We start from the raw sequence: 72089 nt of genomic DNA, 5'->3' as shown, positions 1-72089 counted from the left end.
AACAAATATAGCAAGGGTGTTGCTAGATGATTGTGCTTCACTTGAAGTAGTTGCAAGTCCATCAAAAGTATGCAATTTTGAGCGTTGGGGTTCCATTAGAGCCACTAACTGCTACAAATTGGCTGAGAACATCAATGCATTAACATTGCTAAAAAAACATCTTATGGTCGATTAATCATTCTTTATTTCCCTTTTATACCTGAGAATTTATAGTTTTAGTTACCAAACGGCTGGTCTTTTATTTTGCAGGCATTTGCAAATTCAAGAAGCATGTTTGATGTTATTATACCTCTACCTCTCAATATTCAGAATGATAGTCAATGGATTGGAGTTGCTTCTTGCTGCATTTTTGTAACTGATGATGCTTCCACGGATAAGGCCATCAGCTGTAAAGCTTTTATCCATTGTAGAAATTCTAGACAAACCGGTTGTAATGGATCTCTCTTTCAAGCTAGAAATCCTCGATGCGTCAATTCGAGTAGTTTTTCATTTGGTAAACAAAATAATCAGCCCATAACGAAGGATCACCTTTTTCTTCGTTATTGGTCGCGTAATAAATTATATCCATTTTCCTTGGAAGATAAATGTGCTGAATGTGAAACCAAGAATTTACCGACAACAGATTGGTCAAATCAGGAATGCGACGAGCTTAAGCTGTCTTTCAGAGGTTTTGACGGTGTTAGAATAAAAGAGTGGGTGAAGAAGTGTGGTGTTAAAATTGTGTATGAGAAAGATTTGGAAGAAATAAAAGAGCTGCAGTGCCATACCACTCATTGTTCTGCTACTTTCGAAGATATCCATCAACACTCTTCTGACAACGATGGATCAATAGGTAGCACTTCCCTTGTAAAACGAAAGCGTAATATCTCTGAGGAGGCTGAGGAAGAAGGGTCACAACCAAAACGGATGCAAAAAATTTTCAATTTTATAATGGGCGGACGAGGAAAGAAGTATTAACTGTGGTAAACTACTTAACTTGTCTTGTCTTATCCTATTAATTCTTTTTTGTTTTCCACATGTATGTTGTTTATATAATTTTGGCTAAATGATAAATTTAGCCACTAATATTTGTGTATTTTGTTAAAATGATCCTAATTATATTTTTAGCTTTTTTGGCTATCAACGTTTGTTCTTTTCTTCAATCCGCTTTTTTTAACAGATTTAATGAATAAATTCAAGGTCTCAATTTTTATTTTCTTTCAAAAGGTTTTAATATTTCATAGGTTTGTTTACTGAGAAATTTTTCTACTGAATTAATTTTTTAGATAATTACGATTATTTTCTTTAAATTAAAAGTTATTTTTTAATTTAATGTATTATTTATTTATTTTATTATTTTCCATATGTGATTATTTTATTGGGTTATCTAAGTAATAAATTATATTTCATTAAAATATTCCACATATGAATTTCTACATCATTCTCGTTAACTTTTTAACGGTATTTTCATTGAATCTGTTAAAAAAGCAGATTGAAAAAAAAAAGAACAAAGGTTGATGGCCAAAAAAGGCTCAAAAATACAATTAGGCCCATTTTGACAAAACATGCAAATGTTAGTGGCCATATTTGTCATTAAGTCTATCATTTTTGCCTGGTAATTAGGTCTACTTTAGTACCCGTATTTTTTTTTTCACTTTGGTACTTGAACTTGGCAACTAGATCCATTTTGATCTTTAAACTTGGATTCCGTTAAGATTTTATGACGTGGCCAGTGAACATAATTGAATTGATTGGTCTGACTGATTGGATCGAGAATCGATTAGTATACTAGTCCACTAATTGGATCGAGAATCGATTAGTATACTAGTCCAAACAAAGAGTTGAACAAATTGAATAAAAAACCACTCGAAATCGGTAAAAATTAAAAACTGAGACAAAAACCAATAGTTGAATATGTTGAACCGGTTTAATAAAATTATTATATTTTTCAATTTTTTTCTGAATTTTTAATTATTTATTTAACTATTGTATATCCAACTTTTTTTCTTCAAATTCAAAAGATTCAAGGTGTCAAAAGTAGAGGATGGACTATGTCTCTTTGTTTTCAAGGGTGAATGTACATGAAGTAAAAACTACCTACATAAGCTATGAACATTTCTTTGCTTACATACTGTTTGTATGACAACACACCGATTTCTCTTCTAAAGGGATTGAAAGCCTTTTCATTGTCTAATGTTTAGTCCAAAACTCATATGTTTAGTCTAATGTTTTTTTATAGTATTATTCTCTAATTTTAAGGTTTAGAGAAGTAAGGCAATAGTTTTTGGTCCATATAAGCAAGTTTTCGGTAGTTGTGTTTTTTGTGAGATAAGAAAAAAAAACTGCTTGGTTTGAGGTAAGTTGATATACCAATGATATGGATGATTCAATGCAACAAAAATGATCTCGATGCTTTATATTTGTCACCCAGGTCAATAGAAGCATGAAAGCCTGCTCAAAGGATGCATAGAAGTGAGGGACCAACAAAAGTGGCGGAGTTGAAATCGAAGCGGACACTTTAGCAATTATAGACTCGGGTGAATTTAAGAAATTAGGATTTCAAGAAATGGGCTATATCATTATATAATTAATTATTTTTACATTTAATATGATGTAAATTATACAATTTTGAATGAACTTTTGAATTTTTCGTGTAAAATGTAAATTCAAATAGTAATTTAAATGTAATGTTAATAAAACCTTTAATTTTATAAATAGGTATAATGACAAAAATGGTTCTTAATGTTTACAAGGTAATGACAAAAATGGTTCTTAATGTTTACAAGGTTTGACAATTTTGTTTTTTAATTTGGCCTTACAATGTTTTATTTAGAATCAAATAGTTGATTTTTTAACAAAAAAAGAAATGTTGGATCGAACCATTTAAATTCAACGGTGATAATGTTTTAAAATTAAACTAACTGCTTTCTTTTCAGGTAATTTGTAGGAATGGCTTGGGTTTAATTTGGAGAATCACATTAATATCGATTGGGGGAAAGTTGATTGGCCATGCTTCTTTGGCCTTGGCCGTAATATAGTCATTTTTCAAGGAATGTCATGGAGTATAGAGGAGGTTGTTAAAGGCGCTTACAATTGGGCTCAATAATACAGTTCTACTCTCAAGGGAGGAAGGTCAGGTAGTCATGCATCGAGGGAGGACTTTGTGGGAACAGACAAGTGGATTCGAGTTAGGAATGATGGAGCTGTTAAAATTAACACAGGTTCTGCCTCGTTAGGTGGAGTTCTGAGAGACCAGAATGGAGATTGGGTTCTTCGATTTAATCGCAGAATAGGAATTTGTTCTGTTTTTTAAGCTGAATTGTAGGGGATTCTTGATGGTGTAACTTTGGCGCAATAAGGAAGATGTCATGACAGAATTCTGATACAGAATGGCAACGTGGAAGTTATTGGGAGCATTAAGAAGTCGTTTTTGAAGGGGAAAAATTCTGCTTTAATAAGGTGCATTAATCAAATTTTAAGGAAGGAGGCTAAATGGACCACTGATTATGTTCCTAGAGAAGATAAAATGGAAGCTGATCAAATTACTAAGCTGACCAAATTTATTGAATTCGGCTGGCATTGCTGCCATTAACTGCTTCAAATTGGCTGAGAATATCAATGCATCAACACTGCTGAAAAAACATATTAAGGTCGATTAATCTCTGTTTTCTCCCTTACAAAATCTCATACTTGAGAATTTATGGTTTTAGTAACCGAACAACTCGTATTCTATTTTGCTGCAGGCATTTGCAAATTCAAGAGAAATATTTTCTATTTTTATGCCCGGAAGTGAAATTCCAGAATGGTTTAGCCAACAAAAAAGTGGCTTTTCAATTAAGATACCTCTACCTATCAACATTCGGAAAGATAGTCAATGGATTGGAGTTGCTAGTTGCTGCATTTTTGTCAATAACGTTGCTTCAAGGGATGAAGAATGTATCGGTTGTGAAGCATATATCTATTGCAGAAATTCTGAATAAGCCAGCCGTAAGGGATATATTTTTCGAGGTAGAAATCCTCGACGGATTATTAGCACTAGCTGGTGTTTGCGTCCAGTAATGAAAGATCACCTTATTCTTCGTTATTGGTCGCGTGATAAACTATATCCAATTTCCATGGAGGATAAATGTGGTGACTGTGAAACCAATAATTTATGGACAACAGATTGCTTAGATAAAATTGCGATGAGCTTGAGGTGTCTTTCTTGGGATTCAGTGAAACCAATAATTTTCCTTGTGTTCAGGCGAAGAAGTGTGGTGTTAGAATAGTGTATAAGAAAGATTTAGAAGAAACAAAAGAGTTGCAGTGCCATAGCACTCAATCTTCCCCAAATTTTAAACACATCCACCAACACTCTGCTCACAACCATGGATTGGTAAGTAGCACTTCTCACATGAAACGAAAATGTAATAACTACGAGGAAGAGGAGTAAGAAGGGCCGCAACCAAACCGGATGCAAAAGTTGTTCAAGTTTATAATGGGCCAATCGGGGAAGAAGCATTAACTGTAGTAAACTACTTAACCAACCTTATCCAATTAATTTTTGTAATTTACATTTTTTATTTCATTTAAGTAATCATTCTAGACTTACTTGAAAATGTGATGTGATCCTTCCATTATATACCAAAAAATTTAAAATTTTATTCATACTCAACATGAGCTTATATTCTATAGTATCCCAAATGTTGATAACAAAGTTTTTTTACACTATTAAAAATTTTATTCACTTAATTCATTCATTTTACATAATTGAAATGTGTAAATTTTGATTGGTTTCATCTTTTATTTATTAAAATTTTATTTTCATTATATATATATATATATATATATATATATATATATATATATATATATATATATATTCAGTTACAGCTGTATTTTATTTGTAGGTGAAAATGGATAGTTTCTGTAATGAAGTAGGTCATAAAAGGTGAAAGCTCTTTAACGAGGATTAGTTCATACTTTCAATTGAGGTAAAAACCTTTTTTGCCTTTTTTGTAGTCCAATATTATTTATATTCAATACAAATTTAATTGAATCGATTAAATTTAACTTAAATTTTATTTCATTCGACTCAATTTGAGAATATAATATCTCTTACTCGGTTTGGTTGCTTTGGACTCGAGTTACAGGAAGTTACAACAACTATCGAACAGGGTAAGCAGAATAAATATTTAGGGGCGGATAAAATTTTAATTTTTATAGTTTATATCTTTATAATTTGTAAATGATTAAATTGAATTTTTATAATTTTAGGGGCAAAGTGCAATTTTACCTTAACTAATTTAAAATTTTTAAAAATTTTAAGGGCCAAAAGAATAAATTTACATTTTAGGGATGGCGAGCCCATGTTAGCCCCCCCAGCCCATATCAGATCGGAACTTATTCAAGTGCATATACAATAACAAATAAGAGTATTGGCTACCACAAGCAACCTTTAGAGATGAAATCATGACTAATTAAACAATTTAAGAAATAATAGAAATAGAATTATTTGAGAAATAAGGACCATTTTGAAAAATTTAGAAATCCAACGTAAGTATTGATACTAAACAAGAAAGTATCGATATTTATGTGTTAGGTATCGATACTAAAGTAAGTATCGATACCATTCTCTCTGCCAATTTTTGGTTAAAAATATTTTATCGATACTTTTGGAGAGGTATTTATATTTTTATCATGAGTATCAATACCAAATTTGTTTACTGCTGATTTTTGAAAACTTTCCATTCGCAAGGTATTAATATTTTGATAACAAGTATCGATATCAAATTTATTTCTATTAAAATTATTTTTAATTTTTAAACTTTAAAACCAAAATTACACTTTATATTCAATCTTTAATTACAATTTCATTTTAACTTAACGATTCAAAATTATAGATGAACAATATCTTATTATTTTAATTATTTTGTACTTGAACATAAGAATATTATTATTTATTTCTATTATTTTTAATATTCTATTACAACTAAATAAATAATTAAATAATTTGAAAGGCTAGATGAAGTCAGATAAATATTGATTTACATTATATATTCTTCTTTAATTACGTTTTCAAACTATTCAATTTTATAAATAATTTAAAATATTAAATTATAAAAATTTATTTTACAGATTTATTCTTAATTTTAAACATTTCAGATTACTTTAAACAAAGTCATATATTAAATAACGTTACTGTAAATATGAAACATTTGTAGTAAATTATAGTATTACATATAAAATATTATAAACATTATGAAAAATAAATATTATACCGAGAATAATAAAAATGAATGTTCATGTTTCATAAAAAAATTTGTTGAATAAAAGAACAAAGTGACAAGCGTCGTTTTGCCTATCAAAATAAAATAAACCTTTTCAAAAATAAAATAAATAAATAAGAAGGTAGAATAGTGGAAGAGGGTCGATCCACAGGGAGTTTAATGGAATTTTTGATTAAATTTCTTGTTCTCGACCTAGGAGCTGAAATGGAAAATAAAAAAGGTGATTTGAGAAGTAACAAGAAAATAAAATAAACAAGTAAAAGTGCCAAGAAAGATGTATTAAAATAAAAGCAATAAAATAAAGAAGATGAAAGATTAAGTTGAATAAACACGAGTATAAGAATCGCCTCGAGCTAGTTTCGTCAATTCCCACGATCATCAAAAATAGATTTTTGCTCCGGGATTCATGTCGGTTACAGTCTACGAGGCCCAACCCATCGTAACTTACTTTTCTCTCATGTAACCAATCTTCCCAAGTCTATCTTTGAAAGTCGATTCTTAAGTAAATCAACCACGTCTATCGCCGTCAAAATACTTAGTTTTAAAACAGGAAAAGCCCAACTCGGAAGTTGTCTTATCAAGAATCATTTCCGATCTCGTCTTTCCTTAGCGGACCGCCGCTAAGAGTGTTCATAGGAAGTCGAAATGCCACAGGCCGATCCTTCCTCCCAACTGTAAAATTAAACGATTCCAAACCAATGGATCCTTTTTGATTTGAAAAACGTTTAAAAATTTTAGTAAGGTCGATTGCCAAACTATCTAAGCAGAAAGACGAAAATGTATCCCGAAGGGATTTAAGCAATATTCAATTCTCACGTGAGGAATTGATTCGTACTAGCTCTTGGCTTGAGAAAAATTAGCCAAGCATGATATTGATTATCATGCTTAACATGTTTTGATAATGTAAAAACATAAAATAAAGTAAAGTAGAAATAAAGCAAAAGAAGAAAATTTTATTAAAAATGAAAACAAAGTAGCAATAAGAACAAAAGACAAGAGTTCCCCTTAGCCTTACCCAAAGGTGGGTATTTATAGGCTTCAAATGCCCAAATCAACAAGGAAAATTAATCAAAAAAAAAAAGATAAGATAATATCTTTAAAATTATGAAAATGAAATCCAAAATCCCTCAAATCACGTCAATAGATCAAGATAAGTTGTTTCCAGAATATTCCCCGTGTTGACTTCTGATTTGCCACGTCAGATCAGCGTCACGCCCAGCGTCGTGCCCACGACTCCAGCCGTGATAGAATAAGCGCCATGCCCACGACTCCAGCCGTGACAGAATAAAAAGAAAAAAAATTGCAGATTACGTCTTTTTGTTGCCATTTCTAGTATTGGGTTCACTACACAAGAAATAAATCAAATACAACCAATTAAGTAGTGAAAAATTCATAAGACAAAGGAATTAACAAGCAAAAAGTGTCAAATATAAGAGTACATCAAATTCCCCCTCACTTGTCTCATACTTGCCCTCAAGTATGTTTGAAATAAATTAATCAAAAGCTTAATCATCTTTCTCCTAGATCGTTGCAAGTTTTAAACAAAGTTATGAGAGTTCAAGTGCACAAAAAAATGACGTGAATAAAACATGAATCAAAACGAATAAGTGCAAGCAAGAACAATCATTCAACCTTACCATTGTCTATCAATTATCAATCAAATTCTAACCTCAGCTTAATTCTTACCAAGATGCACTCAAATCACTAAAAGTGTTTCGGGTGTAGAAATCAAATTCACTCAAAGTCAAAATTTGAATAAGGGTTTCCATAGACTTGTGGCAAGATCAATTCTCCACTACTTTAAAGAAATGAGATGCAAAAATCATTAGGACTTTTAATAAAGGGTGTAATGGGGCTTAGGTAAAGGTGGCGAATAAGGCTAAAATGAGGCTAAAGAAAATCAAGACAAGAGTTTCCCAACAAGTAACTATATCATGTCCACAACCTTAGAAAACATAGGCAACAAGAATAAGCAAACTAAGCAAAGGTAGCTATAATGAACAAATCATCAAACTGTTTATTTTTTTTCTTTCTTTTCTTTTTTTCTTTTTTTTCTTTTTTTTTCGAATTATTTCTTCTTCTTCTTCTTCTTTTGTCTTTTTTGTCTTTTTTTGGAACATGATCTCACAAACTTATGCTCTTTGTCTTGTCAAGGGTGGAAGAGAGGAATAAATGAAAAGGCTCGGGTTTAACATCTTATGAAAACAAAGAAAATGGGATTAGGTTTTAACTTGGTTCATTAAGGGAAAAGAAAGGGTGAATCCTAATGCCTAAATCATATTAATGCATCAAATTCCAATGTAATCTCAAAATGCATACAAGCCACAAGTTCTAGATTCCAAAGTCCAAATTGACACTCTCAGGCAAGAAAAAGGAGCATGAAAATATAATCATACATGCTAAAGGCTCAAGTTCTCACAAAATGGGCTAATTAATTAAGCTAGGTGAGAAATTCAACTAACAACATCAAGACAAATGGTAAGGGTTGTTAAATTTGACTTACTCATATTATTCGATTATCAAACATGCTAGAATTCAAGTATCTTTATGCACTAAAATAATCATAACATGCTTAGCGACAAGCAACGGCAAAGGAGTTGTTCTTCTAATCAATTCAAACAAACATATCATCAAACAAATATGACAAGCAAGGCGAAATTAATGTCATCCTTTACCCTCCCCCTCACTTAATCGTATTGTCCTAATATGGAAAAAAAATGTAAAGTACATTTAAGAACAAAGAAAGGTAAAGGATACTCCCCGTGATCAATGACGACAGCGGCCACGGTTGAGGTAAAGAAAGGAGAGTTTTTCCGTGATGTTCTCTTCTAGGGCCTGGAGGGGTCTGAACAAAAAAAAATTAAAATTGATGAAAAGTAAACAAATGGGTTGCCTCCCATTTAGCGCTTTGTTTAACGTCGTTAAGCTCGACATTTTCCTGTCAGATTTTTGGCTCTTCCAACCCGATTTCTTCAATTAGTCCGATAGGTGTGCTCTCGAAGAAAGGTTTTAGCCGTTGTCTATTAACTTTAAACTGTGCACCTGAGCTATCCTCAATTTCTACGGCTCCATGAGGAAAAACATTGATCATGGTAAATGGTCCGCTCCATTTGGACTTAAGTTTTCCTGCAAAAATTTTTAATTTTGAGTTAAATTGGAGAACTTTCTGCCCAACGGAAAATGATTTAAATGAAATTCGTTTGTCATGAAATGCTTTTCTTCGCTCTTTATAATTTTGTGCGCTATCGTAAGCGTTGCGGCGAATCTCCTCAAGCTCTTGGATATGAAGTTTCCGTGCTTCACCAACAGCGTTCATCTCCATATTACATTCCTTCACTGCCCAAAATGCCCTATGCTCGATTCGACAGGCAAGTGGCAAGGTTTGCCGAAAGTAAGTCGGTAAGGTGACATCCCGATAGGTCCTTTGTAGGCCGTGCGATATGCCCACAACGCATCAACTAACTTCAAGCTCCAATCTTTCCGGTTTGGTTTAACGGTCTTCTCTAGGATTGACTTGATTTCTCGATTTGAAACCTTTGCTTGTCCGTTGGTTTGCGGATGATAAGCTGTTGCTATCCGCTGAGTCACGCCATATTTCTTCATCAAAGCTTCGATGACTTGGTTAACGAAATGTGTTCCTCTATCGCAAATGGTCGCTCTCGGAGTTCCAAATCTTGAGAAAATAAAATCACGTAAAAAATTAGTTGTGGTTTTCGCATCATTTTCTCGGGTGGCTTTCGCCTCTACCCATTTCGAAACGTAATCAACGGCTAAAATAATGTATAAATTTCCAAATGATGAGGTAAATGGCCCCATATAATCGAGCCCCCACACATCGAAAATTTCACAGATGTGTATAGGATTTAATGGCATCTCACTCCTTCGACTTAGATTTCCGACTCTTTGGCACCTGTCACATGCTTTGCAAAAGTTGTAAGTGTCTTTAAACAAGGTTGGCCAATAAAATCCGCACTCAAGAATTTTGTGTGCAGTTCGTTTAGGGCCGAAATGTCTACCGCAAGCGTAGGAATGACAAAACTCAAGTATGGATTTTACCTCGCTGTTACTTACGCATCGTCGTACGATTTGATCCGAGCAATTTTTCCATAAATATGGATCATCCCCAATGTAGTATTGAGACTCTCTTTTTGCGCTTGATCTCGATTGAGATAGATTGTTCGAAATTTACCCGTAGCTAGAAAATTCGCCAAATCGGCGAACCATGGAATGATGCGTGTGCTTCCATCAATGTTTCGTCTGGAAATTGTTCTCGTAGGGGAGGTTCGACTGGTGAAGTAGGCAAACGACTTAGGTGGTCAGCTACTAAGTTTTCGCTTCCCTTTTTATCCTTGATTTCAAGATCGAACTCCTGCAGTAAGAGAATCCATCGTATCAACCTCGACTTTGCTTCTTTTTTATTCATCAAGTATTTCAGCGCTGCATGATCGGAAAAAACAAAAATTTTAGTTCCTAATAAATAAGAACAAAATTTTTCTAATGCAAAAATGACAGCAAAAAGAAGCATAAGCAAAAAGAAGCGTAGGAATGACAAAATTTTTCTAATCCACACGTGTCTACCGCAGTCCGTTGTCGAGTAGTTGCGTTGAGCCGAGTCGAGAGTCCTAGAGGCATAGGCTATCACGTGTGGTCTTTCTTTACTCCTTTGGCCGAGAACGGCTCCCACGCTAAGGTCGGATGCGTCACACATAATCTCAAATGGTAAAGTCCAATTTGGTGGTTGTACAATTGGTGCGGATATAAGCCTTCCCTTAAGCTCATCGAATGAAACTTTGCAAGATTGATCAAAAGTAAAATTCACGTCCTTTTGTAGTAATCGGCAAAGAGATTGCGCCAACTTAGAGAAGTCCTTTATGAACCGTCGGTAGAAACCTGCATGGCCAAGAAAACTACGAATTTCCCTCACCGAAGTGGGGTATGGAAGTGAGCGAATTACATCAATCTTTCCCTTATCAACGTCAATTCCTTAGGCCGAAACCACATGACCGAGTACCAATCCTTTACTTACCATGAAATGGCATTTCTCGTAGTTTAAAATCAATTTAAATTCAATGCATCGATTAAGAACATAAGAAAGATTGGAAAGGCATTGAGAGAATGAATTACCGTAAACAGTAAAATCATCCATAAATACCTCTATTCCTCGCTCGATGTGATCGGAGAAAATGCTTAACATACATCGTTGGAATGTGGCCGGAGTGTTGCAAAGACCGAAAGGCATTCTTCTATAGGAGAAAGTTCCGAAAGGGCAAGTGAATGTTGTTTTTTCTTGGTCTTCAGGTGCCACCGGAACCTGAAAAAATCCAAAAAATCCATCAAGACAACAGTAATGTGTTTTTCCAGCAAGTCTTTCAATCATTTGATCGATAAATGGTATAGGAAAATGGTCCTTTCGGGTTTGTGAGTTGAGTTTCCTATAATCGATACACATTCTCCAACCATTTTGTACTCTCTTCGGAATCATTTCTCCTTCGGCATTTTCGACCACCGTAATTCCAGTCTTCTTTGGCACAACATGGACCGGACTTACCCACTTGCTATCAGAAATGGGTAGATAATGTCAGCATCTAGCAACTTTTGAATTTCTTCCTTCACAACCTCCATCATTAGCGGGTTTAAACGTCGCTGGCCTTCTCTCGTTGGTTTCGCGTTCTCCTCTGTTTTAATTTTATGCATGCAAGTGGATGGACTTAAGCCTTGGATATCAGCTAATGTCCATCCAATTGCCTTTTTATAGGTGCGCAAAACAACAATCAATTCTTCCTCTTCCTATCGTGATAATTCACTTGAAATGATAATTGGCAAGGTTCGGTTATCGCCCAAAAATTCGTATTTGAGATGCGATGGAAGTTGCTTCAATTCTAGTTCTAGCGCCTGCAAAATTGAGGGAAGGGGTTTAGATGGAATTAATCGAGAATCAGAAATAGAGGAAAGAGTTGAAATGATTTCACTTTCATCATCGAGATCCTCCAATTTCCTACAAAAATCATAAAACAAATCAGTTTCGATAAAATCATCGGCTAATGGATCTATAATATCAACAAAATTTGAACTTGCGATGGAATCAGGATACTTCATAGCTTTGTACACATCGAATTTAACCACTTCCTCGTCAAATTCCATGGTTAAGATACCGTTACGGACATCGATCTTTGTATGCGCTGTTGACAAGAAAGGGCGTCCAAGCAAGATTTCTGATCCGTTGTTGCTGTGGTCATTTTCCATGTCAATAATGTAAAAATTAGCAGGGAAAATGAGATCGTTTACCTTTACCAACACGTTTTCTAGTACCCCTTCGGGGTAGATAACTGACCGATCAGCTAATTGAACCGTCACTCGTGTCTCTTTTAATGGTTCTGTTGAAATTTTGTTTTAGACGCTTAGCGGCATGACATTAATAGATGCACCTAGATCACACATTGCCCTTTTTATTCCGACTTTTCCTATTTTGCACGGAATTGCAAACATCCCTTGGTCCTTGTTTTTCGGTGGTAGGTGTCTTTGAAAAACGGCCGAAACATTCTCGTTGAGGTTAACTCTTTCATTGCCGAATAACTGCCTCCGATTTGTGCATAAGTCTTTCAAAAACTTCGCATATTTTGGCACCTTCCGAATGACATCAAGGAGTGGAATATTGATTTCCACTTTTTTGAATATATCCAAAATTTGCTTCTCCTCTTCCTTTTTGTCATGCCTTGCAAGCTTTCCTGGGAAGGGAGGAGGAGTCTCATAAGTAGAAAAAGAAGGACTAGGAATGACTTTACCTAAGGTAGGCGAGGATTTTTCTACTTGACTCTTCAAAGAAGTGTCTTTTTTGTCTTTCACGATTTTCTCGGGCTCCTTTGTCGGTTCTGGTGAAATTACGGTACCACTTCGTAAAGTAATCGCGCTCACATTTTCCCTCGGATTTGTTTCGGTTTAAGAGGGCAATCGTCCTTGAGACTCTAGGTGACCAACAGTTTGGGCTAGTTGGCTTATTTGTTTGTCAATTTCTTGGAGATGAGATTGTGTTTGGGTTTAGAATTTCTCTTGTGAAATGGCCAATTTTTCAACAATGGTCTCAAGAGAGGTTTTTTGTGGTGATTGATTTGGAAAGGGAGGTGGTCTCGATTGGTAATTTTGGTTTTTATTTCCATAGCTCATATTTGGATGGTCTCTTCAACCGGGATTGAAAGTGTTACCGTAGGGATTGTATGGCCTTTGAGGAGGTCCTGGGAAATTATTTATGGCATTGACTTGGGTGCCCGTCTCATCTTGTAGCATTGGACATGAATCGGTTGGGTGGTTCAGCATCGTGCAGATTCCACAAACCTTCGCGGCTCCTATCTTACTCAGGACAAGAGAATTGACAATATCACCAATTTATCTATTTTATTTTCCAAAGAAACGGTACTTACTTCGTGAACCTGTCGGCTAGGTTCACTTGAAGAGCCGAACTATTGCGAGTTTGCGGCCATAGTAGAGATTAGAGTTCTCGCATTTTCTGGCGTCATATTGACTTGTGCGCCACCACTTGCAGCATCCACCATCTTTTTGTCCATCGAAAGCATCCATTCATAGAGATACTGAAGAAGGGTCTGCTTCGGACAAAGCCATGTCATGGGCAACTTATGATAACTTTTAAACCTCTCCCAGTAGTCGTAGAGAGATTCATCGCTCCTTTGCTGGATTCCCAAAATGCTTCGTCTAAGCTCGCTCGCCTTTGCCGCTGGAAAATACCTATCAAGGAAAACACGAGATAGTTCAGCCCATGCTTCTTCAATGGAGAGGAGAAAGATTTTATAATAAAAGTATTGGATGGTTGTGAGTTTTTCTCACATATTGGAATAGATGTTCTCATTAAGAAATCTCTCATAAAAGTCGATAAACACAGTCGGTTGTGGATGCATAGCTTGATACAAGAAATGGGAAGAAAAATTGTTAAGGAAAAATCAATTGACGAACCTGGAAAACATAGTAGACTGCGGGAGGAAAAATATGTCCATCATGTCCTAACAAAAAACACGGTAAATCATTTAAAAAAAATTACATACTAATTTTTTATAAAAATTTTAATCAACATAAAGGCTTAGTCCAATTGATTTATATAGTATTCCATAAAAAAATTGACATTAAGTAGCTTTGAGATAAATTCCTTTTGTTGATTATAAGTGTTAATAAGGATTTATATAAATAAGTATATAATTTCTTTGAATCACTCTCGTTAGAAATATTTTACTTTATTTAGAACGCTTTATTTACTATATTGTGAATAGTGTTAAACATAAATGCAATTTTTTTATGAGTTTTATCATATCATTTACACCATTTATTTTGTCTTATTCTCTATTATTGTTTTTTAGGCTACAAAATGATTGAAGGTATGATCATCGACAATAAAAGATAAGAAAATATACTTACATATTTATGATGTGTATTATTAACATTGTCATTAGTTTTTTTTTTTGGTAAAAGTATCCAATAAAAGTCAATGGAAAAACCTTTAATGCTTAATATTAAATGCTATATTTATGAAATTTATCTAGCAACGCATTTGTCTTTCAAAAGAAATGATAGATATGTATCCTTGCTAATATTTAGTCATTATATTTATTTGATGCACTGATAGTGTATCTTAGTGAACAAGATTTTAATATGTCATCAAAAATTTTTAAAATAAAACCAATCAATTCATTTTTAATGATGTTTAATAGTTTCATCCAGTAACAATGAATAGAATTATGCATTATCATTGCACCAATATAAATCAAAATTTTAATTCTAATTTCAAGGCATTGCACTAATATAAAATTCTAATTTCTAAGGCTTAGGTAATTCGAAGTCGAATGTGAGTGTTAGATAGATATATATGTCAAAAATGGGTATGTGTGATTTAAAAAAAAAAGGCTTTTTCATGTATTTTAAGAGTTCTTTAAGGGTCATTTATCAATACCCATAATTGGACACTGTGTTAGATATAAGTACTGGACAAAAGTCCTTAAAAATAGTATTGGAGAAACATAGCTTTTAGGTATTGAATATTTTTTTTATATTTTAATACTCATTTTTATTTTGCCCATGGTTTTTAGGGAATCCAGTAAGTTGCCCAATTTAAGTGTCGATGTCTTCTCGAAGATGAAAAATTTGAGATTACTCAAAGTGCTTTGCCTCTCAAATTGTGATGATCTCAATTATCTTTCTAATGAGCTAAGACTTTTAGATTGGACAAGATATCCTTTAAGATCATTGCCTTCAACCTTCCAACCGGACAACTTTATCGTACTTCTCTTACCATATAGTCACATTGAACAACTATGGAAGGGGAATAAAGTAAGAATTAAATCCATCCTATATTTGTATTTAGCTTATTTTATTATAAACGGTTAAATTTTGAAAAAGATAATAATAATAATAATTTTGTGATTTATTATGTTTTTTCTTTTCTCTCTAATCTGTTATTGTTTTTGACAGTCCTTGTATAAGTTGAAAATAATCAGCTTTAAAGAGTTTTGAATCTGTTATTGTTTTTGACAGTCCTTGTATAAGTTGAAAATAATCAGCTTTAAAGAGTCCCAAAACCTCATCAAGACACCAGACTTCACAACAGCCCCATATCTCAAAGTTTTGATTATGGAAGGTTGTACCGGATTAGTAGATGTTCATCCTTCACTTGTAGTGCTTAAGAGACTTAAACTTTTGAATTTAAGAGACTGCAAAAGTCTTAAGAGTCTTCCAACCAAAATTGGAATGGAATCCCTTGAAATTTTAGTTCTTCTGGGTTGCTCAAATCTTGCAAGGTTTCGGAGATTGATGGGAAAATAGAACATCTAAAAACTCTTGATCTTTCTGGTTGTTATAAAGTTGAATATTTGCCAGAGAATTTGCAGCAAGCAGAATCTTTGGAAGTGCTTGACTTGAGTGAAACAGCCATAAAAGAACCACCATCCTTCATTTCTCAATTGAAAAATCTTAAAGTTCTGTCTTTCAGTGGATGCAAGGGTCCGTCTAAGTTAAAAAGAAATCTCCTTTCTCTTTTCAAGGTAAGCCAAAGAGGAAGGATGAATTCCATAGCTCTAATGATACCTTCATTATCCGGTACTTTGAGTTCATTAAGAAAGTTGAAACTAAGGGACTGCAATCTTGGTGAAGGAGATATTCCTAGTGCTATTTCTTGTCTATCCTCTTTGACATATCTTGATCTTTACGGTAACAATTTCAACAGCATACCGGCGTCTCTTACTCGACTCTCCAACCTTGAAACTCTTATATTGTCAAATTGCAGCCTGTGTGATATTGGTAAGGAGATATTCCTAGTGATATTTCTGGTCTATCCTCATTGAAATTTCTTGGTCTTGATGGTAACAATTCACCACCATAGCTGCGCCTTTTACTCATCTTTCCAATGTTCAAATTCTTGGATTGTCAAATTGCAGTGAGCTTGAATCGTTGCCTGTGCTTCTAGCAAGAACGACAAGTGAGAGGACAGGTTATAGTAATAGCATTATAGCCACTAACTGCTACAGATTGGCTGAGAACATTAGTGCAGTAACATTGCTGAAAACACATATTAAGGTTGATTAATCTCTCTTTTTTTTCATGGTTTTAGTTACTGAACCACCGATTTTTTTATTTCGCAGCCATTTGCAAATTCAAGAACGACTGATGTTTTAATTTGCAGGTATTTGCGAATTCAAGAAAAGAGTTTGATGTTATTATACCTGGAAATGAAATTCCAGAATGGTTCAGCCAACAGAGAGGCGGCTCTGTAATTGAAATACCTCTGCCTCTCAATATTCAGAATGACAGTGATTGGATTGGAGTCGCTTTCTGCTGTATTTTCGTCAATGATGGTGGTTCCGAGAAAAAGGGTATTGGCGGTACAGCTTATATCCATTGTAGAAATTCTGGACAATCTAGTTATAATGGATCCGTTTTTCAAGGTAGAAATCCTCGAAGGGTCCAATCGGCTTTCTATTGTTTTGGTCGAGAAGATACAGAGCCCATAACAAAGGACCACCTGTTTCTTCGTTATTTCTCGCGTGATAAATTATACCCATTGTCCTTCGAGGATAAATGTGGTGAATGTGAAACCAAGAATTTATGGACCATGGATTGCTCTGATCATGAATGCGATGAGCTTGAGATGTCTTTCCAAGGCACAAATAGATTACCTTCTTTTAAGGTGAAGAAGTGTGGTGTTAGAATAATGTTTGAGAAAGATTTGGAAGAAATAAAAGAGCTGCAGTGCCATACCACTCAATCTTCTCCAAACTTTGAACATATCCATCATCACTCCACTGACAAGGTGGATCCGCAGATAGCACTTCCCTTGTAAAACGAAAATGTAATATCCAGGAGGAAACAGAGGAAGAAGGGCCGCAGCCCAAACGAATGCAAAAAGTTTTCAATTTTATAATTGGACGATCAGAAAAGAAGCAATAATTTAGTATACATTATAATTTTTTCTCCTATTTAGTTAATTTTACAAGTTCCTCTTTTCCCGCTGTTATTGTTAGATGGTACAAATAGATTCTTATTTACCATAATTTAGTATTCATTATATTCGAAACATTGATTGATGTGATGGAATTAGAAATATATTGGTGTCCATAATACGAACATGAAATTGATATTGAGAGTACTAAATTGATATAGAAGCCAAAATCCATTTTGAAATTAAAAGTAAAATAAAAACCATTGAATGGTCACCCCCAAGAATTCAACTTTTTAAACCTTTGATTGAGATGCAAAAAGTCATGTCCATAGAATAGCCATCTTGATATTGACCCCTGTTGTTCTTAGTAGGATTCTCCCTATACTACTGTTTCTGCATTGAAGCCAAGGGAGCTTTATTCTTCTCACATTGTTATTCTTCTCTATTTCACAAAGCCTCAAAACAAGGTTTGCATCTCTTTTTCGTTTTTTCTTGTCATTTACCCTGGAAAAGAAGCTTTTGATTAATGGTTGAAATATTTTATACAGCGCCTGCTACAAATGAGAACTCCAACTCCAACAAGAACAAGGGGGCTTCCAGGGCTTATACGAAACACTCAATACAATTGTTGTAAATTTACAACAACTTTGGCCTTCGAAGCTGCAATATCACCAAATATTTTGAATTTGGATCATAAATCCTTAAAAAAACATTTGAATGATGAAAATCTTCAATTAAACTTCACCCACTATAAGACACAAAAGACTGTAATTGTTAATGGAGGAATGGTGTTGTTTCTTTCACTTATTAACTCATCATTCGATCCTCCAGGGAATTCTCGAGCTTTAATAATAGAGCTTAATTCATCAGGCAATGAGGCAACACTATCCAAATATGATATCACGCTGGACATGCTAGGCCTAGCTGCCGCCACTGGGTGCGAGCAAAGCAACCCAAGCTTCCACACCAACTCTACTTCTTGCATCACGAACCTCTTTCCCAACCTCCCATCGACAACCGCCAAATGTCTTCTTTATCATAGCAATCCATTACCAAGTCAGCGAGAAAGGTTTCATCTAGCGGTGCTCGAGCTTTGATCGGCCTTCTAAGTTCTACTTCTACCACAAGCAACTTCCAGCATGTATATTCCAAATATTTAGTGTTTAGATTAAAAAAAACAGTACACAACAAGATTGCAAAAATTTTCGAGCATTTCAATTCAAGCTTACCATTGATTCCAAAATGATGAGAAATTTTCGATACAAAATAAAGACAAGCCTTCTAGAGTAGGTAGATTTGGAAGAGGACATGATAGAAAAGAAATTCACATGGATGATATATTTACATGTAAAATTAATATGGAAGATGAAATTTAATAATTAGATTGTTAAAATATCAATTATAAAAGAAAATTAGAAAAGTCTGTAAAACCATATTAATTTTATATGGGTATAGGTAGATGCCTCCCTTATTTATATACTCTAAAATAAAAATAAATGATATTTTAATATATATATATTGGTGATAATTTAAATTTTAAAATATCACCCAAATTTAAAATTTATTATATTGACTTTTTTCCTAAAAAGAAAAATTTACAAGACTGCGAATAAATTAATAGTTGCCTTGCTATGGAGCAAAAAGCAAAAAATATTTTAGGAGTTTCCTATGAGATTAATTATACAAGGTCTATTTGGTGTTGACGCTGGGGTTGCTTTGCTCGCACCCGATGGCGGAGGCTAGGCCTACCATGTCCAGCGTGGTATAGTATTTGGACGGTGTTGCTTCATTTCCCGATGATTTAAACTCGTGTATCAAAGCTCGAGAATTCCCTGGAGTATCCAACGATGAGTTAATAACAGAAAGAACTCCATTTACAATTACAGAGTCGTTTATTTCTCATGGTCGGTGAAGTTCAATTAAAGACTTTCTTTCATTTGTTTCTTTTCAAGATTTACGGTCCAAATTCAAAACATTTGGTGATAGAGAGTTTTGCAGCTTCAACGGCCAAATTTGTTGTAAAATTACATCAATTGCATAGAATGTTTTGCAGCTTCAGTTAAAGCTGATGAAACCCAGCATGTCCACTGTAACAAGCATGTGCTTCTTTTAGGCCAGTGTAGAATGTCTCTTCCACTATGGTTGGACCTCTCTCTTTCCCCTCCACCACTGCACATGGTTTTCAGGGTGGAATCTAGTTCATAAGCCCTCGAAGCTCCCTTGTTCTTGTTGGAGTTGGAATCATCATTTGTAACTAGAACCGTAAAAAATATATCAGCCTGTAATCAAAAGCTTCTTTTTCAGGGTAAATGACAAGAAAAAAAAATTTAAAGAGTTACAAACTGTAAAGCTCCCTTTGGCTCAATGCAGAAACAATAATACAGGAAGAATTGTTGGAAAGGTATAAAATTATAAAAAAAAAAAAAACTTTCTTATAAAAAAATTAACTAATTGCTAATGTGACAGATTAGTAAAGTTAATAGAGGTTGATTTTTTCATCCATTTTGGAAGCTAAAATAATTTTTTTTTTTGTAAAATTAACGGTTGAAGTAAATTGTTATGTCAAAAAAATATAGTTTTAATTTATTGATAACTCCATGGCTAGGTATCTTTCAAGTCTCTGTCCTCTGTAATTTAATAAACTATTGATAATTTCATTTAATAATTGCATTATGATGTATCCAACATAAAATAACTCAATACGTTTACACCACTTGTTTTTAATTATTATTTTCCATTGTCTAATTGTTAAGTAAAATTCAAACCGTCCAACATTTTTAATTTTTACTTAAACTATCATCCAGTTTTTCAACTCTCACCTTCTTGGAAAAAATTTTCAATTTTATAATGGGCCGATCAGAGAAGAAGCAGTAATTGTGTTAAACTACTTCACTAGCCTTTCCAAGATTTTTTCTCCTATTTAGTTAATTTTATAAGTTTCTCTTTTTCTCCTGTTATTGTTTGATCGTACAAATAGATTCTTATTTACCTTAAGTTAGTATTCATTATATTCGCAACATTGATCATAAATCCTTAAAAAACATTTGTATGATGAAAATCTTCAATTAAACTTCACCCATCATAAGACACCAAACGACTCTGTAATTGTTAACGGAAGGATGGTGTTGTTTCTTTCACTTATTAACTCATCATTCGATCCTCCAGGGAATTCTCAAGCTTTAATAACAGAGCCTAAGTCATCACTCAATGAGGCAACACCATCCAAATTAATATGATATCACGCTGGACATGCTAGGCCTAGCTATCGCCACCGGGTGCGAGCAAAGCAACCCAAGCTTCAACACCAACTCTGCTTCTCGTATCACACACCTCTTTCCCAACCTCCCATCGAAAGCTGCCAAAATGTCTCCTTTATCCTAGAAATCCTTTACCCAGCCAGCAAGAAAGGTTTCATATAGAGGCACTTTATTGGAAAATATGGACACCACATATAAAAGTGATCTAATTTGGTTAAAATTTTATTGGGCTTTAATTATTATATAAAGTATGGGTCAAATATGTGTAGATACTCTAGTAATTGAGTTCTAATCAAATTCTAATTAATGATGGGCTAATTAGAATTTGATTAGAACTAATATGCCAAGGTTATAAATATTAGGGTTATGGTCCTCAAATTATACACAATATATCTTTTCTACTATCCCATCCTTACGAAAGAGAGAGTAAATATTCTTTGAATTTCTTGTGTGCTAATTTAGAAGATCAAATCCCCAAGATTGGGAAAAGCTTCAAGGAATCCATGGATTCAGGTACGCTTTCGCATTTAGTTTTATTCTTGATTTGTTCTTGATTTATTCTTGATAATTTGACATGATAGATCTTGGTTTATTCAGTTTTATTTTAGATTTATTTTACAAATCTAACACACTTGAGCTTCGATCGACCTTCCAAATATTTAGTGTTTAGTTTATATTAAAAAAAAAAGAAAAAAAAACAAGATTGCCTTCCAAGTCGAGCATTGCTTCTAGTATTTCAATCCAAGCTTACTATTGATTCCCGAACTGATGAAAAATCATCAATACAAAATAAAGACAAGCTTTCTAGAGGTGATAGATTTGGAAGAGGGTGAGGTAGAAGAAAAAATTCACATGGACGAGGCAAAAGCAACAACAATTGTGGATGAGACAATGATGCGTCGTTGAGAGCACCAAAAATATCCTATCCCTATAAAATAATGAAAAGAATAGTATAAGGGAAGTAGAGTCAAATCCTTAGGGACTGGATTTTCACAAGTTCCTGTTCCTCGAGATCCCGAACAGAGCCGTGCCCAAGAAAACCTGCGTACCTGAAAAAAAAAAGCAGAATTAAAAGTTTTGATCTGGGAAAAAATAAAATTAAAATTTAAATAGAATCTTGTGTTTATAAAATCTCTTCTTTGCACTTTTGCCCCAAAAGTCTTCCACACTTGTATTTTCGGCACCACTTATTTCCTATTTCGCATGCTGGCCCATTTTATCTTTAAATTAATGCTTTTTGCTCCTAAATTTCCTTTTGCCTTCAATTTAGTCCCTATAAGATTAAAAAACCATAAATAGCTCAAATTAATAGGATCATACTCAAAATAAATATGTAATTAATACATAAAAATATGTCATTCTAGAGTATTATCAGACAATGATGGATGAAGAAAATGATTGCTGAAATGGAGACAAACCACAATGCTACGAGTACAATAAATTTAGGCATGTGCAAAAAGATTATCATATCAGCAATCAACACGAAGCAACATTTACCAAAGAGAAAAGAATGATGGGAATTTGTTTTTTACAAAAACATTATACATATACATGAAAAGGAAGACAAGAATAGTAATATGTATAATTGGATAAAAAAGTAAAAATATCTCATTTTCACAAAACAATTATTTAGTAATATGTACTTGAATACTCTATTCAAAGCTTACCAATGCAAACTATTTGATTACTTGTGTACTTATGATGGTCACTAAACTAATTAAAATTACGACAAAGGCAAGCGCACCTATCGAATAATAGTATAACTATGGTGAGTCGGGAATATCGTATCTATGAGGACTAAAAGTACTAGTAATGACTGTTTTTCTATTATTTAGCCAACAAATTAATGGGATTGATTTTAATCTAAAACTAACTAACTAATTACTAAGAACGCAACAGAGAATGAATTAGAAAAATATTTGAAGAAAACCAATGAGATTGACAATACCCAGGGAAGAATCCACCTAGACTTCACTTATTATTCTGAATCTGAATTAAATGATTTATTCACTTGTGCCTTGATCCGTAGAAATCTCTAACTTATATTAATATCTCTTTCGAGAGTAAGAATAACTGACTCTAGGTTGATTAATTGAAATCTCTTTCTAATTAAAACCCCCATTGTCGCATTAACTCGATCTATGAATTCGTATATTAGATTTGACTCTAATTTGGTAGATTTATGTCGTCGTATTTCTAGGATTGCATGCAACTCCACTCAATTATGCTAGATCTACTCTTAAGCAGGGGCTTTTGCTCTACTGAAAAAAAGCACATTAAGTATGAATTAATATCCTGAAAAATATTAAAGCAAGAAATAAGTATACATAATTGAGAACAAGATTAAAGTATTTATCATGTAATTCAAAAATCAAATAATAAGATTCATATAGGTTTCATATTCCCTAGGTATCTAGGGAAGTTAGTTCATAATCTGGAATAACATTATCTCAAAGTTAGGAAAACAACAATACATAAAAAAACCTAATAAAACTTCTAAAGAAATTGAATGAAGATCTTCAATCTTAAAGGAGATCAGCTTCTAAAATGAATCCGATGGCATTCTTTGGGTCTTTTCTTTGTTCTTCTCTGCAGGCCCCCTTAGGTCCTCTTCTAGTGTGTATTTATAGACTTTAGAATGCTCAAAAAGCCTAAAAATTGGGTTTTTCCACTTGTTTGGGAAACAGGGAGCGATATCGACACGGACTGACACATGGGCATGTGTCCAGCCCATGTGGAAATGCCCAGGCCGTGTGGTTCCTGAATATAGCTCTTTTTGTTCGATTTTGGCCCCCTTTTTTGCTCCTTTCACTTCCCTATGCTCACCTAAGTATAAAAACATAATTTTAAAGGATTAGGAGCATCAAATTCACTAATTTACATTATAAATCATCCAAAAACGTGTCAAGAATGGGATTAAAACATGTTACTTTTATGGTTTATCAACTTATTCAATTTCTCAGTAGCATATATAATATCTGGTATTGTACAAGTTATTATGTACATAAGACAACCAATTAGACTTGCATATTTCAATTGATCAATTTTCTTACTAGCATTAGATACTAATTTTATTTGAGGATCCATGGGTGTAGATGCTCACCTCTAGTTTATAGTAAGAATGTTTCTTATAACCTTACAAAAAATATGAAATATTGTGATCCAAATGATTGATATATCTGAACGTCACTAAATTTTCCTTCTAAGGACATTTGCTAACATGACCCCCCCAACAAGTAAGAGACTTGACATCCACAATAGCTGCAAATACTCAGCAATTCCGAGCCAATCCTGAACCCTCTAGAAGAGTTCACCAGCTAAGTATTTCAACTTTAGAAGATAAAGTCGAAAAACTTACTAATATCATGAATTCTCTTTTTGCATTAAAACCAAGACTGGTCCGATTGTGCGGAATTTGTGCAACACCCAAACAAACAACTACTGCATGCCCTAGTTTGTGTGACGATGCTATGGCCTATTTAGATGCTGTGAGGAACTTTCCTGGACTGCCCCAAAGGCAATATGACCCTTACGCAAGTACATATAACCAAGGATGGAAAGATCATCCTAACTTGAGTTATGGGGCAAACCTGCAATATCAGCCATACCAAAACCGGTTTCTATAGCAAACACAAGATTCAAATACCTCTCTAGAAACCATGTTAAATAAATTAGCAGCTAATGTGTTTGATTTCCAATAGAAAATACAATGACAAACTGTTGATTTTCAAAAGAGAACAGAGGATTTCCAAAAGAAAATAGAGGATTTTCAATAGAAAACAGAGGCATCTATAAAAGAATTGACCACATCAATTGAGAAAATCAACTCACTGGGAAAGTTGTTGTCACAGACGAAACCTAACCTAAGACAAAATGCAAATGTAGCGACGATGCGAAGTGGAAAAGAACTGGAACCAAATCTTAGAAGGAATATTGATAAGATTCTAACCAGGAAAAGCATGAGATCGATGAACAAGTTCGAAGGAAACCTTCATTGTCCAAAATTCAACCTCTGTTTCTAAGACGATTGAACCAACATTGGAAAGGTAAGGAGGAAAAAGAGATCCTTGAAACATTCAGAAATGTCAAGATCCAACAAACCATTGTTGGATGCCATCAAACAAATTTTGTGATATGCCAAGTTCCTTAAGGAGCTTTGCACCAACAAGTGAAAATTGACTAGAAATGAAAGATTAAGTGTTGGTGAAAATGTATTTGCAGTGTTGCAGCGGAGGATGCAGGCAAAATGTAAAGACATGGGAATGTTTGCAATACCATGCAAAATATGCCACTTAGGAATTAAAAAAGCTATGTATGATTTAAATGCCTCCATAAATGTAATGCCTTTTTCTATTTATGGATCACTTAACATGGATTCTTTTTTATGAAAATAGGTATTATCATGCAATTGGCAGACAGGTCTATTGTGCATCCTGAAGGAGTCCTTAAAGATGCATTGGTGAAAGTCAACAGATTTATCTTTCCAGCAAACTTTTATGTGGTGAAAATGAAAGAGGATAACACTCTTGGGTCTTTAGACATCTTGTTGGGGCGACCTTTATTTAGTATCGCAAGTACTAAGATTGACGTGCGTAACGGAACCCTCATGATGGAGTTTGACGGGGAGATCCTGAAGTTTAATGTTTACGATGCTATTAGTCATCCGAGTGAAATCTTGAATGTAAACCGTGTTGACATAATTGACTCCTTAGTAGAAGAAACTTTTGAGTCATCTTATGAAGATACACTTGAAATATTGTTTGATGATAATTTCGATTCAGGATCTATTTGCAAATCTATTAATGAATTATTGGCTCCTATGAACACTAAACTTCTACCTTCTGTTGTATAGGCACCAGATTTGGAATTAAAACCACTTCCCGAGCATCTCAAGTGTGCTTTTTTAGAGAATGATGAGACCTTGCCGATTATAGTTTCAAATAAATTTTCCAAGTTCGAAAAGGAAAATTTGATACAAAAGGACCATAAAGAAGCAATTGACTGGACAATTGTCGACTTAAAAGGGATAAACCCATTGACATGATGCATAAGATTTTCTTGGAGGAAAATACGAAACCAAAACGAAAGGCGCAAAGACGATTGAAGCCAAATATGTTGGATGTGGTAAAAAAAGGATAATTTCCAAGCCCATATGATGGCTGTCGATTCCACCAATATAAACCTACACCTAATTTGAAAATTAAAGCAGTATAGGGAGTAGGGTCGATCCCACAGAGACTGGGCTTCCTGAAAATTGTTTATCTCTTGACCAAATTTATGTCTGGGCAGTTGTCGTGCCCGCGATGTTTAGGGGGGATAAAATATGAAACCTGAAATAAACACAAAAAAAACTAAAAAGTAAAAGATGAAATAAAAAAAAACAACGAAGTAATCTGAAGAAAAATCAATTAAACTTAGCTTAGCCTTAAGCACGGGTTTTCTCGTCTTTGACCCGATCCTCGAAATTAGGTGAACTCCTCTTCTCCAATAAGCTAGTTATAGCTACCAAGGACACCTCGGACACCAACTCTTCCTTGTGTAAATTAGTTATGGAACGTCCTATAACTAACCCTTACCGATCGAACAACCTACGAAACGTTCGTGATTTAGAACTCTAGCAGTTTTGCGTTCTAGAAGAGCCTAGCTCGAACCAATGCCCTCAAACTTTTGGAACATTTAAATCTGGTTACTACTTCCCTTGACGAAACCAAACAACAATCCCCACTTGGCACGCCAATGTGTTCACGGAAGACCAATTAGACAATCGATCCTTTCGGAATTCCAATTGTACGTCTAGCCACACTAACTCAAACGACATCTTTTTTGACTTAGTGTTGTCTTGAGTTTGTGAGTTGACGAAGTCATACTCTTAATCTGGAGAAATAATAAATATCGAAAGTTGAGAGTTAAACAACTCGGGTTCGTAACTCATGGGTTTTTTTTACAGGGTTAACACCGGCTTAAAGCTGAAAAGGGTTTAGTGTGGCATGACTTTAATCATGCTTGAAGGTTGTGGATTATGTTTTGGCTTTATGTGAAGGATGATGGAATTTTGGAAAGGAAAAGGGACTTGGAGAGCAATTGACCCAATTGTGGAAAAGAAACAAAAATTGGAGACAAAGCTACAAAATGCAACGTCAAATTGAAGAGAAAAGAAATGATATTCCAACTCCAAATTGAAAAAAGAAATACAAGAGAGAGAGTAATTCTATTCCAAGTAGAAAAAGGAATACAAATTAAAGGATGATTTTTCTAGGAAACTAAAAGCCCCTATTTATATACATAGGGTTACTAAGAATAGCCTATTCTAAATTAATAAAATAACACATGAACCGCCTACAATTGGATTACTAACACGTTAATCTAACTATTCAAATACGAACTACGTATTAATCCCTTACAATATTCGGCCAACCACACCTACAGATCATAGTAAGCTTATAAGAAATCAATAAGCAACCCATTAACAAATTTTTGTCAATGTTTACCACATAATCATAATTTCACTGCAAGCTGTCTTCCTGAGAAATAGTCACTAAATCATTTATAACTGGAGCTACGAAACTCCAAATCAAGTTCCGTTAATTTTCCCTGAAAATAGACTCATATATCTTCTATCCATAAAATTTTCAGAATTTTTCGTTTATCCAATCAATACCAGATTTTTCTCAAAGTTTCCCATGTTTCACTGTTTGACTAATCTGACCACTCTTCATTACGAATCAAATTTCTCATTGTACAGAATTCAAAATATGTTCTTGTTTATTTCATTAGAAACTAGACTCAATAAGCTTTAATTACATAATTTATGTAGCTTCTAACTCATCTCCCACAATTTATGGTGATTTTCCAAAGTCACATTACTGCTGCTGTCCCAAGCAGATTTATTACCAAATCACTCTTTCACACCTAACTTGCATGCTTGTTATTTAAATATGTATAACACCAATCAATCATCACATATCTATGATTTTACTTAAGTATAATCTCCATTTCATCATTTTAAAGCACAACATGTTAGCTGATTTTTCCCCTTAGCATCTAAGGCACATGCATGCTCATTTGTTTGGCTCAACTTCACCTATCTTCCATTTTTCATCAAAAGAACATGAAACAACAACCATTTGCTTCATTTTAATTCATGACTAAATGCTCACAACACAACTAAAAACCAAAATATGCTTCAAGAGTTAAGGTAGAATCAAGAAGAACTCATGAACCTCAAAATAGAAGCAAGGTACCAAGAACTTACCTTCAATTTTCCTCCTCCTAATGACCGAATACTCAAGAGCTTTCTCCTCTCCTTTCTCTTCTCTAACTTTCAGCTATGATGAACAAAGATGGACAAAACTTTGTTCTTTTCACCCCTTTTTCTTTTAATAAAACTTCATATTTCATCTATTTAATTCTTTAATACAAAAGACATGATATTCTTATCATGAAACATTTACCTAACCCATTATCATGAAACATTTACCTAACCCATTATCATGGAACATTTACCTAACCTATTATCATGAAACATTTACCTAATCCATTATCATGGAACATTTACCTAACCTATTATCAATTTGTATCAATTTGTACCATAAATTATGGATATCAAGTGTACATTTTGTCTACAACAACATGATGGTTGGCCACTTCATGAAAAATGGGAGGTTTGTCATGCAAATCCTCCTATTTTGCACTCCTATTTATTTGGCCACTTCAATTTAGCCTATAGCATTTTCAAACATTTTCACATAGGTCCTATTTCATCATTTCACCCCCTTTTTCTTATGGAACAAAAATTAACTAAAATTGCCGGGTTCTATCTTAAGCTTGGGCTTTCTAGAGGCCCACTAACATAATTAAACCTATGCCAACATTCACAGAATTCCCGAAAATTGGGGCATTACATCATAGACTCTGTAGCCTTTCTTATCACTACTGTAACCTACAAAAATACATGGAACAGACCTCTCCTCGAGCTTGGTCCTTCTTTCTGCAGGTACAAGGACATAGCACACACATCCAAAGACTTTCAAATGAGAGACTGATGGTTTGAGTCCATACCAGGCTTCAAAAGGTGTCTTATCCTTGACAGCATGTGTTGGAAGCCTGTTGAGTAGGTACACCGAGCTATTGACAGCCTCTACCCAAAATGAGTTTGGAAGCTTGCTTTGGAACAGCAAGCATCTGGCCATATCCATTACAGTCCTATTTTTCCTCTCACACACTCCATTTTGTTGAGGAGTGTACACCGTGGTTAGCTGATGATGGATCCCAGCCTGCTCACATAACTTCTTGAATCTATCAGATAGTACTCAGCCCCATTATCTGTTTTCAATGTCTTGATCCTACAACCGATTTGGTTTTCAACCATGGCTTTGAACTTTCCAAAAACTTCAAACACATCAGACTTCTATTTCAAGAAGAAAATCCAACAAAATCTGGTCAGATCATCAATAAAAAGCACAAAGTACTTACTCCCATTTAGTGAAGGAGTCTTCATTGGGCCACAAATGTCAGAATGCACCAGCTCAAGCTTCTCTCGAGCTTTCCATGCTTGACCAGCTGGAAAAGGAAGCCTGGCTTGCTTGCCAAGTTGACAGATATTACAAACACCTTCAAGTGGCTCAAGCTTAGTCATATCAACAGCCAAACCAAGCTTATACAGCAAATCAAGTGACCTGAAATTTGCATGACCTAGCCTCTTGTGCCATAGGCTAGCACTGTCACTTTGGCTCAAATATGCCCTCCTTTCAAGCTGACTAATATCCAACATGAAACACTTGTCTGCCATAAGTACTGTGACAACTTCCTGACCAAGAGAATCTTCAATAACACAGGAACCACTTCTAAAGGATAAAGAATAGCCTTTTTCAACCAGCTGACCAACACTTAGCAGGTTTTGGTCTATATCAGGCACATACAACACATCAGTAATCAGCTTGTTACCTGAACTTGAGCTGATCAACACATCACCCCTGTCTTTGGCTTCAATGTAGCTCCCATTGCCAATTCTGATCCTTGAGCTAAAACTTCTGTCGAGCTCCTTAAACAAGTTTACATCAGCAGCCATGTGATGTGAGCAGCCACTGTCTACTAGCCAACTACATTTGGTTCTGCTTGTAGTTGCAAGAGAAGATGCACTGAAAACATGCTCCTCCTGAGCTTGTTGATCCTCAGCAGGATGTGCCTGATCTTGTTGCTGTATTGGACCTTTGCCTTTGCTTCTACAGATTTTCTCAACATGACCATATTGCTTACATTTCCAGCATTGAACATCTGGTCTTCTCCAACAGTTTCTTTCTGAGTGTGTGGTTCTTTTGCAATGAGTGCAAGGTGGGTAAGTCTTCTTGCTTGAATCCTTTCTGTTTTTGTCCTTCTTGTCAAGCCAAGGCTTCTTGCCTCTTTGATTTGCACTAGAGCTCTCTTTGGCCCTTGCTTGAAAGGCTCCCTCAGAGTTTTCTTCCTGCCTATTAGTCCTTCTCTGCTCCAAAGCATAGAGTGAGTTCACCAATTCTGATAAAGAAATGGTTGTAAGGTCTCTTGAGTCCTCCAATGAAGATATCTTAGACTCGAATCTCTCAGAAAGTGTGGTGATCACCTTCTCAACCACCCTACTTTCAAAGAAAGTCTACACCAAGCAACCTTTATATTGTTCATCGTGGCCATTATTTCTCTCAGATATCGCTTAATGGTCTCACTTCTTCCATCTTGAGATTTTCAAATCTCTCCTTAGATTAATCATTTTGTTTGTCTAGTCTTCTCGCACCCCATAAATTCCTCCTTCAACCTATCCCAAGCTTGCTTAGGTGAGTTACATGCCATAATGCGAGTGAAAATAACATCGATACTCCATTCGCAAGGTGCCATGGCTATAGGCTTCTTGGCGCTCTCTCTCGCATCTTGTCTCATCTGAGCAACAGTGGGATTGGCTCTCAATGGAGGTGGCTCGGCATCATTCTCCACTGCACTCCATAGATCGTGTGCCTGAAGGTACGTTTTCATTTTTACCACCCAAATGTGGTAGTTCTCACCAGTGAACATAGGAGGTGGAGGTGGTGTGAAGCTCATCCTGCTATAACAAGTTCAGCAGCTTCGGTTTCCTACTTTCTTAAGCTCGATTTCACAAACAAATAGCAACTACCAAGAGAAGGTCCTCAAAGACTCAGGCTCTTGATACCATTTGTTGGAACAAAGCTAGCAATAACACACAAACAGCTATAAATTTGCTTAAGAACTAAATGAAACCGAGAGCAAAAATGAAAAAGAACTTGAGCAAAACTTGGATGATAAAATCAGCAACACACTTCATTCATTGATAATGAGGACTAAAATACAAAGTTTACAAGTCAAAATGACTATTACCTAATGAGCTAACTACTCCTACTAATCTACTAATACAAATTTGAATTACAAACACAAGTAAGCTGACATATCAGCTACTACATCAACTTCAAATCAAAAACAAATCCTACTAACTTTGGCAACAAGTTACAAAGTAACTAAACTAAGTTACATTGAAACAAAATAGTTAAAATGAACTGATCTTGCTGCAAAACTTGCTGCTATACTCGGTTTTGCTCCAATGCTGGTCTGTTTGCAAAGTTGCTGGCCACATGTTGCATTGCAGGCCAATGCTCAACACTTCCTCTTTGGCTTACCTTGAAAAGAGAAAGGAGATTTCTTTTTAACTTAGACGGACCCTTGCATCCATCGAAAGAAAAAACTTTAAGATTTCTCAAATGAGAAATGAAGGATGGTGGTTCTTTTATGGCTGTTTCACTCAAGTCAAGCTCTTCCAAAGATTCTGCCTGCTGCAAATTCTCTGGCAAATATTCAACTTTATAACAACCAGAAAGATCAAGAGTTTTTAGATGTTCCATTTTCTCATCAATCTCTGGAACCCTGGCAAGATTGGAGCAACCCGAAAGAATTAAAGTTTCAAGGGATTCTGCTCCAATTCTGATTGGAAGAAGCCTAAGACTTTTGCAGTCTCTTAAATCCAAAAGTTTAAGTCTCTTAAGCAGTCCAAGTGATGGATGAACATCTACTAATCTGGTACAACCTTCCATAATCAGAACTTCGAGATATGGGGTTGTTGTGAAGTCTGGTGTCTTGATGAGGTTTCGGGACCGTTTAAGGCTTATTATTTTCAACTTATACAAGGGCTGTTGCAAACAATAACAGAGTAGAGAGAAAAGAGAAAACATAATAAAGCACATTATTATTATTATTATTATTATTATTATTATTATTATTATTATTATTATTATTATTATTATTATTAAAATAAGCTAAAACACAAAGATCGGATGAATTTAATTCTTACTCTATTTCTCTTCCATAGTTGTTCAATGCGACTATATGGTAAGAAAAGTACGACAAGGTTGTCCGGTTGAAAGCTTGAAGGCAATGATCTTAAAGGATATCCTGTCCAATCTAAAAGTCGTAGCTCATTAGAAAGATATTTGAGATCATCACAGTTTGAGAGGCAAAGCACTCTGAACAATCTCAATTTTTTCATCTTCGAGAAGGCATCGACATTCAAATTGAGTATCTTGCCCGATTCCCTAAAAGCCATGACAAAACAAAAAGAGCGTTAAAATATACAAAAACATTCAATACCTCAAAGCTATGTTTCTCCAACGCTATTTTCTAAAGACTCCTATCTGATACTTATATATAACACGTGTCCAAATATGGGTATTGATTGATGATCCTTCAAGAACTCGTTAGATACATGAAAAAGTTTTTTTTAGAAATCACATATACCCATTTCAAACATATATATATATATATATATATCTAATATTTACATTTGACTTCGAATCACCTAAGCCTTAGAAAACTAGAATAAAAATTTTGATTTATATTAGTGCAATTGTAATGCATAACTCTATTAATTGTTACGAAATAATGACATATCATTAAAAATGGAATCAAATGATTTAATTTTAAAAACTTTTGATGACATACTAAAATCTTATTCACTAAAATACACTGTCAATGCATCAAATATAAGCAATTAATATTAGCAAGGATATATCTCTATCGTGTTTCTTTTGAAAGAGTAATGCGTTGCTAGATGAATTTCATAAATATATAACATTAAATATTAAGCATTAAAGGTATTTTCAAATGATTTTTATTGGATACTTTTACCAAAAAAACAATATTAATAATACACATCATAAATGTGTATGTATGTTTTCTTACCTTTGATTGTCGATAATCATGCTTTCAATCATTTCGTAACCTAAAAAGATAAGAATAAAGAATAAACCGTTTTAAATAAAGTAAAACATTTCCAATGAGAGGATTAAATTAAATAGTTATTTATACAAATCCTTATTAACAGTTATCATCAACAAAAGGAATTTATCTCAATGCTACTGAACGTCACTTTTCTATAGACTGCTATATTAATCAATTGGACTAAGCCTTACGCAATTTTATTTCAGAAATAAAGTAAAACATTGTCTAATGAGAGTAAGTAGAGGTGTTCATGGGCCAGGTCGGGTCGGGCCTAAGTATGATATTAATATATTTTATGTTTGTCAAAGCCTGGCCCGACCCGAAATATGGACTTAAAATTTTGCTCAAACCCGCTCATATTTACAAAAGACTAACCCAAGTCCATTTTAGGCTTGCCCATATTATTTTTTTAATTTTTAAAAAAATATTTATATTATATTATTTTAATATTTAATAATTTTATACATTTTTTATTTATTGAAATTTTTTATAAAGTCATCTTAATATTATTTTAATGTTTATATAAGTGTAATATTATATATCTAACATAAGTTTGTTTTTAATGTATTCTAAATTACTTAATATATAAAAATAACACAATATAAAGTATTATAAACTTAAAAACAGGTTAGGCTCGAGCCTTGAATGTTCAAGCTCGAACCCAACCCATATTTTAAACGGCCTTAATTTTTTTCTTAAGCCCATTTTTCGGGCCTAATATTTTTTACCCGAACACTCCCAAATCCTGAGTGGGCCTTTGGACCTGGCCAAGTAGCTCAACCCATGAACAAGTCTAAGAGGAAGTCAATAAAATTAGACACTTATAATACAAATCCTTATTAATATTTGTATTTAGCAAATGAAAATTATCTTAAAGCTACTCGACGTCACTTAAGGATATATATGTAAACTAATTAGACTAAGCTTTGGATTTACATCATATATTGATAAAAAGAAAATTTTGTATATAATTTTTTTTGAATGATTTACCGTGTTTTTTGTTAGGACATGATGAACATCCCTTTCCTTCCACAATCTACAACGTTTTCCAGGTTCATCAACACATTTTTCTTCAACAATTTTTCTTCCCATTTCTTGCAACAAGGCATGCATCCGCAAATATTTATTGTCATCACTGACTTTTATGAGAGATTTTTTAATGAGAACATCGATTCCAATATCTGGAAAAAACTCACAACCATCCAATACTTTCATTACCATATCTTTCTCCTCCCCATTGAAAAAGCATGCTATATCTAGAAATATATTCTTCTCCCTTTCTTCCAATCCATCAAAGCTAATTCTTAGTGTGTCAAGAATTTCTTTGTTAGAATCTTGTTTAAGTCTTTCGATTGTACTTCTCCATTGAATTATATCTCTACCATACAAAAATAAACCCAAAACTTCAAGAGCTAAGGGGAGACCATCAGCATAATGTACAACATGTTTAGAAAGCTCAATGAAATCATATTTCGGCATTGTATCACTATCAAAAGCATTCAACTTGAAAAGCCTAAGTGCATCATTAGGATCCAATGTTGTAGGCTTATATACATCATCGATTCGATAAGATCGGAGCAAATTTTCATCTCTTGTTGTTACAATGATCCTACTCCCTAAACCAAACCAATCACGCCTTCCAACAAAGCATTTCAAGTGTTGTAAGTTATCAACATCATCAAGAACAACAAGAACCTTCTTGCTAGACAACCTGTGGCTAATTACGGTATTCCCTTCATGCACATCGAAAAATTTGAAGCATTCATCTGGGAAGATTTGAGAAAGGAGTTGTTTCTGTAAAGAAACAAGTCCACATTTGTTTGCAACTTCTCGAATATCAGCAAGAAAACTTGTACCTTCAAAATGAGGTGACATTTGAGTGTAAACAATCCTTGCAAGAGTTGTTTTACCAATGCCACCCATTTCACAAATTCCTATAATGCGGACATCATCTTCCCCAATATTTATTTTCGAATACAATTTCTCCAAACGTAAACCAATTCCAACCAACTCATCATGAACAATCGGATATGTCTGACATAATTTCGCTGATATCTTCTTAAGAACATCTCCAATAAACTCTGATTCATGCCTACAAAGAAATTAAATTTCAATGCTATCTTTCAAATGCACTTTTTCATTTTTAGTTCAGTGAATCATGAAATATAATATAGTTGGAAGAAAACAAAAACAAGAATAAGACAACAAGATCTATTGTAGCATCAAAATACACTACTTGCTCGTTAGCTGATGTAACGCTCCAAAATCTTAAACTTCTGATTTATTAAATTTTATCATTAATCAGTACATATTTTAGTGGTTAAGTATGTTAGTTGTGTTTGTGAGGTATTAGGTTCAAGTCATGTTTTTGGGGAATTAAATTATTTTTGTTAGTCCTTGGTTAGCTGTTCAGGTTGGTGGTGTTGGATTGGGTTTTAAACTCTTAAAAAAATATTCTAAGTTAGCAGGTTGTTGGATTAGATTTGAGAGGGTTTTGTTCTCATATTTATTCTTTTATTTTTTTTCTTTTCCCAAATTTCCCAGGTTTGCCTCAACTTTGCTTCACGTTATTGTTCTCTTCTCTCTTCTTTCTTCAGTTTTTTTTTTCCTTTTTCAATTTTTCTGTTTGGCTTCTTTTCCTTCTTGTTTCGGTTCTATTGTAACTTCTTTATGGTATAGTTTCTATTTGGTTGGCCCCAATCCCTAGCGGTAAGGTTCTATCGTCTTTTACTGTGTTCTTTTTGTGAAATTATTCTTTGGACATTTGGGAATTTCAAAACTTTGTTGGCATGGTGCGAAATTTGTATTTCTTTGTGTTATCTAATTAATCCGCTATGTTTTAGGAGAAGTTCAAGACGTGTCTGGTGTTCCTCCAGTGACTTAGGATTCGCTTAGTAGCTGTTAGTTTAACGTTAAGTGTGTGGATGTGTTTTTGGAGGATTGTATAAGCTTCGTTGTGGTCAATTCTTAGTTAGATTTCACAAATGATTAGTGAAATTGGTTGTATTAATTGTCGATTTAGGTGAAGGATTACTCGTTTTCAGAACCATCTCCGAAAAAATCAAGTGTATAACGAAAACCCCGAAAAAGAGCTAACATTGAAAGCCCAAAAATTGCATTGTTGACGCGAACTATTCAGCCACATGATCTCGGCCGTTTGGGCCACAGTTTGGGCCCGTATGGCCCAAACGATCATGTGTGAGACCATATGCCAGACCGTGTATGCCCAAAATTTTGAATTTTTACCTAAGACTCTAAACATTGTTTGGATCGAACATAGACCTTTTGTAGGGTCGATATCTTTTAAATTAAGCTACAAAACACGTATTCTGACCATCTGTTAGTGTAAAATTAGATGTATGTACCCATGTTTGAAATGATATGTGATAAGTAAAATATGCAATACGCTATGTATGATATGATATACTGTAAGCATGACTTGAGTCTAATATTAAGCATGTACAACATATACATTTTCGGCATCTGTTATTACTTTATGTTTGTGCATTTGGGGAAGGATTGTGTATATGGAGGAAATGTGAGTAGATATATTTCTACCGTATTTGATGGCATAGCCACATATATTTCTGTAAACGACAATAAATTGTCTAATAAATTAGCAGCTCAGCTATAAATAATTTGAAAAGTAACATATTGACACTAAATGGTGTGTAGGGATGGATGGGTATGTGATACCGTATATGGTGTGTTGGATGGTAGGAGATAGTGTGTAGCGGATGGGGGTAGGATTATAAATTTACATATGTTATGTTCCGATAACCTTTGTTTCTGATATATATATATATATATATATATATATATATATATATGTCTAAATGATTTTTGTATGTGATGTTACACATTGAGTTTTAAAAACTCACTCTCTGTTTGACTGTCACTTTCAGGTAACCTTCAGATTTAGGCAGATCGGTGCGACAAAAGCTCGGTTATAATATTTTGGTTTCTTCTAACTTAAAATTTGAGATTTACGTGTTTTGTAAAATTTAAAGGGTCTTTGATCATTTTTGGACTTATATATAAACAATGTTTTTAATAATCAGATAAAAAAGGTAGGCTTACAAAGAAATTGGATTTTTATGCAACGAAAGCTAATGACGTTTTGTAAAACAAATGTACTCAGGGTTTTCAGATGATTTAGGTTGACATCTTCAAATCTTACCATAACATTTAAGACGGATTTATGTCAGCTGAAATATGAGAATTCTTAATAAAGCACAAAGGTATAAAAAAATAACATGCAATCTAAGAAAAAAAAATTAGTCATTAAAACTAGGAAATAGAGAAGAAAAGAAAGAAATACCTATTATGCAAATGCCATCCCTTGATGTTAGCCACTTCAGTCAAAGCATTTCGCCACTTTTGGATCTTGTCTTTATTTTCTTTGTATCTTTCTTCGTGTTTGGCGAAAGCTTCTTCAACTTTTCCTTTTTGCTTTCTTAAATCAAAGGGATCCACATGGTAGAAAATTGGAAATACTTTATGACCCTTGTCATTTTTTTGTTTAACAATCTCCGCAAGCTCCTCCAAGCACCAACCTGAAAAGGCATAGGTCTCTGGAAAAACGATTACCGAGCACCATGATTGCTGAATTGCTTTGAAGAGTTCTGGTGCAATCTCTTCACCAGCCTTCAACTTTGGATCATCTCTAAAAGTGACGATCCCATTTCTATTTAGAGCATTGTAGAGATGATCCGTAAAGTTCTTGCGGGTATCTTCACCTCTAAAACTCAGGAAAACATCGTATTTCTTTCTAGAAATGGATGAGGAAGTCGAAAGTAATGACGACATGAGGATGTATGAGAAGAAAAATATATGTGGATGTAATGTTCAAAATCAGAAAACAGATGGCTCAATACCTCAGAAACAAAGTAGAAGCAATAAGTATATAAGGGAAAAACAGAGAACTTCGTAAGAAATTTCTGTTGTAGTTTCCCAAATGAATCTATCAGTATAATAATAGCTATGAAAGGAAGTAGGTGTGGAAATTCGGGGTTGTAGGTGTGGAGCCTACAATTATTATTTAGTGAAGTGTTGGGAATTCTATTGGAAATTTGACATATTCAAGTTTTACTTTATCAATATTCAAAATAATAATTAATTAATATAATTAGCTCTAAATTAATCAAGTGAAGTGTTGAACGGTTTGTGGTTAAAGTGTTGGAAATAATCATATCTCCTTATTTAATATTTAATTAATTTTTCAGATATTATATCTATAATTGCAGTAATTAATATAAAATAATATTTTTATTTAAATATTATAATATAATTAAAATATATTAATTTATCAATTCAAATATCATAATAATAGAAAATTTTTAAATAATAATTAAATCATTTTTGAGGGAGTCGTTAGAACTCTTAGTGGAGTGTGGCATATATCAGAATTGAAGAAAAATTTAATTTCATTGAGTACTCTTAATTCAAAAAGGGCAGAGGTACATAGCTGTAAGTGGGGTTCTAAAGATCAGGAAGGGTTCCCTCATTATGATGAAAGGACAAAAAAAGTCTCTCAAGTTATATGTGTTACAAGGTTCTACTGTTATTGTTGATATAATTGTTGCTTCCTCCTCTTTCTTATTAGATGATGATGTTACTAGACTTTAGCATATGCATCTAGGGAATATGAGTGAGAACAACATGGCAGAATTGAGCAAAAAAGGACTTTTTAATGGATAAGACATGTGCAAGTTGAAGTTGTGAGCATTGTGTTTTTGGGAAGTAAAACAGAGTTCAATTCAACAAAGGAATCCGTAAAGGTATGGGGTTGTGGAGCTGACTATGAGTTTTGAGTGTCTGTTACTTGCTACAAAGTGTAAATCAAGAGTTGCATTGAAAATCTTACTGTTGCTTTTTTTAAGAATATTATTAAAGCAGGATATGCCATTTAGCTTCTTTGTGAAGTTGGCCTAATTGACACCAATTTGTTGATGGCTCAATTACATAAATAAAATATATGTATTTACTCTATGATTTAGTTTCACTTTGCTAGAACTAAACTTAGTGCTTATTGTTTTAAAGTCATGCTTAAATATTTAAGACAATTGTTCATTGAAATTGAATAAGAAAAAAACGAATAAAACAATAACCATGAATTGCTTACCTTTGAGGTTGTTATCATGGAGATACCAAGTGTTAAGCATAGTTAAATTTTCGATTTCTGTAGGAATTCTGCTTTAACTTTACCTCCATAATATGCGGAAACCATGAAAAGAACTCATTCCTTAATACCATAGTTCCCACAATGCCACTACTGAAAACAATGGCATTTCTATTTGTCAAAAGTTTCCAGCAGGCCATAGCAAAAAGATTACCCCATTCACAGAAAAAGTTGTTTGAGTTTCGGAGAAACTCACTGTTCTCCCATTTCCTAGTGCCCAATAGACACCATCCACTACGTCTTCCCAAATATTGGACAAAGCCCTCCAGAAAAAGTGCCAAATTATCCGACTCTACTTCATCACTTTTTATAAAGCCCCTCAATCAATGCCCATGCCTCCGCTTGAATCCTATGTTTTTTAAGAACCCTTGAATCCATCGTCTCTCGTGGTTAGCGCTGTTGGAATCTGCTTTAACTTTACCTCCATAATACGCGAGACACCATGGAAGGCACTCATTCCTTAATACCATAGTTCCCAAGATGCCACTACTGAAAACACTGGCATTTCTATTTGTCAAAAGTTTCCAGCAGGCCATAGCAAAAAGATTACCCCATTCACTGCTTTGAATTTGTCAAGCATGGATCTCACAGGCACCATTTTATCTCAATTGAAAAATCTATCTTTCCTTGCTTGGCTCCACATTCATTAAAATAGTTTCCAAGGCTCTTTACCCATTGCGTTAACAAATTTGCGGTGGTTGAAATTCTTCAACTTTGGTGACAACAGCTTCAATACAGAAATTCCATCAGGGTTTGGCCACTTTGCTGAGCTTCGAGTCTTACAGTTGCACATTAACAATTTCACTGGCATAAGAAAACATATAAACCAACATTTTAGTTTTAGCTCATTCATATATCTCACAAAGAAATTAAGTTTGAGGAGATATCTAACTCTATTATTCACCAAGTATGGGGTTGTGGAGGTGGCTATGAGTTTTGATGGTTTGTTACTTGCTACTAAGTGTAAATCAAGAACTGCATTGAAAATCTTACTGTTGCTTTTTTTAAGAATATTGTTAAAGCAGGATATGCCATTTAGCTTATCTAAGAAGTTCGCCTAATTGACACCAATTTAATTGTTTGATTGGTTGATGGCTCAATTGACATATATATATATATATATATATTTACTCTATAATTAAGTTTCACTTGAACTAAACTTAGTGGTTTTTATTTTAAAGTCATGCTTCGATATTTAAAACAATTGTTCATAGAAATTGAATAAGAAAAAAACGAATGAAACATTAAATATGAATTGCTTACATTTGAGGTTGCTATCATCAAGATACCAAGTGTTGAGCATAGTTAAATTCTCAAGTGTTGAACCTTGTCATGTCAAATCACTGTGAATTGGTTAAGTTTCTATTCTTTTTGGAATAATTGGTTCATGAAATTTACATAAGGAGATAAACCTTATAATGAATTTTGTCGTTTGATTTTTACTTTATATGTACTTAATTGTTGGTATGATATTTCTATTTATAAATTTGAATGGTTTATATTATAATGAAAATGCTTATTTAATATATAATGTAAATTAATATTTATCAGACTTCATCTAACTATTCAAATTAATTATATACTTATTTAAAATAATAATATATTTCTATCTCCCAAATAGCAAGACATCGTGGCTGGCTCTTTCGAAAAGGCAATCATCACTCGCTAGCGTGGGGGAACTACAAAAAATATCATTTTTACCAACATTGATGAGCGTTGATAAAAGACAAAATAACCACCGGTATTGAATTTACTAGCAGTCATGAACTATCGGTTGACCGTTGCCTATGCAGAAGAGGCAAAAATTTTCCGGCGGGCTGACCTTAGGTGTTGGTAAAGTGTGAACATTTGCTGATAAAACTTTTCTCGACACTTTTATCTCCGTTATAGATAAGAAATTTTTCCAGGCATTTAAGTGCCAGCCAAAATCATGTTTATATTCAAAATTGAAATGTTAATTTACATTTTTTGAGGTATTTATAAGTGCTGGGAAAATTCATATTCACATTATATTTAAAAATTAAATTACATATTTCTTGAATGAACTACTATAGTATTTTGTTAAATCGAGACCATTATTATTTGCTGTAACCCTAATTCATAAAAAGTAGTATAAATTTGGAATCTCTTAATTTCACATTTATAATGTAAATATCTCTTATTAAAGTTCCACAAAATATCATATTTCAAACGATGTGATAATGTCACAGGGCTAGAACTTTAGTCTCGTAATCTATGAGGTCTTAGGCTATCAATTCATTGCAAATACGCTTAAGTCAACCTAATTACAAACAATTGTGGATTAACAAAGAAATCCTCCAAGGCACCAATTTATATAGCAGAAATAACTCAAATCAAAAGAATCTCAAAAGAACTGAAAGTCACAGAAAACTATGCACGATAGGTGTTTGAGTAAATGCTCTCAATTGTATTAATTTCTCTCAAAGATTACAAGAAACAATGAAAGAATGAAGTGAGTTACAAGTGGGGGGGAAGACTCTCTATTTACAGTTGAGCTCCCCAAAATCGACAGTCTAGATCAAGTTACATTGACGGATGAGATTAGCCTATCCCTTAAATCTAGGGATTTACAAGATTACATAATCAATTTACATAATCAAATCTAAACTAATCTTACAAGATATGATTCCCCTCAATCTTCTAAGATTAGTTCTCATATTTACCAGTATAGTCTATCTTTCCATATCTGCATCATTGGGCTACCCAAGCTTCAATTGGATAGGCTTCTCCAACACCTCTTTGAATCGAGCCAATTCTCGTGAGCTAAATGATCCCCATGCTAATGATAGACCTCCATGGGATATATTGTGTGTGATGGTCACAAGCTTTGAACTACGGCCCGTGACAATAGAACTTAAAAAATCGAAACTAATATTACAACAAAATAAAGGTTCTTAAAAAACATAAAGTTTGAGTTTTAAGCATTCTTAAATACATCCAATCTATGCGAAAAAGCTTTCATCCTTACTTATTTGCTTTGACTCATGTAAACTTGCATAAAAAAATCAACATCAAGCAAACAAATTACAAATTAAAGAATGAAAACTCAATAAGCAATCAACACTCATACATTACGCACCATGGATGAACATGAAAATGAAACCTCCTTTTCATGATAGTCGCATGGCCTTGATGAAAAATATAGAAGGCTTATAATCATTAAACTCAATGGCTTTTCTCAAAACTGATATCATTAAATACAACAGCCTACACAACCAAAGATGAAGACATGGTTATGGAATAGAATAGAATGTACATATCCTAAAAATATTCGTGCAAGATTTTAGCTCAAATTGCAAATTATTTTCCTGGTAAATACACTTTTAGGAAATCTCTATCATATATATCACCTCTTTTCCCAGTTTAAGAGAAGTTGAACTTAGTTTTCTTCAGATATAAATAGTGGAATTTGAGGTGATGATAATCAAATTTCAGCATCATTTCTCAAGGATTGTTACAAAAGATATGGAACTTCTGAATTCATTAAAATGAAAATTAAAATCAAAATCAAAAATGATTCATTTGCAAATGTACATGGATTACTCAAAAATGATCGCAAGAATGTGTTTATGTTTTTGAGTTATTTTAAAGACCAAAAGTGAAAATAAACCATTCGATCATAGTAAACATGTTGAGTGGTGAAATATTAAACATTTTTTCTTAAAATTTTACCATGGGTAAAATCATCATAATTTTAATGGGATAAAATTGGGATGAGAAAATTATTTAATATAAATAAATTGAAGCTTATTTTGGGAAATAGTAAAAGAAAATCGAGTTGGATTAAATTACAAAGTACAGTGTTAAAAATTTTGGGAAGTACTCGTAATTAGATTGATATGAGAGAGACCCAAAATCCCCTCATGTAACATGAAGGGGGCGACAGCCCTAATAGGAATACTAGGATTTGTCGTCCACCATACTTCCACACTCAGTAGAAAGTTGTTTTTCTATTTGAAATAAACCACTACAACTCAACAATGATTCTACTTTCTTTTCTTATAAATAGATGACACGAGTATGACATTATACACAACTTTGAGAGATTGTTACTCTGTCGAAAAATAAAGAGAATTTATTCTCAACTATTAAATATATTATTCCAGAATAACAATTTTATAGATTTCTATTAAAAAAGAGAGAATTTTTACTTTCACCCCAAAAAAGAAAATAAAATTGTTACTAGTTTTGTGTTTTGATTCAATTTGTAACACCTCAAACCTGGCCTAGACGTTATGGTCGAATCTGAAGGAGTTACATTAGTTTGTTTAAAAACCCAAAAGTTTAATTATAGCTTTAAAAACTATGAATTCTGAAAATGTTGTTTTTAGCAAAACACTTACGTATTATTATGGAACTTACACACGAGGAGAACTTATTTGTTTCACAGAACAACTCTAAATTCAATCGCATTTATAAACTTTTGTTTTCAGTGCGTGTTTCAAAAATATAAATTGGCAAAAGCTTTTACATATTTTAGTTAAATCTTATGTTCGAAAACACTTATCTTACAGTAAAATCACTTAAGGACTTATTTAGTTTCGCAGCAGAAATTTTAGAGTTAATTTTAAAAACAAATTCTAGTTTGGTAAATCATATGATTTTTACAGTTTAATTTTAAAATACCAAAAGTCCATGAACGAAACACAAACCAAAACTTAGTCAAAAACATATTTACAGTCCAAAAAGTCTAGATAATTCTGAAAACCACGTTATTTTAATTAACCAAGAAATAATCTGACCTCTCACACGCCGTCTGGTCCTAAACTTGTAGATTACCTGAAACGTATTAAACAACCAGTGAGCTATACGAGCTTAGTGTATAACACAACACAAGAAACAAATCAGATATGCATAAATAAACATTTATGTTCTTAGATACAGAAGTCAACATATTCTCATATACAGAATTAGATGTATTTCCTTAATTAGATACACATGCACATATCATCTTAGAATTTTACTTATGATGTACACATATGTAAATTTCATATCAGAATGTCATTTATACGGACTCACAAATCAAATCAGAACAAATCCTATCCCAATCCGCTACACAACAACTCCGTCCAACCTGTCACACCAAATAGGACTTCATGATTCCATCCATCCAATCAGACCGAGTCGTGGTGGTATGTCACTCATAATGGTGTAGCTAAGCTACCAAACAAATATTGCGGTTTAACCGCCAAAATTGCAGTAACACTGCATTAAAATGCTAACATACAATTGTAATGAATTAAAAATATGACATGCTTATGTAAATTTCATTAATATAGATAATATCAATTAGCCTACACAAGGTTTATTAATCCAAGTCAAGCTTACCATACATAATCATACTTTCGGATTTACTAGAACACAGAACGTAAGCATATTCTCACATACCTTACCCATAACACATGTAGTCACATATCAACAAATGCCACATTTTGAGTATTATTTAAGCCAAACAAACCACACGGATGGTCTAAATACGATTTTCTGAGTCAAATGGGCCTAAATGAAAATTTCTGAAAAATGGGTCCACACGACTGTATAGCCCACACAGCCTAGCACACGACCGTGTGACACACATAATCTACCCGGCTTGCCTGTGTAATCGCACACGCTCATGCACACTCACACAGCCCACACATAACCAGCCAAACAACCTTGTGGTGCACACGGTCTGCAACACAGCCAGATAGTGTGACGTCAACAGAGAACTTCCTAGCATTGCATCGTCCGCTATTTTTCAAGTTTTCCGTTACATACCTAGCCATTTTTCGATTTCGATTCCAACCATGAGATTTCCAAAACCTAAAAATATCGTTCAACTAATTTAATTAGCACCTAAATACGAGACACAACCCTTGTATTCTAAAAAATGAAAGACTAAACCTATAGGCACTCAACTTTAACACCAAACCTAACAGTTAACATAGAAAAATGACAGCCTAAAATGGTACCTAAGTCGCCAGAGACACGTCGAACACACCACCCTCTCCACCTATCGAAAACCAAAATAATTAATAATCGAATGATACAAAATACCACCCCTAATCGACAAACAGAAACTTACCATCGAAGAACACAATTGCAATACTTACCTGTTAGAAAATCAATGACAAAGAAATGGCAAGACAAAATAAAAACAGCATTAGAGAAATCCTTAACAGCCTAAAATTTTCTAGAAAGAAAATTGGGAAAGGAAAAAAAGAAAAAGAAAAAAGAGAACTAAATCAAATTAACTAACCACCCATCAGATTTCCTCAGAGTTAAAAACAAAAATAATTTTCATTTTCTACATACAAGGATTTGAACATCAAACCAAAGGGTAAGTTAACACCCGTGTGAAATTAGTTTTTAAGTCAGGTATTCAAAGATAGGGGTTTAGGCAAAAATAGCAAAAAAGTAAGGAAAATGATTTGAACTCGAAACCTTGCATACACTACTAACAACACTTAACCATTGAACCAAAATAAATTACTTGATAAAATTTTCACAATTTTATCTCAAAAATTAAGGTGTGACCACTCTTGGTTTCACAAACCCAATTTCTTCTAACCCATTTTTAGGATGTGATACAATTGGTTCGAGCACACACTCGAAGCAGTTCATGGTACGAGAATAGTAGAGAAGATCATTTGGTTGAAAGCTGGAAAACATCAAGGACCCATTTATCTAAAAACACAGATCAATATCAGTCCAAGGTTTATTGCTATAAATATCAGAAATTGGGTCAATTTTTAAAATTTTAAATTTTCTCTATGCAATAAAACTGTTTTCAAATCAGATTTTTCCAACAGAAGGTGGAGTTATGCTTATGGGAATAATTCACCCTTTAAGATAATTGGTATCGGCATGGTTCAGATCAAGATGCATGATGGAATTATGAGGATACTGTCAATTGTCAAACAAATGCCCGATTAGAAGAAGAATCTCATCTCTTTAGGTATCTTAGACTCAAATGGTTGTAGGATCATCATCGAGTCAAACAACATCAAAGTATCTTGTAGAGCTCTTGTTTTGATGAGTATAAAAAATCAGTAGCCTATACATTCTGCAATGTTCAACAGTGTCCGATGCAATGGCAACTACAGAAGTAGCAATGAAGACTCCCATGATGTTGCGATGGCACAAGGAAATCCCCTCTGTATGAATTCTGAATCAACTCAGTTATGGCACATGTGGCTTGGTCTTATAAGCTAAAAATCCATTTTGAGTAAAAAGGTCTTCTCATAGGCATCAGAGTTGGAAAATTAGATTTTTGCAAACATTGAGTTAATGGGAAGCAAACCTGAGTCAACTTCGATTCGACAATGCATATGACAAAAGAGACCATTGACTACATTCATTCCGATTTATGGGGTCCGGCCCCAATCACCCTCAAAGGAGATATCAGATATCTTTTAACTTTTTCTACTCTACCTAGTGAAACCTTAGAGAAACAAAATTGATTATGAGACATTTCAATAAAAGTTAATTTTATTTTTCATACAAGTTTCACTTTAAAGTCAATGTCAAATGGATTTATGGATGGTTTTTATTTAAAAATTAGACAAGGCTTGAGGGATGCTTTTAATTTATAAATTTAGAAAGCTTTAAATGTAATTTATTTGGTGTTACAAGCCAATTTTGACCCACTAAACCCATTAAAATTAAACCTAACTACCCATTCAGCCCAATATTTAAACCCATTCTCATACCCCAAAATTTAAACCCCATTTACAATCAGACCACCACCCAAACCTTAACCCATCAGACCCACAACAGCCTAATTACTAAACCCCAAATACCCATCTAAACCCAAGACCCAATACAACAAACCCAATAACTAAACCTACCCAAACCTATAAAACACTAGCCCAAACCCGAATGGCCCACTAAACCTAACCCTAATCAGCTCCCACTTGCACCTAGCCCCATACCGTCTACCCCACCGACTCCTCTGTTACCTCCACCATTCACCTGCCCTCTGCCACTGATTGATCTGTAAAACCAAGCAAACACGCAACAGGAAAAGTAGAAAAAAGTTTGTAAAAATTGGCTATAAAGAGCAGAATGTAAAACAGTTTTGGGGGTTGGATTTTGCTATCAATACAAAGAGGATTTTTCTTTATTTTTGCATCAATACTAGTAGATTAAATACAAAAACAATTCCAAAATATCAAAGCAGTAGAATATCATCGAATCAGACCAAATCCTAAGGTGAATCTCCTTTTTTTTATTTTCTGTTCATTTTCGATTTTTTTTCATATCTAAATACATAAACATAAATAAAAATAATATTATAAAACGTAAAAATAAAAAAACAAAAAAAATAAAAATTACCTTTTCCGGCCACCGTACGAAAGTTCGGTGACGGACCGGTGCCCTCCCACCGGAATCCTTCCCCTCTCCCTCCTCTCTTTTTTTCTCTCTTCTTCTCTTTCTTTTTTTTCTTTTTCCCCTCACAAATGATTTTTTTTTTCTGAAAATAGGCCTATTTATAGCCCTTCAAACGACGCTGTTTTTGAGGTCAGATTTAAGCCCCAAAACGACGTCGTTTAAGCCCTTACCTGATCTGACCCGACCCGTCCGGTTAGGGTCCGCGTGTTTTTGAACGGAAGGGCTAATTGCACATTTAGCCCTTTCGCTTTTTTATTAATTTACAATCAAGTTTTAATTTACTTTAATTTGGGCTGAAGGTTGTTGCGTGATTCGATTTAGTCCCTTTCTTTGTTGGGCATGCTTTTAAAATAGTTCGAAAACGCATTTTTGGCCCCCTTTGTTTAGCGTGTTCAAATAAGTCCTTTTCATTCGTTTTGTTTTTCTAAATTTGTCCCAAATTTTCTATTTGCTTTCAATTTAATCCTTTCTTAGCATTTTAATATTTTATTCATTAATTACGTTACTCTTCTTTTACATATATATTTATTATTATACTACCTGTTATTATTAGTATTATCTTTAGGAATATTTTATTATTTTTATCATTATTATTACACTTATTTCTACTATATATAATTATTATTTTTCATCCTTTTATAATACATTTATTATTACTGTTTATTATTGATCTTATTATTTTCATTATTATTACTTATTTTTAATAATGTTATTATTTATTTACATATGTGTATATACGCATTTTAGGTACATATTATTTCATTACTTATTTTTGTATATATACTATCTTATATTTATATTCTTAATACTACTATATATGTTTTGTATATTACACATATATATTTTAATGTTATATTTTATATATTATGTATATATTATTATATCTACTTTTTATCCCTATTGTGTTAATTGTTAATACTAGTACATATATTTTATTAAATGAGTATATATATACTTTTATACTAGTATTATTTTCATACATCATCATATTTATTATTGTATCTATTATTTTCACTATTATCACTTATTTTATTTTAATATTATTATGTTTTATTGGGTATGTATACACCTCTTTATTATTATTATCATTGTTAGTATATGTTTCATTATATAATATATATATGTATGTGTTTATGCAATATTATTAATAATCGTTTTGTAACATTATATCTCTTTTATATTATGCACATTATTTTTAACTTTATATTGTATATCGTATATGTTTTTATATATGTTATGTATATAGCATTAGTATTATTAGTTATCGTTTTGCACTATTTCTTGTATATGTTCTTATCAAGGTTAGTATGTGTTCTGTTTTGTGTATATATCTTTAATATATATGTATGTAGTTATGTAGTAATATTAAGAATTGTCTTTTAGCATTATTTTTAATATGTATATACTATATAAATATTTTAACATTTCTATATTGTATATATGTATCTTTAAATGTTGCATTTTTATATATGTTATGTATATACCTCTAATACCATATTACTTGTATATTTATATTTTCATATCTTCTTGAATACTATTACATATATATATATATATATCTTTTAAATACCATATCATATATATATATACTATTATTATATTTATTTTTATTCCTAGTATATTTATTATTAATATTAGTATATGTATTTTGTTATACATATATATATATTTTATAAATAGTATTATTTTCATATATCCTTATATTTATTATTATACTTATTATTTTATTCTAATATTATTATGTATTTATTTTAAAATATATGTATATTTGTGTAGTATTGTTAATGAATCTAATTTTATATTATTAGTATTTATAATGTTTCTTGCATATGTTCATTTTATATATTATGTATATATTATGTAAACATTATATTATATATGCATTTTCTAGATTACGCATACATATACCTTGTTAATATTGTGTTTTATATATCGTGTATACATTACTATATCATTTTTTTCTTACATATTATTTTTACAACTATATGTTATGTATGTATTTTTAACATTATACTATGAATATGTTTTTATACTATGTATATAATTTGTAATATTATTATTATGTTCATATTTTTAGGTATGTAGGTAACATTATTAGTATTTTTAGCATTACGCTTACGGCACTTCGCTTGTTATCATATGTTTGTATATACGGTCATCTCTATTTTTGTGCTTAATACTATTGTTATCCTGTTTAATATCGTATACATTGTTCTCGTTTTAATGTTATTGTCATATTTATTACTTGCTCCGATGTATTTGTAACTCTTTTACTTTTGCTTTCCGCCCCTTTTATATCATTTTGCTATTCGTTACTTTAAAGATTTTTATTCATGCTTTTAACTAATTTCAATAAGCAAGGCAACGTACCGATTTAAACACTATGTCATCGATTTCATCGCTATGTTGGGTGAATATCAATTGACTCGTGTTAAAACGGTATGTCCTTCTCAAAAACCGAAAAAAACTAAAATTTCTCGTCTTTCCAATCGGATCACAACCAAATGTTACATTGAACTCGCATTTTTGAAAATCAAGATAACACGTGTTTTACAATATACCAATTTTGGGCGTCGCGAGGGTGCTAATACCTTCCTCACGCGTAACCGACTCCCGAACCTTACTTCTTCTCTAGATTCTGACGTAGACCTAAATTTAGCCTTCATTTTTGTTCGAGAATAAATTTTCTTTTCAAAAAGATGATTTATTAGGTGTCCGATCACACCTAAAAAAGGATCGGTGGCGACTCCTTTTTTTTTATTTCAAAATCAAACTTCAGTTTTCAAATTTTCACTAAATCGCCACAATTAGCGACTTAGCTAAAATTTTTTATGTCGCTACATTTGGTAATTATTATAATGCAACGATTAAAGAAAGAAAGAAAGAAAAAGTTTGTGCAGAATTTTCAATTTTGGATGGCGCTGGAATTATAAGTCGCAATGAATAAAGAAAAAGTTGTGCTGACCTTTCAATTATATGTCACACCATATTCACTAAATTATAGTGCTTGCCCTCATTTTCTTTAAAAATATTTATTTATTTTTGGTGAGAAAATATGCATATATTCCTTTATGGTAAGTGGTGATTTGTTTATTACGAATCAAACTTTATTTTAGTATTTGTGGTGTTTTGTAAGTTGTTTACAAGGAGATGTTTTATTAGGATAAATTTCATCAAAGATCACTAAATTAGTAATAAGTTTATATTTTGGTCATTAAATTTTTTTTTTGGTGAAAAGAAATAAAACTAAAACAAGATAAAAAAAAAAATTACCCCCTAGCGGGGAGTCCTCATATAAACATAAATCAGATGTTCTATGATGAGTTAGTTTAACCAATCTATCTTCATACTGATTATTTTCTCTAGAGATGTGACGAATATACCAATGGCTGAAGTGCTTCAACAATTGATGTATTCTCCGAACCAAAGCAGAATTAGAATCATTTGATGTCTTCTCCTGAATAACTTGTACTCCAGTTTGAATCAAAACTCTATCATAACCACAGTCAATTAAGAGAGACAAGGCATCCAAAATGCCCCATAGCTCAGCGTTGAAAATAGAGCTATTTTAAAATTTTTATCTAAGTCACTGAATTACCTGAAATTTTTTTATTTATATCACTAACTCATTACATTTTTTTATTTTTCTTTACAATATACATATATTTATTAGGAAAGGGTCAAAGTTTTTGATTTGTTTATTATTAGGATAAATATCAAATTTATATATGAACTTTGGTTCAATGTGCAATTTGATACATGAATTTTGATTTGGTGGAATTATCTACATGAAAATTAAATTGTGGTTCATATATATACATGAAACTTTGATTTTGATTCAATTGTACACATTTAAAGAAATGAATACATATAATTATTTTCACATTGGATTAATATAATTGTTTGCGTATGCCAAATATCAAAGTAAAATGGTGCTAATTTGATAATGTTGATAGTGATTTGCGAAAATTGAATCAAATTAAAGTTTCATTTACAAAACCACACAAATCGAAGTTCATGTATAATATTGTACATTGGATCAAAGTTCACATCTTATGTTATTATTATGGAGGATACATGGATTTAAAGGAGCTCATATGTTCATAGTGAGGAACTACTATTGAGTGTTGATTTTCACTTACATTAGGTACAGTGAGTTCGGAGAGAGTATACTTAATTGTACAATAGTGAGGTTGCACCAAATTAGGCTTGAATAATTTCTTTGTATTGTAAAGTTTATAGTGGATTCATCTGTTTGGGTAAAGCCCGACAGATGTAAGACGAGTTTCAAACTACATAATCATCTTGATTATACTCTTTATTTTGCTTATTGCATAGTACGTGCCAACTAGAGCTGATCATGGTTGGCGGTCTGCCCTACTCAAGGTCCGCCTAAAAATGGGAGGGTTTGGGTAAAAATATAGGCCCGAAAAATGGGCTTGGGCAAAAAAACGAGGCCCGTTTAGAAAACGGACCGGGCCTCGGGTAAGAGTTTTTTGGCCCGGGCCCGGCTTGGCCCGGCCCCAATTATATATTAATATATATTTTTTATTTTATTTTTAATTATTTTAAATTTTAATATAACCATTTTTATTATATTATTAATTTGTGTATTGTTTTAAGAATTGTTTGAGTATTATTTTATTTGTTTTAATATTTGTTTTTATGTTTTAAATATATTTGATTTATTATATTTTTAAATTTTTATTTAATGAAATAAAAAATTTAATATGGACCGGCCGAGCCGGGCTCGGCTTAGTAATTTTATTTCGGGCAGGCTTGGGAAAAATTTTAGGCCCATATTTGGGGCCGGGCCTGGCCCGAGCCTAGTAGACGAGCCTAAAAATTTGTATGGGCCCAGCCCGAACTCGACCCGGCCCGGCCCATGATCACCTCTAGTGCCAACTCAAAAATTAACATATTTATGGCTTTTAGTGTTTTAGGCAATATTCCAACACAAGGAATAATATTGTCAAAGCACGCCATTTTTTAGCAAATTCTAAATGATAATAAAATATTCATAGAAATAAGGATATAATGTATATACATATATGATAAAAAAATTAAAAATCAGATTCTATTAACAGTTCGGATGCTTTAAAACTTAGATTTAATTTTTCATAATCATTGTCCAATAACATGAGCAAATTTTTGAATATATACATGAAACTTTGATTTTAATTTAATTATACACATATATAAAAATAAAGACATTAATCTATTTTTCTATTAAATAAATATAATTATTTATGTATACATGAAAAAAATGTTAATAGATACATACGTTCCCCGTAGAGTCAATATAGTCTTTTTAAAGATGTCACCCACCCACCCACTAATTAATAATTAAATTAAAAGTTACTAATTTTATATTAAAAACTTAGTCAAGGGACGGTCTTTCTTTATAAATTTTCTGCAGTTTTCAATTTAATTTTCTGGATGAAAATGAATAGCAGCACATAATGCTATGAATAAAGAACAAAAGTTGGGCAGAATTTTCAATTGAACTTATTATATTATATACTTTTTTAAAGGGTAAAAGTGAGATTCGCCAAGAATCGAATTTAATTTTAGTGCTAATTGAAAATTCAATCACAAGTTTTTATCTCTCCATATATAGTTTAAATTACTCTTTTATACTATACTCTTATTATTAATTATTAATAATGTAGATGTATGTTAGCGTCTTCATATTTGTTATTAATGGTAGTAACATTTTAATTATTTTAATATACATTTATTTCTTAATTTTGGAAATTTTGTCCCATTCTTTTCTTCCATGTCATGTTCGAAAAAGAGTTTGAATAGTAAGTTTGAAGTAATAAAAGTTGTTGATTTAATCTTGTTGAGAATTTTGTACCAAAATTATGACATGATTGTCATCATCTTTACCAATGACTTCGAGAAGAAGTAGAGAAATTTTAGATAATTGAACATAATATTATTTACATCATTGTTATCTCCTTTTTCTCATGCATTTTTGGAATTTTTTTTTTTTGGATTTCTTCCTGACTTTTAGCAATTTTAGTTGGATTTGAATTTGTCAAGAGGAAAAAGTTGAAAATCAGAAATAAAAATTTGATTTGTTATTCTCCTATTGGAATGGGATAGAGATGACGTAGAATCACAGTTTCATACTATCAATTCTCTTTTTTTCCATATAATTTTTACTAATCATTTTCTCATGTTTCCAATATTTTAAAATTTTGTAGGATTTTTTTAGGGTTTTAAGTAGAAAAATAAAAATATATCTTTGGGTACTAAGTAGAAAACAAAATGTTTGTGAGTTTCTCTCCACTCACTGCGCACGTCCATTTACATATCCTATCAAGTGGGAGTAAAATAGCTATGCCTTTGTGATGTCCCTTCAAGTAAGCTATTCACTGGAATTAAACATGTTTCTTATCATCCTACAATGGGTGCTGGTTTGGGGTTTTACTAACCTTAGTATGCGATAATGAGGAAAATTCAAATACCTTGTTAGACCTAAACCACATATAATAAACCGTAAGAAGCATTAAGTAGAGAATCTTCCATCAACTAATGTGGTTCTGTGATATAAATCTTGGATATCGAGAGATATTATATAAATCTTGGATATGGAGAGATATTATCCGACCTTAGTTGGGGCAAGACAATCTTAATGACTTCTTTGTGTCGAGTATTCAATTTTAGGTTGGGGATAGGAATCGAAAATCTTATTATTGAAACGGCCGGATTGTAGCAATCTCAAACAGCTTCATCATCTTTGAAGGACACTATAATCTTATGCAAAAGTTTCATCTTGAATAAAAAAAAAATTAAACAACAATGAAAATAAAATTCCTAAAGTTAACGGAACATAAAGAAAACATTTGATTTAGGTACAGTATGTTGTGCATGGGGATAAAAATAAAGTTATGAGAAATTAATGAAGGTTTTAAGGTGTGTATCAATGACACTTTCTTTAAGGTTCTAGTCGCCCCCCTATATATCTCGTGCAAAAGAGTTATTGGCAAATAAACCTCAAGGATACAATGAAGCCTAATGACTGTCTACGTTTTGCATTGACGGAAACAGTCAACTGAGCATTGAGCGGAGCATAACAAGGATATCAATTTCTATATAAAATTTTTGCAGTAATTCTTTCTAGAACAATCTAAAAATATAAAATATGGTGGAGGATAAAAAAGAAACTTTTTTTGTGTGTTTCTGGGTGTATACTACAAATGAAATTCCTCTCCTATTTATAGGAGGTCTCATGTCTTTAAACACAAACATATTATTTAATAGGTATTAACTTGAATAATTATGACCCTTTGTTATTAAATAAGTAATATAACTTTTGGTGACAAGAGACATAATTGATCACTATGAATAGTGACAATTCTTACCTAATTACCAAGTGACATTATTTTTGAATCACTTGTAACTTTTCAGTTATAACTATTGGAACATTATAAATATTTTAAAATGTAACGCCCCAATTTTCGGGAATTCTGTGAATGTTGGCATAGGTTTAATTATGTTAGTGGGCCTCTAGAAGGCCCAAGCTTAAGATAGAACCCGACAATTTTAGTTAATTTTTTTTGTTCCATAAGAAAAAGGGGGTGAAATTATGAAATAGGACCTATGTGAAAATGTTTGAAAATGCTATAGGCTAAATTGAAGTGGCCAAATAAATAGGAGTGTAAAATAGGAGGATTTGCATGACAAACCTCCCATTTTACATGAAGTGGCCAGCCATCATGTTGTTGTAGACAAAATGTGCACTTGATATCCATAATTTATGGTACAAATTGATACAAATTGATAATAGGTTAGGTAAATGTTTCATGATAATGGGTTAGGTAAATGTTCCATGATGGGAATTTCATGTCTTTTGTATTAAAGAATTAAATGGATGAAATATGAAATTTTATTAAGAAAAAAGGGGTGAAAAGAACAAAGTTTTGTCCATCTTTGTTCATCATAGCCTAAAGTTAGAGAAGAGAAAGGAGAGGAGAAAGCTCTTGAATGTTCGGTCACTTGGGGAAGAAAATTGAAGGTAAGTTCATGGTAGTTTGCTTTTATTTTGAGGTTCATGAGTTCTTCTTGATTCTACCTTAACTCTTGAAGCATATTTTGGTTTTTAGTTGTGTTGTGAGCATTTAGTCATGAATTAAAATGAAGGAAATGGTTGTTGTTTCATGTTCTTTTGATGAAATATGGAAGATAGGTGAAGTTGAGCCAAACAAATGAGCATGCATGTGCCTTAGATGTTAAAGGGAAAAATCGGCTAACATGTTGTGCTTTAAAATGATGAAATGGAGATTATACTTAAGTAAAATCATAGATATGTGATGATTGATAGGTGATATACATGTTTAAATAACATGCATGCAAGTTATGTGTGAAAGAGTGATTTGGTAATAAATCTGCTTGGGACAGCAGCAGTAACGTGACTTTGGAAAATCACCATAAATTGTGAGAGATGAGTTAGAAGGTGAATAAATTATTTAATTAAAGCTTAATGAGTCTAGTTTCAAATGAAATTAACGAGAACATATTTTGAATTCTGTAAAATGAGAAATTTGATTCGTAATTAAGAGTGGTCAGATTAGTCAAACGGTGAAACATGGGAAACTTTAAGAAAAATCTGGTATTGATTGGCCAAACCAAAAATTCTGAAAATTTTATGGATAGAAGATATATGAGTCTATTTTCAGGGAAAATTAACAGCACTTGATTTGGAGTTTCGTAGCTCCAGTTATAAATGATTTAGTGACTGTTGCTCAGGAAGACAGCTTGCAGTGAAATTATGATTATGTGGTAAACATTGACAAAAATTTGTTAATGAGTTGCTTATTGATTTCTTATAAGCTTACTATGATTTGAAGGTGTGGTTGGCCGAATATTGTAAGGGGTTAATACGTAGTTTGTATTTGAATAGTTAGATTAACGTGTTAGTAATCCAATTGTAGGCAGTTAGTGTGTGGATCTCGTCAAGATATCGTCGCAAATGTGTGTAACTAACACCTCTTTCTTAGTCTAGATCGGCAAAAGCCGAAAAGTCAAATGTCAAAACCGGTATTTTGTAGATTTGCGAAGTGTGCGAATGCTCGTGAGGTAAATCGATTAATGTTTTTGGTAAGCTGCAATGTTTGGACTGCAAAGTGCATGATTTCGTGCCCTCGATATTTTTGGGCTTAATGGGCCAAAATTGGAATGATGGGCCAACTGCCCAATTCAAGAAGAACCCTCAGACGTGATTCGTTAGTATGTGAAAAGTAGGAATATGCATGAAAACCCTAAAATAGATAAATTACTAAAATACCTTTAAAAGTAGAAAATTTACGCTTTACCCCTAGTAGATAAATTACCAAATACCCCTGGGTTAAATTGACCTAAATGCATGTTTGATCGTTGTTATTTATCGCATGCCATGTTGTTATTATCGATGCATGGGATTGGGATATTGACGGAGGAAGTATGAAAGTGGCTTGTCCACGTCTTGGAGGCTTTGCCTCAATTTATCGTTAATGAGCAAAGAAGGTCAGAATCGTGGAGTGTTGGGTGGGTGGGTTGAGCTATTCCCACATAGAGTGTATGGCTGGTACGGTGGAGTGTAGTGGTTGGTGGGTTGAGTAGTCTCCCAAATGGGCTTGCATATGTTTACCGATGTTGCATGTATTTTGAAATGGGCCTATGGGCCATACTATTATCTCAATAAGGGCTAAGGCCCGCTTTATTGTAATCAAAAGGGCTCGCCCAAGACCACTGCATACTGAATAGGCTTAGCCCAATAGGCTTGAGCCGACTTGGGCTTTGAATGGGTTTTCCTTACACATCGAGTTTCCCAAACTTACCCTTTTATTTTCATCCACGCAGTAATCCCCAACCATAGTGGGGTTGGAGCTGTGAGGGAATTCGGAGTGGCCACCCGTTCTGAAAGTTTGGTTTTCTTCTGGTGAACTGGACATCCTATTATTTACGTTGAGGTTTGGGTTTTTAAATGTAATAAGGCCGCTTAATTATTTTTGATGGTTTTAATATGTATTACTAAGATAGGTATTACTTATTTTAAATATTGAAATTGGATAGCTTTAGGGCGCGTTTTCAAAAAAAAAAAATAACAATTGATTTCAAAATAGCACGACAACAAGCAAAGCTTCCGCAATGAAAGTATTTTCCAAAATTAATCACTTTTCCTAAAAATGACTTAATCAAATCGGTTTCCTAGAAATATACATGACGTTAAGGTGTGGCAATGGCGGTGTGCATGTCTAGGATTGGATCCGAAGGGAGCTTGGTACTTAAGTAGTCCGATAGACTCACCTTCTCTTTTAGGTTTCCTACCGGTGCATGACTTCCATTCACTTTAACCTATAATGAAATTATCTTTTAAAACACTAAGTAGGTTTTTTTCTGGATCAACAATATAAAATGTTTTGAACGCTTCGATATGGCATGTCGGATCCGACCATAACGTTTGGGCCGGGTTTGGGGTGCTACATAAAAACTTTGAAGATCTCCAAGATGGAAATCTTGGTTGTGAATTACAATCTTCCCTTCCCAATTGAATTTAAATTACTCTAATAGATTTGGAAATTTTAATCTCAACAATCAAAACAAAAAATAAATAACTAAATATAATAAATTTTATTTTGAAGTATGTGAAATGTTAATAGAATTTTATTTCTAATTTTATTATATATTGTATTTTTAAAATCTTATTATAATTTCTTATCATATTTTCTCTTTTTGATACAATACTTAGAACTACACATAGTCCCTCTCTCAGCATACTCAAACCCAATCCTCCTGCACTAGTAACAAAGCCGATGTCAATCCAGCTAAGACTCAAACCCATGTGTTCTTAAACCACTAAGCTTGACAACCCTAGGAAGTTATCATAGGCTAGACGAGGTCAGGAGATAAGTCGAACCGAGTAAATCACAATATATCTTGATTGAGAAAGTGAGGTCAGAAGATAAGCAGGTATCAACCAATTGATTAATTAGTTAGAGGCCGGAAGATAATAAAACTCTAATCTTAAGTTAATTACAAATCTTGAAGCGAGTTAATCTTCCTGAGTTGGTTTATTGATTTTAGTGGTTTGTTATTTTTTCTTATTTGTTTATTTTAGTTATTTAAATTCGCTCATTAATCTATTTTATGGTTTATCGTATTACTACCACTTACACTTATTATTGTAAAAAAGGTTTTCGTAGATTTATTCCATCCTCTACTGAGTGCGATTCTTGGAATACTTCCAAGTATTTCATTGTACTAACTATATTACAAATTGATCCATGCACTTGTGAACACCACCATTCTAAATTCTTATATATTTTTGGTGTATTATTTTACTATAAACAATAAGTCATTTATAGGCGGTCATCTGCTTCCCCTTTACCACTCCAGTGGCCTACTTTAGCTACAAACCCTTGCTTCAAATGAATTGGATCAGTGGTTTGACCTTCCTCACTACCTTCAGCCTCAACCAAGACTCCCTTTCCTTTTTTATTAGCTTCTAAAATTATCTCCCCTATTTCCCCCTTCCTTCGCCAATATCATTGATAGAATCAAGAACTTTAAATCTAGAATCCCTAAACAAAACCCCCGAATTAGCGTTACCTGGGTTCCTAGGATCCCTAAAATTATGTCTTAATTTTCTTTCCACAAGCATCCATGGCCCGTAAACTGATGATTCCTCCAGTCTATCATCTTTCACCATCACCGCAGTATCTACTGTAACACCTCCATCGTCCATATTTGGCACCTCTCATGCCATTGAACAAGTCTTCGTATTTGGACATATTTTTTTTGCATGCCCATACCTACCACATAAGAAACAGACTGTTGGTAAGTACTCATACTAAACCCTTTGTAACATTCCATTTATCCAGACTTGAGAAATCAACAGATTGTGCAAATTGACATAAACCGCCATACAAGAAAACCTACCCCTTGCTCCATTAGCAGTGTTAAAAATTCAATTTCACAACCTTCCCCACCATCAGAATATCTCCCATAGAACCTTCTAAATATAAATGTGTCCCGATAACCCAAGCAAGCGTATCCAAGACATTACCACACTTGGAAAAGGCTGAGTAGGGTTAAAATGAACAGACCATAGCTTTACTGTTGGATATATTACCTATAAATAATCCAAGGACCCTGGGAAAGAACCTTTTCAGAATCTTCACAATTTTGAAACTTGGCCAGAACATATTCATTCTCAATATCCATAAGTTGAAACGACATCGACGCTCTCCATAAATTCGAAATTCTGTTTTGAAGAGCCACATATCCAATATTTCAGTCTAAGAGTTTGATCACAACTATATTTTCCATATCCTTGACCAGAAATTGTTGTACCCTCTTTGAGAAAACAATGGAAGGAATACCATTCAGATACGATCTCTTGATATCTCTTTCAACAAAATCAAAGTCATCTTCCCCTGGTGCAATGGTCCCACACTTTGATCCCACATATCATTTCCTCGTTAATTTCTCTTTCCATGATATCTAATTATTTGGACTCAGAACACTGTCCACCACTATATCGTCAACTACGTCTTGTTTTTTAAGCCGTACTTTTTTTTTTCACTTAATCAAATCAACAACTAACAAAGCTGAAGAAAAATAAAAACAAAAACAAAAACCAAAACACAGACACAACACAGCAAGCAAAACCCCCACAATCCAACAAGTCCCATTCGATAAATAGGCCACCAACAGATAAAAACCTGCACAAAACACCCCTAACAACCACAAAACAATCTTCAAAAACACCTACAAAAGCACCTGTAAACACCCAAGAAAAACACACTGTCGAGCCATTTTTTAAAGGTATGTTTGAAAAATGGGGATCGACTTTTGAAAAACGAAAATGGGAGTCGCCACCAACATTTTTAGGTGTGATTGAATCACCTTATAAAACGTTTTGGTCTACGAAAATTAAGAAAACAGGTTCGGGAGTCGGTTACGTACGAGGAAGGATTAGCACCCTCGCAACGCCTAAAATTGGTGCCAAATTGAATAGTTTTCTGTCTTAATGTCAAAAATTTGAAAGGATTTAAAATAGGATCCTTTTTAAAATCGTAATTATTTAAGTTGAAAAATCGAGATTCCTTAGCTCAAAGAATACAAACATCACATCCAAAGATGATAGGACACGATATTCTTAAACTCGTGAATCGAAATCATCTCGTGATTTACAAAATCTATTTAGAAGGATACTTTAGGCATTTAGACAAACGGAAATCGCAACCAAGACATGTTAGGGCACTATTTCCTAATTCCTAAATCGAAAAACATTGCCTCATTTTATAAAAACCTTTTGGATAAAATATGACAATTAAATGAAATATATATTTTTAAAATAATGATTTGAGTAAAATTTAAAAATAATTTACTAAGAGTAATACTAAAAAAATTATTAAAACATGAAAGAGTTTGATATGATACTAAAATTATTAAAAATTAAAAATATAAAAAAAATCAGGGAAACATGGATTAAATCAAAATAAAAAGGGTTGAAAAACAAAGATGAACAAACAATAAAATAAGAACAAACCGTAGAAAATAAGAACGTAAGAGGGAGAGAAATTTGAGTGAAAGCTCTCAAAAATTTTTATTGTTTCCCAAAACTCCAGTGTCTTTACAATGAAGGGAGATGCCTCTATTTATAGTTGAACCTCCTCAAATCCAACGGTACAGATCAATTACATCAACGGTTAAGATTAAAAGGTATCTACAAATTAAATCTCTAAGATTACAAAATCATATCTTCTAAGATTGCATATCATATCTAAGATTGCAATCATATCTAAGATTGCATATCATTGAAGATTATATTTCCATATGAGTCAAGCTTGTAGATAGACCTTAAATCTTTTCAAGTAATGGGCCATTCCGATCGGGCCAAATTATATTTGTAATTCTGGACTGAACTTGGACTTTGTTTTTTTTTGGGGTTTATTATTCTTTTTTTTGGACTTATTTCTGGGCCCGGGCAAAATTAAGTGTCTACAGTTGCCCCTCTTTGCTCATTGCTGTGTAACAAGAATAGAGCAAATACTATAAAAGGACCAATTTTGCCTGGGCTCACCGAGTCTTGAGTTCTTGATCCTTGATCTTCTTTAAATGGCCTCTTGACGGCTTCAATCTGCTTCACTGCAACTCAGGAAGGTGATATCTACTATCTTTGATCTGCTCCCCATCTAATATAGAGACGCCAAATCTGTTATCTTCGATCTGCTCCCTGTCTAATACAGAGACGCCAAATCTGCTTCTTTAATCTGCACCCCGTCTAATACAGAGATGCCAAATCTGTTATCTCTGATTTGCTCCCCGTCTAATACAGAGATGCCAAATCTGTCATCTTGGATCTGCTTCAATGTAAACACATGAAGGTCAGATATGCTATGTCTTTGATCTGCTCCTTGTCTAATACAGAGATGCCAAATCATCTTGGATCTGCTTCAATGAAGGTCCAATCTGTTATGCCTTCGATCTGCTCTCCGTCTAATACAGAGATGCCAAATCATCTTGGATCTGCTTTAATGAAGGTCAAATCTGCTGTGTCTTCGATCTGCTCCCCGTCTAATACAGAGATGCCAAATCATCTTGGATCTGCTTCAATGAAGGTCAGATCTGCTATGTCTTCGATCTGCTTCCCGTCGAATATGGAGATGCCAAATCTGTTTCTTCAATTTGTTCTCTGACAGTACATATATGCCAAATCATCTTAGATCTGCTTCAGCGTAAACACGTGAAAGCCAAATCTGCTATGTCTTCGATTTGCTCCCCGTCTAATATAGAGATGCCAAATCATCTTGGATCTGCTTCAATGAAGGTCCAATCTGTTATGTCTTCGATCTGCTCCCCGTCTAATACAGAGATGCCAAATCATCTTGGATCTGCTTCAATGAAGGTCAGATCTATTGTGTCTTCGATCTGCTCCCCGTCTAATACAGAGATGCCAAATCATCTTGGATCTGTTTCAATGAAAGTCAGATCTACTATGTCTTCGATCTACTCTCCGTCGAATATGGAGATGCCAAATCTATTTCTTCGATTTGTTCTCTGACAGTACAGAGATTCCAAATCATCTTAGATCTGCTTCAGTGTAAACATGTGAAAGCCAAATCTGCTATGTCTTCGATCTGCTCCTTGTCAACGTAAGGATGCCAAATCATCTTGGATCTACTTCGATGTGAAAACATCCGAAGGTTAGATCTACTATGTCTTCGATCTGCTTTCCGTTGAATATGGAGATGCAAAATCTGTTTCTTCGATTTGTTCTCTAACAATACAGAGATGTTAAATCATCTTGGATCTTCTTCAGCGTAAACACCTGAAGGTCAAATCTGCTATGCTTTAGCCTGTTACCCTACTGCTTAGAGGGTTAAGGTGCATCAATCTTCATTGTCCCTTGGAGGATATAACCTGTATAATGTGTATGAGTTCATGCCTAATGATTAGGATGCTATGATTGAAGTGAGTCAAATGCTCCTAATTAAACCTGTTATAATGCAAAATGTTTATAAATATGATCCCTATTCCAGACGTCACCACTCATTCTTTCGTCGAAGTTTATCCTTATTTCTCTCGAAGTATCATTCCTACTCAGCCTGTGGGTTTGTACCATTCTTCAAATGCTATGACCCACCAAAAATGTCTGTAAGATGATCCTCTCTTAGGATCGAATCGTTTGATTTGTCCAATCATCATTTTGGACTAAAGAAAGAATTTTCTCGAGTTCTTTCAAACCTCACTTACGTGAATTCTTCGACCAATTATTCTGTTTTAGTTTCTTGTATTATCTAGAAATTTTCAAAGTAATGAGCAAAACTTCATTTGTGAAAATTATTTAGTTCATCTATCATTATTTTAATGCAACATACTTTAAGAATAATGGAAGATAAATTTAATCTTGAGAATAATTAGATTTGAATAAATTTGTCAAAAATACAAAGGAAATTAATCTGAAAGCCTATCTTTGAGAAGAAAAAGAATCTAAAGATAGCAAACAGGACAAAAGTTAGATGTCCTAGATATCGCCGCTTGAACGTTTATATGCCAACTCCATGAAGACTTTCTTGAATTCAACATATGTTTAAAAGATCCAAAGTACTTTGTTGATGCCCCGATATGCAACGCGCTTCACTCTTTGTTGAATCAGATATAGCAAGATTACCGTATGCTCTTCAAAATTTGAGCTGCCCTTTTGGGTTTTCAACTCAAAACCCCATTGGTCACAAGGCGCCCTTTGCGGGTTTTCACTTTGGCCTCTCCATTTTTTATTTTTTTTATTTTTTTTTGAAAACTCAAGGTGCCCTTTACAGGTTTTCACCCTGAATTCTTCTCTCCTTTAGACAAAGTACTTTTTGACTGAGTCTGAATTCACTGGATTGGGCAAACTCTTCTCATCCATTTTTGTTAAGATCAATGCACCCCTAGAGAAGGCATTCTTCACGACATACGGCCCTTCCCAATTTGGCATCCATTTTTCTCTAAAGTCCTTCTGAATAGGGAGGATCTTTTTCAGCACAAGATCCCCTTCGTGGACTCAAAATTGATTAAGTACAGCAATTTAGTGGCTGGATTGATCAAGGAATTCAAAGAAATAACTTTTCATTACTTCCCACGAGAAGAGAACCAATGGTCGATGCCCAGCCACTTTGGCTTCAATGTTCAAAGCAAGTAGAGAAGCGTAAATAATGCCCTCAAAATGAGCATATACGAGGTCCCCGCATTAATCGTTGTAACATTGAGAAAGAAGTAGACAGACGGCCTTGGTTCCATGATATCTTAGAATATATCAAGAATCAAAGGTATCCCGAACAAGCGAATGAGAACGATAAAAGAACAATTAGAAGAATGGCAGATGGATTTGTTCTTGATGGGGATATCCTGTATAAAAGAGGAAAGGATCAGACGCTTTTGAGATGTGTGGATGATGTTGAAGCCGAAAAATACTTGAAGAGGTCCATGAGGGAATTTATGAACGCATGCCAATGGTTTCAATATGGCCGAAAGATCATGAGACTCGGTTATTATTGGTCGACAATGGAAAGTGATCGCATCAATTTTGCCGAAAATGCCACAAATGTCAAATCTACTACGATAAAATTCATGTAGCCCTTCACCCCTTCATGTCATGACTTCTCCGTGGCCTTTTTCTATGTGGGGCATGGATGTTATAGGCCAATTTCTCCAAAAGCATCAAATGGACATCGATTCATTTTATGGTTATCGATTACTTCACAAAATGGATAGAAGCCGCTTGCGTTTGCCAATGTGACGAAGACTGCAGTTTGTAAGTTTTTGAAAAAGGAAATCATTTGCCGGTATGGTTTGCCTGAAAGAATCATTTCAGATAATGCCACGAATCTGAACAATAAGATGATGAAAGAAATGTGCGAGCAATTCAAAATAAAACATCATAATTCCTCGCCTATCGCCCAAAGATGAACGAAATGTTGAGGCGACTAACAAGAATATCAAGAGGATCATTGGGAAAATGATCGAGACATATAAAGATTGGCACGAGAAACTTCCATTTGCTTTGTTTGCATATCGCACATCCGTGCGAACATCTACGGAGCAACTCCTTTCTCTCTAGTCTATGGAATGGAAGTCGTGCTACCTATCGAGGTTGAGATCCCTCTCTGCAGTATTGATGGAATCGAGTTAGAAGAAGCGAGAATGGATTCGAGCTCGATATGATCATTGAACCTCATTGAAGAAAAACGCCTAAGGGCAATTTGTCACGGGCAAATGTACCAAAAGAGAATGATCGCACCCATGACAAGAAGGTACGACCAAGAGAATTCCATGAAGGAGAACTCGTCTTTGAGAAAGATTCTCCCAAGACAAAAAGACTGCGAGGAAAATGGGCACCAAATTGGGAAGGACCATAAGTTGTAAAAAAGGCATTCTCAGGCGGAGCTTTGATCCTTACCGAGATGGATGGGAAAGAGTTGTCGAATCCAGTGAACTCAGATGCAGTGAAGAAATATTATGCTTAGGATGAAAACCCGAAAAGGGCATCTAAAAAAAAAAAGGATCAGAGCGAAAACCCGAAAAGGGCGCTTTGGTTAAACATAAAAGATTAGGATGAAAACCCAAGAGGGCATTCTAATGAAGCAAATATTCGGCTTACAAGGCAAGGCGTTTTAAACTGTACGACAAACAGTGAGACTACAGTATTTGAAGCATCTGTGAAAGCTTGAAATCTTCTACGCAAGAAGCCATACTCGAAAAGATTATTGATTGAGGAACGTGGAAGAGTTCATGTGTTGAATATCTAGAGCATTTGTATCCGTTGAATACGACCCTTTCTTTTTTTTTGACATTTTTTGTACTATCATCAGTTAACTTTCTTTGTTTGCCACATTTGAAATAAAGGAATACGAGATATCCTTTTTGTCCCTACCTGACTATTTTCATTATGTGTTTATTTACATGATAAATGGTGAAATGACATGCTCTAAACAAAAGAAATGTTAAGCATTACCGGATGAAAAGTTAATAAGCGCAAGAGTCTCAAAGTAAGAACGAGTTCAATCGGGATGTAAGAGTGATATCTCGAGAAACGCCGATCACTCGAAGACGGGCACGAGGCCTGAAGAGGAAGTCGAGAATCAAAGCAATGAACGCAGATCCTCAACAATCAGGGCGAAAAGGACATACGACAGATATGCTTAAGGAGCACTACATAATCACGTAGGCATAAAGGCATTTAAGACAAAAATGTGCATATCATGATGACATCATGCATGACATATACAGGTAATCCAGTAAAGCAAGAGGACGTGATGATAGCTGCACTGAATCAAAGGAAAAGACACCTGAGTTCTACCAAGTGACAGAAAATCAACTCACATTGCGAGAGGTGAGTTGAGCCTCAAGACACGTTGAGGTAATTTCAATTTATGTTTCAAAATCAACTCATATTACGAGAGGTGAGTTGAGCCTCAAGACACGTTGAGGTAATTTCAATTTATGTTTCAAAATCAACTCATATTACGAGAGGTGAGTTAAGCCTCAAGACACGTTGAGGTAATTTCAATTTATGTTTCAAAATCAACTCATATTGCGAGAGGTGAGTTGAGCCTCAAAACACGTTGAGGTAATTTCAATTTTCAATTTATGTTTCAAAATCAACTCATATGGCGAGAGGTGAGTTGAGCCTCAAGACACGTTGAGGTAATTTCAATTTATGTTTCAAAATCAACTCATATTGCGAGAGGTGAGTTAAGCCTCAAGACACGTTGAGGTAATTTCAATTTATGTTTCAAAATCAACTCATATTGCGAGAGGTGAGTTGAGCCTCAAAACACGTTGAGGTAATTTCAATTTTCAATTTATGTTTCAAAATCAACTCATATGGCGAGAGGTGAGTTGAGCCTCAAGACACGTTGAGGTAATTTCAATTTATGTTTCAAAAATCAACTCATAGGTGAGTTGAGCCTCTGGGCATCTTGAGGTATTTTCAGCCTCTACTTTCCAATTCTGTTTTTCAAAAATCAACTCACATTGCGAGAGGTGAGTTGAGCCTGTTAATTTCTGTCTTTCAAAAAGCAACTCATATTGCGAGAGGTGAGTTGTACCTTTTTGTTTTTCAAAAATCAACTCATATTGCGAGAAATGAGTTGAGCCTTAGGTCATATGTCGAGGTATTTTCAAAATCTCTTTTTCAAATTAAGTTTCAAAAGACTAGCTCATGTTGTGAGAGATGAGTTGAGCTTTGGCTCACGTGCTCTGAGTTATTTTCAATTTCTGTTTTTAATGTTTGCTTTTAAAGAGTCAATTCCTATTGAGAAATGAGTTGAGCTCAAGATCACATGCTGAATAAAGAATAAAGATTAGAGCTGATGGAAGACACGGATCCGCCTCCCAAGAGAAGACCCAAACCTTAATTCATGAAGCAATAGAAGAGCAGATTGAAGTTGTAGATCTTATCTTCCGAAGTGGCAAGTGAAGCGATCGAAGCCACAAATTTCATATCCTCGAAGTTACTTTGGAATAGATTAAAGCTACGAGGCACATATCAGAAGGTGCAGTGGATTGAATCAAAGCTACAGGATGCAATGGACTAGAAGGAGACTACCTGAGCAAGAAGAGCGCTGAGGAGGTCAAGATTCGGCAAGACGGGGCAAAATTGGCCTTTCTTTGTATCTTTGCTCTATTCCCGTTACACGACAATAAGCAAAGAGGGGCAGCTGTTGTAGGCCAATTTTGGCCCGTTTACAAAATACCCAGGCCCATTAAACCATTTAACCCATCCTCAAACCCAAAACCTAAAATTAACCTAGCCCAACATCCAAGCCCAATTCCAAAACCCTAGACTCCCACTTGCCTCTTCCCACTCTCCCATGCTGTCTGCCACCAGCACCATTCCCACTCTCCCATGCTGTCTGCCACCAGCACCACTCCCACTCTCCCCATGTTGTCTGCCGCCAGCACCATCACACACCCCATTGTCCATGCCCATGCCCCGCAAACAAGCAAAAGCGAAGCTTTAATAGAGAATAATAATAAAGTATGTAAAATTAGGCTATATAAAGCCACCCAAACAACAAAAAAGGAAGAAAGGGATAAAAAGTTTGTATCAAGAACACAAAAAGGGAAAGCTCGGAAGGTGAACTTCAATTTTTCTCTGTTATCTTAATCTTCTGTTTATCTTTGCTTTGTTTTATTTTTTTCTTTAACTTACTTTAAAACGAAAAAGAATCAAGGAAGAAAAGAGTATTACGGATCTACCCGTGGCGCTCCCCTTCCGTCTAAGACGGTGAATCGCCGTGATGATGGGTGTTGAAACCTTAATCAAGAAAGGAAGGAGAGATAAAAGAGGGAAGCAAAAAAATCCACAAAAAATTCCAGCACCAAAAAAATTTCCGAAAAAAATTTCCAGCAAAAAAAAAACCAAAAAAAAAACAATAGAACGACCCAAAACAAATTCAAATTAGAGATTGAAGAAACAAAAAATCTAAGGTGATTTTTTTATATTTTATTTTAACCCGATTTTAAGTTTTTAACCTATATATATTAAAACATAAAATATAAATAAAATAAAATAAAAAAAAAAAAAAGATTTTTTTTACCTTTCCAAAGAATCAGTAATACGGTGGTGGCGGCGTGCCGGTTGCCATGAGCCTCCGGTGACTGTCGCCCTGACCGGATTTCCTTCCCCTCCTTCTCTCTTCCTCTCTCTTCCTTTTTTTTTTTCTTTCCTCCTCCAAATATTTTTTGGGTTATTTTTGGCCTTATATAGCTTTTCAAAACGACGTCGTTTTGGGGTTGTCATTAACCCCAAACGACGTCGTTTTGACTTGGACCTGTTCGACCGACCCGACCCGCCTAGGATCCGCGTGTTTTTTAAAGGAAGGGCAAATTGCGCTTGTAGCCCTTCCGCTCTTTATTACTTTACAATTAAGTCATTTTTGTTTTTTAATTTGGCCCCGAATTTGTTGCGATTTTCAATTTAGTCCACAATGATGTCTTTGCATTTTATGGGAAGGAATATTTGTTGTTTTGGTCCCCGATGTTTCGCGTGTGTTTAATATAGTCCTTTCCTTTTATTTTTATTTCAATTTTGCCCCAAATATTTTGTTTTTAGCTCAACTTAATCCTTTTTAGTTATTTTACTATTTAAATCAATTATTTTAGTATTATTATTATATTTTATTCACTTATGTAGTGTGTTAATATTTTTATCATTTCTAATATGTATATATATATATATTATGTGTATTATATATATATATATTATGTATATATGCCATTAGTTATATATTTCTTATGTATATATTCTTAAATACTATTATATACATATATATATATATGTATATTTTAAATTCCATATTGTGTATATATTATTATTACAAATTATTACTATTGCTAGTATTATTATAACTATTATTATATTAGTGTATATTTTATATACATATGTATATATATATATATATTTTTTTTTTGCATATATCATTATTTTATATTATTGTTGTAAATTTTTATATATATATTTTTTATATACGTTTCCCAATATTTTCTTTTATTGTAGATATTATTATTATTATTACATACTTTTATTATATATATATACATATATATGTATTTTTATGTACATATTATTATTTTATATTATTATTACCAAATATATCATTTTTCCTATTTTATTATTAGTACATGACTTGTTTCTATTTTGTAAATATCATTATTATTGTTATTTTAATATTCTAGTATTCCATGTTAATATTTTTCATTAATGATATCATTTTTTTTTATGTTCTTTATCTATTTTTAATTTCTCACTTTAGGAATATTTTTCTCATGTTTTAATTAATTTCAAAAATAAGGCAATGTACCGATTTAATATTAAGCTATCGATTTCATCGCTATGTTGGGTGAAATTGCCGGCTTGTGAAACGGGACAACCTTTCTAAAAAAATCGAAAACTAAAATTCCTATTTTTCAATCGGATCACGATTAAATATTATATTGAACTCGTATTTTTGAAAATCAAGTCAATACATGTTTATGAGATACCAATTTTGGGCGTCGTGAGGGTGCTAATACCTTCCTCGCAGAATCGACTCGAACCCCAATTTTTCTCGAACTTTCACGTAGACCTAAATTTGGCCTTCTTTTTGTTTTAAAATAATTTTATTAGGTGTCCGATCACACCTATAAAAAGGATCGTATGGCGACTCCTTTGTTAATAAAATCGGAAGTTGGTTTTCAAATGTTTAATAAATCACCATAATTAGCGACCAAGCGTAAAATTTTTTTTCGTCGCAACACCACCATACACTCCATGTGGGGAATAGCTCAACCCACCCATTTAACACTCCACAGCTTGACTTTCTTTGCTCGATTATCAAATAAATTGAGGCAAAGCCTCCAAGATGCGTGGACAAGCCACTTTCAGTACTTCCTCCGTCAATATCCCAGTCCATGCATCGAGATAATAACATGGCATGCAGTAAATAACAAATCAAACATGCATTTAGGTCAATTTAACCCTAGGGGTATTTGGTAATTTATCTATTAGGGGTAAAGCGTAAATTTTCCACTTTTAAAGGTATTTCAGTAATTTATCTATTTTAGGGTTTTTCATGCATATTCCTACTTTTCACGTACTAACGTAATCACGCATCGAGGGTTCTTACGAATTGGGCCCGTTGGTCATCATTCCAATTTTGGCCCATTAAGCCCAAAAATATCGAGGGCACAAAAATCATGCACTTTGCAATCCAAATTTTGTAGCTTACCAAAACATTAATCGATTTACCTCACGAGCATTCGCACACTCACAAATCTACAAAATACCGGTTTTCGGCATTTCGACTTTTCGACTTTTGCCGATCTAGACTAAGAAAGAGGGTGTTAGTTACACACTGTTTGCGACGATATCTTGTGAGATCCACACACGAACCGCCTACAATTGGATTACTAACACATTAATCTAACTATTCAAATACAAACTACGTATTAATCCCTTACAATATTCGGCCAACCACACCTACAGATCATAGTAAGCTTATAAGAAATCAATAAGCAACTCATTAACAAATTTTTGTCAATGTTTACCACATAATCATAATTTCACTGGAAGCTGTCTTCCTGAGCAACAGTCACTAAATTATTTATAACTGGAGCTACGAAACTCCAAATCAAGTGCCGTTAATTTTCCCTGAAAATAGACTCATATATATTTTATCCATAAAGTTTTCAGAATTTTTGGTATGGCCAATCAATACCAGATTTTTCTTAAAGTTTCCCATGTTTCACTGTTTGACTAATCTGACCACTCTTCATTACGAATCAAATTTCTCATTGTACAGAATTCAAAATATGTTCTTGTTTATTTCATTGGAAACTAGACTCAATAAGCTTTAATTACATAATTTATGCAGCTTCTAACTCATCTCCCACAATTTATGGTGATTTTCCAAAGTCACGTTATTGCTGCTGTCCCAAGCAGATTTATTACCAAATCACTCTTTCATACACCTATCTTGCATGCATGTTATTTAAACATGTATATCACCAGTCAATCATCACATATCTATGATTTTTACTTAAGCATAATCTCCATTTCATCATTTTAAAGCACAACATGTTAGCCGATTTTTCCCTTTAGCATCTAAGGCACATGCATGCTCATTTGTTTGGCTCAACTTCACATATCTTCCATTTTTCATCAAAAGAACATGAAACAACAACCATTTCCTTCATTTTAATTCACGACCAAATGCTCACAACACAACTAAAAATCAAAATATACTTCAAGAGTTAAGGTAGAATCAAGAAGAACTCATGAACCTCAAAATAGAAGCAAGGTACCAAGA

At 33.6% G+C, this 72089-nt stretch overlaps 2 protein-coding genes across 2 annotated transcripts; both read right to left on the bottom strand.

Moving 5' to 3' along the window:
• Window positions 1-9189: 9189 nt before the first annotated feature.
• LOC108472075 (uncharacterized) lies at window positions 9190-9570 on the bottom strand. The gene has a single exon (XM_017773591.1). The coding sequence runs from the start codon at window positions 9568-9570 to the stop codon at window positions 9190-9192; it is 381 nt and encodes a 126-aa protein (XP_017629080.1).
• Window positions 9571-31495: 21925 nt separating this feature from the next.
• LOC108472074 (disease resistance protein RPV1-like) lies at window positions 31496-38124 on the bottom strand. The gene is made up of 5 exons (XM_053021426.1): window positions 37507-38124; window positions 34176-35277; window positions 33914-33978; window positions 32260-32500; window positions 31496-32098 (listed from the first exon to the last, which is right to left on the bottom strand). Exons 1-5 carry the CDS (start codon window positions 37992-37994, stop codon window positions 31496-31498), a joined length of 2499 nt encoding a protein of 832 aa, XP_052877386.1. The 5' UTR covers window positions 37995-38124.
• Between the last annotated feature and the right edge of the window lie 33965 nt (window positions 38125-72089).

The sequence above is a fragment of the Gossypium arboreum genome, chromosome 11 (genome assembly GCF_025698485.1).
Source record: "Gossypium arboreum isolate Shixiya-1 chromosome 11, ASM2569848v2, whole genome shotgun sequence".
Lineage (NCBI taxonomy): Eukaryota > Viridiplantae > Streptophyta > Magnoliopsida > Malvales > Malvaceae > Gossypium > Gossypium arboreum.
This window is presented reverse-complemented; position numbering and strand designations above follow the sequence as displayed.

Coding starts and splice junctions, on each gene's coding strand:
- LOC108472075 (XM_017773591.1), bottom strand. CDS start 9,570: ATGGAGATGAACGCTGTTGGTGAAGCACGGAAACTTCATATCCAAGAG.
- LOC108472074 (XM_053021426.1), bottom strand. CDS start 37,994: ATGTCGTCATTACTTTCGACTTCCTCATCCATTTCTAGAAAGAAATAC. Junction 35,278..37,506: donor GGATGGCATTTGCATAATAG/GTATTTCTTTCT, acceptor ATTTCTTTGTAG/GCATGAATCAGAGTTTATTG. Junction 32,501..33,913: donor CAGGATTTGGGAGTGTTCGG/GTAAAAAATATT, acceptor CATGGCTTTTAG/GGAATCGGGCAAGATACTCA.